This window comes from Cryptomeria japonica, chromosome 6, assembly GCF_030272615.1.
Source record: "Cryptomeria japonica chromosome 6, Sugi_1.0, whole genome shotgun sequence".
Classification (NCBI taxonomy): Eukaryota; Viridiplantae; Streptophyta; class Pinopsida; order Cupressales; family Cupressaceae; genus Cryptomeria; species Cryptomeria japonica.
In genome coordinates, this window is record NC_081410.1 from 6,433,633 (window position 1) to 6,505,721 (window position 72,089).

At 37.5% G+C, this 72,089-nt stretch overlaps 1 protein-coding gene across 1 annotated transcript; it reads right to left on the reverse strand.

Annotated features, from left to right (window-relative positions):
• Nucleotides 1-17,154: 17,154 nt before the first annotated feature.
• On the reverse strand, nucleotides 17,155-59,381 carry LOC131077572 (S-adenosyl-L-methionine-dependent tRNA 4-demethylwyosine synthase). Its single transcript, XM_058015099.2, has 9 exons — nucleotides 58,611-59,381; nucleotides 54,191-54,636; nucleotides 28,452-28,567; nucleotides 24,380-24,555; nucleotides 22,771-22,961; nucleotides 22,560-22,646; nucleotides 18,181-18,338; nucleotides 17,862-18,072; nucleotides 17,155-17,764 (listed from the first exon to the last, which is right to left on the reverse strand). The coding sequence occupies exons 1-9, from the start codon at nucleotides 59,194-59,196 to the stop codon at nucleotides 17,627-17,629; spliced, it is 2,109 nt and encodes a 702-aa protein (XP_057871082.2). The 5' UTR covers nucleotides 59,197-59,381; the 3' UTR covers nucleotides 17,155-17,626.
• Between the last annotated feature and the right edge of the window lie 12,708 nt (nucleotides 59,382-72,089).

The window sequence follows — 72,089 nt, forward strand, 5'->3', positions numbered from 1 at the left end:
CATCAAATAGACTTTGTTCCCGGTGCATCCTTACCTAACAAGGCTGCATATAAGCTCACACCTGATCAGAATAAGGAGGTAGCAAGGCAAGTGCAGGAATTATTGGAACAAGGACTGATTAAGAAGAGCATTAGCCCATGTGCAGTCCCGATAGTGCTAGCATCAAAAAAAGGAGGTAAGTGGAGACTTTGCACTGACTAAAGAGCAATTAATAGGATTACCATAAGGTATAGGTTTCCTATTCCTAGAATAGAGGATCTAATGGACTGTTTAGGAGGGGCTATGTATTTTACTAAGCTAGACCTTAAAAGTGGTTATCGCCAGATAAGAATTAAGGAGGGTGATGAGTGGAAGACTGCTTTCAAGACCACAGAGGGATTGTATGAATGGCTTGTGATGCCATTTGGACTCACCAATGCTCCAAGCACCTTCATGAGGTTGATGAATGAAGTGTTGAAGGATTTCATAGGCAGATTTGTGGTGGTGTACCTAGATGGCATTCTCATCTATAGCAGAACCAAAGAAGAGCACCTTGAGCATTTGAGGTTAGTCTTAGAGAAGTTGCATGAGGAGAAGCTATCCATCAACCTAGAGAAGTGTGACTTCTTGAAGCAAGAGCTGGTTTAGTTAGGATTTGTGGTGTCTAAAGGAACCTTGAAGATGGATCCAAGCAAAGTGGAGGTAATCTTAAATTGGCATGCCCCTAGAACAAGGACTGAAGTTAGAAGTTTCCATGGATTAGCTCAATTCTAGAGGAAGTTTGTGAGGAATTTCAGTGGCATATGTGCACCAGTCCTTGACACCATTAAGGGAGGCCTTAAAACCAAGTTTAAATGGACTGAGCAGGTTGACAAAGCATTCCAATTGTTGAAACGGGAAGTAGCCACAAAACCTATCCTTCTCCTACCTACGTTTGATAAGCTATTCACTTTGGAGTGTGATGCAAGTGGAATTGCAGTAGGTGGTGTATTGAGTCAAGAGGGAAGACCTGTGGCATTTTTCAGTGAGAATCTTGATGAAGCAAAGAAGAAGTACTCAGCCTATGACCTAGAGTTATATGCATTAGTGCAGTCACTAAAGAAATGGAGGCATTACCTACTCCCAAAGAATTTGTAGTGTTCACAGACAATCAAGCATTGAGTTACATTAATACTCAAGAGAAGCTAAGCAATAGACATCTGAAATGGACGGAATATCTCCAATCCTTCACCTTCACCATCAAGCACAAGAAGGGGCAACTTAACAAGGTGGTAGATGCATTAAGCAGGAAGTTGTTGACTGTTCAAGAATTATAGTTACAGAGCATAGTCATATAAGGTTTCAAAGACCTCTATGAAGGAGATGAAGACTTCTCATCAGCTTACAAGGTTTGCAAAGAGTTTGAGAACCATTTCCATGGTGAGTATGCAGATTACACTCTCCAAGATGGTCTCTTGTTCAAGGGTAACCAGTTGTGTGTACCTAGAGGATCTATGAGGGAGAACCTCATCCAAGAGAAACATAATGGCAGTTTGAGTGGACACTTTGGGATTAATAAGACCCTAGACTTAGTACAGAGGTATTACTATTGGCCAAAGTTGCCAAGGGATGTGAAGAGGTATGTAGAGCAGTGTGGCATATGCCAAAGAGCCAAAGGGGGATCAAGCAATGTCAGTCTCTATCAACCATTACCGGTCCCTAATAGACCTTGGGAATGTATAAGCATGGACTTTGTAGTAGGACTTCCCAAGACTAAGACAGGTATGGACAACATCTATGTGGTAGTAGATAGATTTTCCAAGATGAGTCATTTCATTCCATGTAAGACTACACATGATGCCAGCTATATTGCACATCTCTTCTTCAAAGAGATTGTTAGGATTCATGGACTCCCTTTAAGCATTGTTTCAGACAGGGACAACAAGTTCATGGGTCATTTTTGGCAAACATTATGGAGGAGACTAGGAACTAACTTGTCATTTAGCTCATCTTACCATCCACAAACAGATGGTCAAACTGAAGTCATCAATAGAGTGTTAGGCAATTTGTTGAGGTGTCTAACTAAGGAGTATGGTCAGACATGGGACCTTATCATTCCTCAAGCAGAGTATGCATATAATGACAGTGTGAATAGGACTACTGGTAGAAGTCCCTTTGAGATTGTATATGGCAGACATCCAAGGGGAGTATGTGAGTTGAGAGACCTTGGTACTTTGGAGATGAAGAGTGGACAAGCAGAGGACTTCACCCAAACCATCAAGGAAGTTCAAGAGAAAGTTAAGAAGGCCATCCTTGAATCCACTCAAAAATTGAAAGCCAAAGTCGATGAGAAAAGAAGAGAGGTTCAGTTCAAGGTGGGTGACTATGTGATGGTTCATTTGAGCAAAGCTAGGATGCAAAGTCGTAAGCCTACCAAACTGTAGATGAAGAGAGTAGGACCTTGTCAAATTCTAGTAAAATATGGTGAGAACACCTATAAGGTTGATTTACCTTCAAACTTAGCCATTTCACCAGTCTTCAATGTTGTTGATCTGGTAATGTACAAGGGAGAGATAGCAGAGCAGACTGAGAACCAAGCCAAGGTGTTACAAGACTTGGATGTAAACACCTTGCCTCAAGTGAAGAGGCCTAAAGCAGAGGAGATCTTGGAATCAAGGGTGAAGAAGTCTACTAGACACTAGGTCTACATGGAGCACTTAGTGAAATAAGCAGATCAACTAGTATCTGAAGCTACATGGGTGGAGGAGAGCAGGTTCAAGACACTTGGAATAGACCCGGCTCTCATCTCTTCTTCTATTTCTTAGTTGTGTGCAGAGGGGGAGTATGGTGCAGGAGCACCCTTCCAAAATATTTCTCCTTCTTTGTCTTGTTGGTGTTATGCTTCTTTAGAAGCCATTGTACATGAATAAGAGCCATGAGCTCATGTGTGCTAGACTAGGTCCTAGTTTTAGGTCCTTAGTATTTGTGTGATTTCTTGTGCAAGAGAGGTTGAATGTACCTGGAATGTGTGTTAGGCCTTATTGGCATGTTGATGTCCTTAGGATATCCCAAAATAGGCTTAGGAGTCATGAAAAGCAACAATAGCAAAGTTGCTCAAAAGATGCAAAAGTTGCATGACAACTTTTAAAAGTTGTCAAGCAACTTTTCCACCCAAAATGGTCATAGACCCTTGTTGTGCGTGGAGAGACCTAATTTTGGCACACCGACTGAGGTATGGGTAGTATAAGTATTTTCAAACCCTAAATGCATGGGTTGGATGTCAGACATTGTACGGCCCATGGAAGAAAAGTCTGATTGTGACTGTTTTTGGGTTACCAGTCAGTTTGAATGAAGTTACCGAGCAAACTAATGGATTGATTTGTGAGCAAACCTATGTGAAATGTCTTCTTTGGTATATATATCTTCATTGTGAGTGATTCGATTATCTTTTTGATTACCGATTGAGTGTGTTTGTAAATAGTTTGTAAATTGCAGTCTTACTATCTAGTTTTGGACCGGTTTGAGTAAATGAAGTCTTAACTCCATTCCCCGTTGTGGAACCACCATGAAACCATGGGGAATGGATGTGAAGACCCTATACTATAGTCCCAAGAAAGCAGAGCCCTTGAAAATGCAGGGAGGCCAAGCAAAGACCCATTCCTAGGCGAGACTGGACAGTGCCCGGTTAGGAATGGTTGTTGGTGCAGAGGTCTTAGAGAGCAAGGTTGATTAGTGGAGAGTGCATCGTTTGGAGGAAGTGCAGAGGAGTGAGTGAAGCATCATTGGTGTGAAGGAGGAGCCTCCACCAATCCAAACAAGGTGGCTAGAATACAAAACCTTCACTGTGACCCTGGCAGACCCTAAAAACCCTTAAAATCCACCTAGGACAGTGTACGGACACTTGGAGGCCTAAAACCTAGAAAATCCTTGAGTCCTTGCCAAATGAATGGCAGGCCTTTTTGCGAGTTTGGGTTGTTTGTGCATCGGTTGTGAGAGGGAGCCCTAGAAGACCGGTTAGGAGGCCTAATTGGTCCTAATCCTTGTAGCCCTTTTTGAAGGCAAAAACACAAAATAGTGAAATCGGTAAGGGGTTGAAGGCTTGAAACCTCTTGGGGGCTCATGAATGGGAGGATAGACAATGAGATAGACCTGAAACAACCTTGCTAAGACCTTGGAAGGTGTGGAACAAGATTAGCCCTTATTAGCCATAGTAAGGGGTTTGAATTCTCATGAGAAGGTGAGACCTTAGGAGCAGCAAAGCAGCTCATCGGTGGGTGGATTGGGAAAGGTCAGGGGATTCCTCAAGCAAAGGAAGTCCTAGAGACCCTAGGGTGTGAGGAGAACACCAAGTGATCTAGGGAAAGGATCCAAGAGCATAGACTAGCCTAGTCTATCCCAAACCCCATCCCATCAACTATGCCTTCATTTGATGCTTTCACAAAAATGTTGATGTTGGAACAATCTAAGTTGTTGAACATGGGGATTCTTAAGTCTTCAAAGTCCAAGGCTTTGGTGGCTAATCAAGGGAGTCAAGGCAAAGATTCCAATAAGAAAAAGAAGCAATCTAAGTCAAAGCCACAACAGGAAAAAGGACAATCATCCTCTCCATCACAAGGCGATTTTTCATCCTCTTCCAAGAAGGGGAATCCATCTAAGAAGGAAAAACCAACTTGTGCTTATTGGAAGAAGTATGGTCACGATTAGCATCAATGCCACACCAAGCAAGTTGATGAGTTGACAAATCTCCTTAAGAAGAACAACATCAATTTTCCATCTGCCTACAACAAGAAGGAATCATATCCTTCCACTTCCTCACAATCTAATGGAAAAGGGCAAGCATTTGTGGCTACAATAGGTTCTTCACAATAGTGGGTACTTGACTCGGGTGCCTTTTATCACATGGGTTCTACAAAGGAGCAGTTTTTTTCATTGGAGCCATCAAATGTACCTCACATTTACATAGGTGATGATACACAAGTTGAGGTAGAAGGGAAAGGTTCGGTTGTCATGGATGATGGAACATTTGATAATGTTCTTTATGTTCCTAACTTGTCTACCAATCTTCTCTCTATCTACCAAATCACTCACTATGGGAATGGGAAAAAGGTTTAGTTTACACCTAATTCAATTGTGGTAAAAGAACTTGATAATAATGTCTTGGTAGTAGTGGGACAAGTCAATGACAACTCAAAACTTTATTCATTCTCCCACTTTGTGCCAAGTTCTCCTTCTAGGGCCTTGCTTACTCATTCAAATTCAGAAAGTAAGCTATGGCATGAGCAGTTTGGTCACCTCAACTACCGCTATCTTCAGTAGCTTAGCACTAAAGACATGGTCACAGGTCTACTTCGAATCAGTTTTTTAGAGGGTGTATGTTCAGGATGTTCCATGGGCAAGCATCCCGAGGAGAAGTTTGATAAGGGGAAAGCTTGGAGAGCTTTGGAAGTTCTTCAACTTGTTCACAGTGATGTCGCAGGTCCATTTCCATCACCTTCATTTAGTAGGGCCCACTATGTTCTCACCTTCATTGATGACTACTCCCGCTTCACTTGGGTATATTTTCTTGTTTATAAGAGTGAAGTGTTTGACAAATTTCTAGACTTCAAGTCTCATGTGGAGAAGCAATCAAGGAAAGCGGTCAAGATCATTCACCAAGATAATGGAAGGGAATATGTGAACAAAAGACTTGAGGACTTTTGTACATTTGAGAGGATTGATCTTCTGAATTTAGTTGCCTACACTCCACAGTAGAATGGAGTTGCAAAACGTAAGAATAGAACTCTCAAGGAAATGGCTAGATGTATGATTCATGCATGTTCTCTTGATCCCGCCTTTTGGGCAGAGGCTACCAATTGTGCTACACACATCCAAAATCAGGTTCCTCACAAATCTTTGAAGGGTATGACTACTTTTGAGGCTTGGGCTGGTAGGAAACTGATTGTGAGACATTTCAGAGTCTTTGGGTGTCCACCATGGACTCACATTCCTCTGCAGAAACGCAAGGCGTTGGAACTGTTAGCACATATTTTTACAAAATATTTTATGCTATATAGAGGTCTTTTTCTTTTATCATATGAGCATTTATTACTGGTTTGCATGTGCAGGAACCTTATTGGCACAAGTAAATTTCTCTAGGGATCAGTTGTCTCAGGAATATCAAGGTATCACTTGGGCACACTAAGGGCATGCACTAAGTATAGACTGCACAAGGAATCCATTATGGAGTCATTTTGTCAGTAGAGAAGTCATTATGGTATGATCCAGGATTGTCTTCTAATAGGTATTGGACCCTGTGAGGATAGTGGGGATCACTAATATTCAACAATGATGGTCCATCTGTGCTAAATTGCAAAATTTCAATCATCAGCATAAGTAGTCCCGATGAAACAGCATTGGCGAGCAAGAGAAGGAGTATCGGCATAACTTATATCGATGAAACAACATGCAGATGCTTTGGAGCGCTTAAAAATACTCAGCATGGTGTGCGGTCTTGAGAAAGTCATGTCATCGGGATAGCTTGTTCTGATGAAATAGAAGGCAGTTGTTTTCCTATCAGCTTTTCAGCAAAGCATATAAATTGCTATACCGATAACCTATGAAACCATCGGTATAACTTATAACGGTACGACAAAGTTTATCATATAGTATCGAGAGATCAGAAGTAATGAGAAAGTTTTATCCCGATACCCGATGACCTAAAGAAACCGAAGGTGAGTGCATCGGAAAAAAGAACCTTATCGGAGTAGTGCAAATATAGCTAGACCGATCCTCGATGACATGGAGAATCGGAAGGCGGAGCTATCAGTATTACCTATACCGATAAAACAAACTCGGAAGCATAAAACACAAAAGTGCACCGGGAACTCATCAGGACTTCAGGAGGAATAGAAAAAGGCTATTCCGACCCCCGATGAAGATAGAAGCACTTGCGGGGGCATCGGTGTGAGTTATACCGATAAAGAAAGCATCTAATGAGGATTCATCAGGACATCGGAAGAAGAACTTTTATGTTATGCCGAAACCCGATAGGACCGTTTAGGCAAATGGTAAGTGCGAGGAGTTCCTCGGGATAAGTTTTGTCGATAATGCAGTAGTCTTAGTCAGAATGCAGATTGGTATCATCAAGGCATCGAAGGGACATGAAATAAACTATGCTGACACCCAATGAGTTATGTAAAAGGAAACCAAAGGCGAATGCATAGGGGAGAGTTATGTCGATGGAGCGTTAAAACAAAAGGCAAAGTCGAGACTGAAGTGATGCCCATCAGGGTGAAATGAACCATCGGGATAAAGAAAAAATTGCTATCCCAAGACTCGATAAGTGGGTCGGGATAGCTTGTGCCAATCAAAAAGCAAAAAGCGGTAAAGTCATAACAACCGGCACCAAACATTTGAATCATCGAGAGGAGTCTCACCAATTAGCCATTGGACGTCTTGATGAGGAGAACTGACAAAATGGTTTCGATTAAATGCATAAATTGAGTAGATCTGTTGCCGCATGAAGCAAATCCATCAAGATTGCAATAATCAATTACAAGATTGGACTCCTTGGGACATATAGCTAGTATTGAAGAGCAGTATTTCTCACGAAGTTATTGCAAAGAGATATCAAGTGCTTATTGAGAAAATTTCTGAGTTGTTGAACATAGAGTGAAGGAATTTGCAGAGATGGAGGGGTCAAGCTCAAAAGGGAAGCGAAAGGTTGCTGAAATATCCAGTACCACGGCAAAGAAATCAATGGGTGAGGTCAGTGAGGTCCAAAGAAAGATAAATTAGGACATGATAGACCAAATGGGATCTCCAGGAGCTAGGTCACGTAGAGCTAAGGTAAATTTGCCTGTCTGCGACCAATTGGAAGATAGATACAGAGAGATTGGAGATGTATTCACCACAGTGCAAGGGCACAAGTTGTTCATTTTCCATTGCTTCTACAGGGATGAGCCTATGCCAATTTCAAACCCATGGAAAACTGGTCTAGGTAAACTTGTAGTACCCAATGTGTTTGTGAATATTGATTTGTTGAAGCTTTTAGTAAGACATTATGATGCAAACAAGCGATGCATTATGTTGCCTGATGGGACTGCTCTAGTGCACTTTGCAAAGGCTACAATTCAGGAAGTATTTGCATTAGATTTGGAGGCAGATGTGCCTTTATCTTTTGTAGATTTGGAAGAGTACAGGAAGATGGACACTACATACCAGGGTTGGAACCTCACTGTCCACAAAGCAGAGAAGGGGAGGCTAACATAGGAATATGGTCCTCCTTATGACATGACTATTTTCAAGAAGTGTCTGCAATATACATATATGGCTTGTGGTCAGGTGGGAGGAGTTGAAGCTCCTGATGTGGCAAACATAGGACTGCTAGTTTTAGCAGCAGAAATTCAAAGGCATGAGCCTAGGGTTTTCGACTTCGCTTCATACATGGTAGACAGATTGCATGAAGGTTTCTTAAACCTGAAGGATAATCTAGACAAATATTTCAAGCACTATTCATGTTTAATGCATATTATTTTATTTTATGGGAAACTCAGAGGGTTATGGCTGGAAGAATTGAATGTGAATACAGTTGGGAAGGATGGAAAGGAGCAACCAGTGCAATTATGGGTTTCCCTTTGGGATTACAGATTTGTCAATTCTCATTACCTCAAATTTGAGGAATTCATTGTCAAACCAATTTTCTTGCTTTTTGGTGAGCTTCGGCAAGGATCATTTTCTGAGGAGGTCAAGAAGTTTCTTAGGCCTCATGAAAACCAAAATCCAAAGGTCAATCACAACTGGGGTGATTGGTACTCATGCCAAAACTTCACTTTTGTTAGATGCTATGGATTTGAGGGTTATCCATATGTGCTACTAAAGCTTGCACCAAACAGGATTGCCTTCTTGGAAATTGTAAGGCAGTTAAGTGTGTCTAATGCCAAACACTTCGGAGGAGCACACAAGCAAGCTTTCCTCCCTAGCACACTTCACTTTCAAGATTTTAAAATTGTATCAACTAGGGCATATGAGGCAATTGACAGGAGGTTGGTGGATGAATACAACTTGTTTCAACATGCGTCTAGAACACACTATGATCCTGAGGTTTACATCCATTCAAGCAGGAAAAGACAAGAGTTAGAAGACTACTTCCATCAGGAAGATGAATTTGAAGACGTGCAAAAATAAAGAGGTGGAAGAGCTTGCAGAAGTTATGGGGACCCTGGAGAAAAAGATAGAGGAAAGAAGGCAGAGACGAGAAAAAATGGAGGGAGAACCAACCCAAAGTGATTCAAGGGAAAATGAAGTAGTCTCCAAGCTCCGTGCACCTGAGAAGGAGAAGGACTCAGAAGCAAAGAATAGACTTATTGTTGCTTTGAATGCGGAAACAGATGAAAGAATGGCAAAGCATGTTTCTTTTGTATCTGATGATCAATTCATTAAGTCTAAGGAATTCAAATCATTCCTATACCACTTCAAGGGTAAGAAATTAAGGGAAACAGTACCAAATGTTACCCCTGAGAATGAAGCAGAAATGATGAAGAGGTTGAAGAAAGACATTGACACAGAGGTTGAGACTATGACCCCACAAAAGGGCAGGCAATTGTTAGTAGAGGCAGGAATAATTGTGTTTTTAGGATGGGACCTGAGTGCCTCGTTTATTTTTTATTCTTTGTTACATTCAGATAATTAGGATATGAAATTGAACATCCAAGGAGTGCAAGATATTTTTATTGGATCAAGATATGATCCAAAGGAGGAATAAATGTTATCGTGGGCCTTATATCCTCCTAATAAAAGGCCAAAAATCATTGATTTAGATAAAGCTTTTGGTCACATAATAACCTTGAAAGTTGGAGAAGTAGATCCTATGGTCATAGCTGACATGGGTATTAATATTTCAAAATTCAATAAGGCCCAAATGAAACATGAGATAGCAAAGAAGAATAGGTATAAGGCTTTATATGAAGAGACTCTTAAGAGGAGTGGGCCCCCGGTTCCCCAAATTACAGATTCAGGAGGCTAATGGAAGAAAAAGTTTGAAAAGCTATCTTATGAACACAATAAGTTGAAAAAAGAGATGAGAAGCATTAGGGTCGATACTGCTTGTGTGTTGCTAAGTAGGAGATATGACAATATGGAGAAAGCATTGAACGAATTCCAAGATGAATATCAGAGGAAAATGGACAATATGGTTTCGCACACCAAAATTTGAGATAGACTTGACATGTTGTTACAGGATGCATCGACCAAAAAGAAAGTAAAGAAGGTGCAGGGTCTGCTTATTACACATGAGGCAATTACAAAGGAATTGAAGTCTGAATTTGATGAATGCCAGCAGATTGTTTAGCATGGGGTTTCCAGTCTGGTAGCTGATGCAGGTGTGATCAAAGACAAAACCGTATGGATCTCTGAGTGCAAGTTTATGCTTAGTGCGGCCCAAGCCATCACCAGAGCAAATGTCCTTGACATGACCGACACGGCCAATCAGTTGGAGAATTTTTATGTGATTGAGATTGCAACCAAGAATGCGATCTTCAACGCTACAACGTACAAGGATCTGGGCTACTTGCGGCATATTCAAAAATGTGGAAGGCGGTTGGATTGAAAGTCTTAGTGTTGTGTTTTAGTTTGTGTAATATAATTGATATCTTAGTTAGGCTTTTTAATTACTGTTCAGTTAGTCGTTAAGATAATGAAAGGGTGTGTCCTTTCATTCGTGTCTTTCAGCATATGTATTTGTATTGAGTCGTTTTGTATCAAATGGGTCAGAGTTTTGGAGGGAGAGTCATAAGAACAACATAATGTTGTAAGAACAACATAATATAATTTTGTATTAGAGAAGTCTATAGGAAGAAGTATCATTTTGTGCAAGCAATCTGTAATGAAGTATTTACAAGTGCAGCTTATGTATGCAATTATTTCCTGAAGATTAATATACAAGGTTCATTGTCTCTTTTTCCAAATATTGTGTACACTTTTGTGTTGATGAGTTATCTTTGTCCTCTTGATAAATCTGTTTATAGGTTTGCTATGATGTGAATCACATGTTGTTGCATTAAGTGAAAGATTGAGTTCTTATTGTTTGTGTAACACATACTGAACCTTCATAGTTGATGAGAAATTGTCTCTTGAGTTGATAAGATATTATGTCCACAAAGTGTCATATATATCCCTGGATAGAGGCATTGGTTTGTTATTGATTTTTCAAGATTTTGATTTGTATGCATTCAAGGTCCTTGACAGAAAAAACATTCTTCCAAAATCCTATATGAACTGATCTATGCATATGTCTTTTAGGTCATGAAAGCAATCTCATTTTCAATATACATTCACAATCATTTCTTTTCAAAGACATTTATTTAAAGCACATAATAAAGCATAATTGCAAACAACAATTTATTTAAATAATCTCTTTTGTGCTTGAGAGTGTGAGATATACCCGCCTAGGTTTAGTGAAGCCTAAAGTGCAGAGGGATTTAGTCTTTGACTATCCCTATTCGTTGGCCAAGGCTGATTGGACTGCTTGAGGATTTGGCAAGTCTTTGGGTTTTCCAATCTGTGGTTTTGGGCACCAACAGGAACCTCAAAGTAGGCCTTGTATTTTTGTTGGATATCTCAAGGGTGTTAAGGCATATCGATTGATGGATCTAGAGACACGTGAGGTGTTTATTGAGAGGAGTGCTCATTTTGAGGAAAGCTCTCCTAGCTTAGCCTCACTTCCTCCTCTACCTTCCTCCATTGTGGATAGTGATAAGAGTGATTCGGATAATGAGACTCCTTCAACCCCAATTCGCAAGGTTACAGCTATGCAGGGTCCACTAGCAGTTGAGGAGCCTCGTCCTCCACCTCCACTTAGACCTCGTTGGTCTCAATAGACACTTGAGTCAGTGGGTTCTCTTGTTGGGGATCCTTTAGATACACAGAGGACTCGATCACAGCATCAGGACCTTCCACATGCATACATTGCTACTGCTTCCGATCCACAGACATTTTAGGAAGCATCAAGGGTTCCCAAGTGGGACCACGCTATGGAGGAAGTGTATAGTTCCTTGATGAGGAACAACACTTGGGAGTTAGTCCCTCTCCCTAAGGGGAGAAAGATGGTTCAATGTAAGTGGATCTATCAGACCAAGTTTGCAGCGGATGGTAGTGTGGATAAGTATAAGGCTCGACTTGTTGCGAAAGGTTTCTCACAGGTTCCAGGTGTTTGACTATACTGAGACCTTTGCGCCCGTAGCCAAGATGAACTCCATTCGCTTGACACTTGTCGCAGCTCATGGTTGGGTTGTCCATCAGATGGATGTGAAGAGTGTTTTTCTTCATGGGGATCTTGATAAGGAGATATATATGGAGCAGCCACAGGATTTCATCCTGGTTTCTTCATTGGTCTGTTGACTGAGGAAATCTCTCTATGGCCTTAAGCATGCCCCTAGGGCTTGGTACGCCAAGATGGATTCCTTCCTTCTCTCAGCAGGGTTCACCAGGTGTCATTCTGATCCAAATGTCTACATTTTGAGACAGGATGACTCACACTTGATACTTGTGCTCTATATTGATGATTTGATCATTACAGGGAGCACCTCATCCATCATTAGCAGTGTCAAATCTGTTTTGCATGACATATTTGCTATTACTGACTTGGGTCTTTTACACTACATTCTCGAGATAGAGATTTCATAGTCACCTTCTAGGATTACACTTTCGCAGCCCAAGTATGCTCTTGATCTACTTGCACGCTTTCATATGGCTAATTGTAAGCCTACATTGACTCCCTTTCTTTCAGGAGTCAAGCTTCAGGCTAAGTGCTCTTCTCCACCAATTGATGCCACATTGTATCGTCAGCTTGTGGGTAGTCTCATCTACTTGACTCACACACGCTCTGACATTTCATTTGTGGTTGGCATGGTTTCTCGCTTTATGCAAGAATGACATAAGCTTCATTGGAAAACCGCTAAACGCATCCTACACTACATCCAGGGTACACATCATTATGGGGTTCACTATGCAGCAGGCACAAGACTTTGCTTGGTTGGATACACAAACTCCGATTGGGCTAGCGATCTTGATGATCAGAAGTCTACTTTTGGTTACAGCGGCCACATTGGTTCGAGCCCCATTTGTTGGCAGAGCAAGAAGCAACATGTTATTGCTCTCTCTTCGACTGAGGTTGAGTATCGAGGGGTTGTTAATGCAGCGATTGAGACTATTTGGCTTTAGCATATTCTCACAGAGTTTGGGTTCTCCACTCCACGACCAACAGTTCGGCATTGTGACAATTAGAGTGCTATTGCAACCTTGAAGAACCCGATCCAGCATCAGTGGACCAAACACATCAAGATTCATATGCACTACATTCGGGAGTTGATTCAGGAGCAGGTCATTGATTTGCAGTATTGTCCTACAGCGGAGCAGATTGTAGACATTCACCAAACCCTTCACTGAGAGTAAGTTCCAACAGTTGTGAGCTCTCTTAGGGGTGTGAGATGTTTCATTAGGAGGGGGTCAACTGACTTCTCCTTCCTCTCTTATGGGGGGGACTTTTTCCTTTTTGAGGGTTTGACCTTCTTCTTTGAGATTCTCTTTGTACATTTTTCTCTCTTTTGGGGGGTGGAGATTTTTCCCACTGAGTTTTCTCCCTTCTCCGTTTGAGACATTGCATTGCATAGATTTGCTTGCATTTGCATTTTGTACATGGGTACCTATCATGGCCTAGTAGTCGGGACCCATCTTACATTATTGACTTGAGTCTTCATTTCCCAAAGTTGCACTTAAGGGGGGTTGTTGGTGTAATTATTTATTCTTATAGGATATAATTACACTTTACTTAGAATAATGCATCTCATCGTAGTTGGGATATGAGACACTTAGGGAAATGTGCACATAGAGATGATGCTTGTAGGAGAAATTCCACCTTTTGTGGTCTTATCTTGTTGTTACATTCCACATTCAATGGGTGATCTACCTCTTGTGGAATATTATATTATTTCTCCTACCTACCCCTACTTTTTCTTACCTACCCTTGTTTCTCATTGAAAAACATGTCATGATTGTGTGCTCACATATCCATTTGACATTGCCTATATAAGCAGGCTCATATTCATTGTATTGGTTAATCCAGTTGATCACTTTTGCATGTTTATGAAAATACAATTTGTTCTTGTCAAACTATTGTCTCTATTTTGTGTGTTTTTCATTGTGCCCTTGAGCTTGGCAAAATCTCACAGTTTGAAATGGTTTTCTTTTATTCTCTTTTCAATGCATTGAGGACTACACCAAAGTTCTCCATAAAGATCCCTAGTTTCTTGGTAAGACAAACCTCCTACTAAAAAGATGGACAATTGGTTTTTTATGCTACCAAGATTAACCTTATTTGTATTAGAACTCTCATTAGAATTTTGGGATGAAAGCATCATTCAAGGTATTATCAATGTTGTTGGTTAGTATGTTGCCATTAATAACATTACAAAATATAGTAAACGATTTCTTTTTGCCAAATTTTGTATGTGTTAAAATTGATAAAATGTTGCTAAATGGTATAAATCGTGCTTAAAGTTTGATTTCCCGAAGCAGAAAATTTATTATGGTACCTGTCCACTAGTCCATTTCCACAAAGTTGAGCACTTCTCTAGAACGTGTGAAGATCTTCATCATGAAAAAGAGCACTTGAAGATGAGACAAGAATGAAAGAATTCAACCCTTGGGCCCTTGAGGATTAGATGTCTTATGAGTATCCTCAATCTCAATACAAAGGGATGGTGCTAGAAACCACATTGTGATCCACACTAGTAATTTGAGAGGTTTCCCATGAGCAATTCAAACAAAAAAAAGAAAAGAAAAAAGCTTATAGAGGGTAACAAGTAAAGATGATAGACATCCCTCTTTTGACCCTTTGATAGATCGCATAATACCATTACCATTTAAAATAACTGGAAGCAAGAGCGAGTGAACTCTTCATTGATTCAGCAAATTTACAACGAGATCATAAATTCATATGAAACTTGCATGTGTGACAAGATTGAAGTAGCAAAATGCACTGGTATAAGTTAGAACCTAGACTGGTACAGATCACATAAAATTGACTGTAAAACTGTGTTGTATGATTCAATAGTTTTAGCTAAATATGAAAACAAAGAACTTGTCCAGAAATTGTGAATGTAGCAGCTTGGAGGCATGGGCTGGTAATGATCAGCAATCTGGTGTCACAGGCCCTCTAGCTCATATGTAAATTATCCATTCAACACTCTGCAGAACTATGTCATTTCCTGCTCATTGTGTGCTTATGAATTTCTTGCATTACAAAGTTGGCTACTTGTTTATCACTGGTTGCAGCATAATTGTCTTCTACTTTGAAAGACAATAACGCAGGTAGCTGCTGCCCATCTTAAGCTCACAACCTCTTTGCTGTTTCATTGATCGTCCTTCAGTTGGACTTCCTGCAATAGATGACATATGAGCACACATTTCACTCAGCTGTGCCGGATACCCATCAAGTGTGTGATAATGAGTTGCCATTCTCAATATTCTTAAGAAGATAAAAGACTCCATCTAGCCTGCCTTCATACCTCGAGCATATTCGAGACTGATATAGCGTTCCCAATTATTCAGGTTCCCCAAACAATTTTCCTGTGCATTCTGGAAATTGGGGCCATGAAATATTTGTGTCTCAATCGGTCATTAATGTTTGTAGCTATCGTTATCGGACGACCTGTTACTGTCCCATATGACGTAAATGGATAATAAGAAGTGACATTATATCAAACCTAGGACATTATTAAGCAAGCCAATCTTCTTTCAGTCTAGTGCTTGGAGTTCCATAATGTTGCCTTCTAATACCTCATTTTCTATATGTATATGCACCCAGAAACACATTAATTTCGAGAAATACAATTTTGGTACCTTGACACATTTAATTTTACTTGGTTGTGCAGTCGCTACCATATTAGCGGGGATGTTCCAAAGGTGGTAAAGATCTCTAAGGCTTGGATAAACATATTATTTTCAGCTCCAAATCATATCCTTGATGTTTTTTACCCTTTAAGGATATTTATGATTAGCTTCAAGCCCTTCTTTCATGTGATGTGAGGGGCCAACAATGGATGCCCCTGAGCGGCTGCCATCAAAATGGTTTCATGATCTGCTAGTGTTAGAAAGCAAACACAACCAAGTGTGTCACACGATCAAAACGTGTTTGTATTTCCCTAACTCATTAAGAATACCACTACCATCTGGGTTTTAGGTAGAACTCCAAATGTTGGTGGTTTTAATCTCCATGGGGCATATTTGTAGTATCCCTAACCGTAAAATTCCATGCCATTGAAGAGTCATCCATCTATCAAAATGAACTGCTGAAAGGATTCCGTTGTCAAAGAGCAATAATAAGTTTCTACCTGCAAGATGCCGCTTTCCCAATTTATGCATAAACTCTGTTTTGATAGTTTAGCTAGAAGTATTGAACCATATCATCATAGTTTTACAGTAAGTTTTAAGGGACCTGTGCCAGTCTGATTTTCACATTATACCAGTAAATTACGCTCCAAAAATGTCTGTCTAATTATGTTATTTAAAATAAATTTTGTCAATGGCACTCTTCTTTCATTGAGTTAGATTATTAAAATGTGATCTTCTGAGATATAAGCCCCAGTATTAACATAATATCCTTTATCCAAAAATAATAAAATAAACCCGTACTTCAGGATTGGAATGATGTGTAATGAATTTTAATGAGCTAAGATTGTACTGGCGATAAATTGAACAATCTTGTATATACTGCTAATTTGGCATTATGGGGCCAAAATCCGTAATACATCAATCAAAAAACTAGTTACAATATAATACACTTCAGCATTTTCAACTATTTTATTTATTTAAAAAGTTATTTTATTTTATTTTATTTATATTGTTCTACAATGCTATCGATAGAGTGGAGCATCATGTCCTGATCATGTATAAGAACTAATACACAGCTTTCATATATTTACAGAATAAAATAAATTATAAAAGCTCTAATGAATTAAAAAAATTAATAATTCTGAAGTAAAATAAAATAACTCTGAAGAATAACTTTTCAACAAATAAAATAACCCTTTGATAAATAACAAATACTTCTTTCAATAAAGTAAAAAATAAAATAATTTTAAAATAATTCTAAAATATAAACAAAAATAATATAAACAATAAAGTAAAATAATATCTCTCCACCTTTTATTCGTTTGCAAATTTCAATGCATTAATATATATTTTAAATTTTGCTGTTATATTTAAAATAAGTATATGTCAGCTCTAAATAGTTTCATGGTCACAACATCAAATGCTTCTTTCCCCCACCTGCTTCTACTGTAGGTTACACCTCTCCACATAATAAAGACAGTCAAAACTGTTAGCATCAACTAATCAAGACCAATATGCACCTCCACTTTCAAGAAAACAATCCTATGTTGGATGGAGTATAGCGATATCACAAGCATACATTTTCTAGCTATGGGATAACATGACCAAAATTTTCTTTTCTAAGAAAATTTTACTTAAGGCCATCATTCTAGTGTCTGAAAGTTGACTTTAATCTGCAACTTACAGATACAGGGAAGTACTCAAATGTGCTGCACCTTGCAACTCTTCAGAAGTGCAAAAGATCCCTGTCACATCAATAAGGCATCCAGTTGAACCCTTCATCTGAGTTTTAAGATACAATTCAAGGAGCTCCATGTCTTCTCTCCTTCCTAAATCGAGCTTGTTCTGGATCAAAACCACCTTCTCTTGCTCCATAGACAGCCCAAGATGGAGTAGGAGCTGCATAGTCTTCACTACTAAAGGCTTCTCCAGATGCAACCTACATTTAAATTACATAATTGACATTATTTTCCTAAGGAAATGACACAATAGAACAAATGAGAAAAATGAATTGATTGTTCAGATACCACACTTACCAAATCATGGAACCTTTCATAATCAATCCATGTGAACCACTGATCCTGCACCTTAAATTTATTTGCATTCGCTAAAAGTACACAACATGAATGTGCATGCTCACAAGCAAGCTCATAATCCCCTTTGCTTCTTTCAACTATTTCCTCTGAAAAAGCTCTAACATCAGAATGCCATGGAACATTTTCCATAGTCAATGTAGAAGTAGCAGATCTGTAAAAAGATGTGAATAGAGCCCATTAAGATATCAAGTTAACATATATTATTGGAGAGTAAACTAATAAATTTTCGTACTCATCACTGGGTGATAAAACATCTTACGAGCCACAGTATGTAACACCCTTGATTTCAATAAAGTCAGGTTTCCCAAGCTTGAATAACTCTGTGTATGCATCCAATTCTTCTGTATTCCAACCTTTAACCAGCGTCAAGCGATAAACAGTTCTTTGTTGTTTGTCACGAAGAGCTTTCAGTGAATCCTGAGAAAATATCATTTTTCATCATAAATGGTCCATTAATCAAGAAAAATTTTAAACAGCAGAAAATAGTTTGTGTGCCTGCAATAGGCCAAAAAAACATGATTCACCAGATGTTATATATCAAGGTTAATTCTAATTTCTTAGGGGTGGTAAAATTTCAAAAGATAAAAGTTGTTAGATAATTCTGTCCAGATTGCATAAACAGACTTGAACATGGCTATTCAATAGACACGAAATTAATATTTGGGATAAAAACCTCCAAACTGAAAACATTAAAATATATCAAGGGAAAATTAGAAGGCAGAAAAAACAGTGAACACCTAATATAATACGACGTGTTAATGTTTGTGACAGTTAAAAACTTGGCAGTTTGGAATGTTATTGAAGGATGCTATGAGGTAAGAAAACATAATGAACAACTGATAAATATCAAGGTAAAAATTAATTTTTGTGATAAAGACTATTCAAGCTGAGACAATTTTGGAAAGTCTCAAGTAAAACTATAAGATTGGAATACTTCAAAACACAACAAACACTACACTATCATACACAAGGTTGAAAAGAGATCCTCCTAAGCAGTTCCCAAACTAAGCAAATGTATCATAGTGGCTATAAAGCTACTGTTTTTGTGAAAAAAAATTCTTGTTACAAAAAGTTTGTTAACCAACTCATCTCCCTGCCCTGGTATCTGAACATCGATGTCATTCTAATTCCATTGACACAGATCACTTCAAGGTGTAATACCATGTATAGGAGTAGCTTCTGACTTAGATAATCACAATGCTGCCAGATTTGCAGTACAATTTCTATGGAGGATTACATTGACATGGTGGAATTCTTTTACTATCCAAGAACAAACAGATATAATTTTCAATAAAAGAAAACCCATGAATGTGCTATATCAAGAGCTTATTAACGAATTTGCTCCTCCACAGAATAATAGGCAACTGGAAGCTAACAAATGGTTGAGTTGTATGAAGTTATGCATTTTGTCTCAGTTTGAAGATTTTGTGATCCAGCATCACAAACATACCTATGAAGGAGACTCCCATAATAAGGCTGCCATTAAGATATTTTCTAGAATCTCTTCCACACAACCTGTATGATAAAGTCCTCCGTTTTATTGATCCAGAGGGGGGCTCACATTTACTGCTTTGTCTTTGACTGATCTAATTGATTTTGCTCCTGAACGGATCATGAAGTTTATCATATAAAACCACTCAATGCAGAATCTCAGTGAGCACTAAGCTGCCTGAGCAATATATAAGTTTCCCGAAACTGCCACTTTTGGTTGCTGCCAATAGTATTACACATGCAAGCCAAAACACCACCTTACATTCTATCAACATCATCTCCATAACCATCGTACAACTACATACAGTTATATCAACCTCTGCAAATGCTGCCATCCATGCCCATATCCAAACCTGTCATTTGCAACCAGACTGACCATATTGCACCTAACTGTTCCTGCCAAAACAAAACTGTTAAAGCCATTTATTCCACTAGCACAGCCATGTGGTGGGATAAAATGGACAAAAAAGAAGACCTATACTGACAAGAAGATATCTATGAGCCTAAGCTAGAAAAATACACATACTAAGAAGATCAAGAATTTCCTGATGAAGAAGATGAACTCTCCAGCCTTGAAAATTATTTAGAATCATACTACATCCTTTACAGAAGGGTATACAACAAATCTCCTTTGTGTGGCTGAGTGTAAGGAATCTTGTTATACAACAAAGAGAATGGTACAAGTTTATATCTGTACTACGTTTCCATTTTCCTTTCACCAAACAGCCCCTGCAATCGGTTACATTGTATGGCCTACACTATATGGCTTTCACAATTCTATGCAAAGTACAGTCTCCCTATATATGACAAATTGTTTTATCTGTAGCATCATACAGATATCTCCTGTGAATAGTCATACGCCCTCCCCCATAAGATGATTGCTCTATGTCCACATAGTACAACCAACAATTCAAAATCGTAGGTTTTTGGCGATTGACATCGTCAGCCATCAACTATCATATGACAACATCCTACTGCTTTTGCCATACAGTCACCTTCTTTGGTTCACTCTTTACTGTTGTGGTGTTAGCGACAACTATCACTGTGAATTCCTCCCTCTGCCAACTTTGAAACTTCCATTGGATGCTCAAACCAACTGTTTGGTGAAAGGATATTGGGCCGAGAAAGTTAAATATCTTAGCCATACATTTGAGTAAGCAATTACAACATTGCTTTTGCCTTCTACAAATTCATGAAAACGATGCGTGCCATGAAGGGTTGTGCAGTTTTAAAGGTCTTAATTTGGGCTTGGTGGCAAGGACCCAGCCCCTCAACCCCACACTATATCCTGATAGGGAGCGTGCCAAAGGCACTCCCCTTGGACCACACAAGGAGCCACACCCCACTAGGGGCATTGCTCCCAAACCCCCACCAAATATTTGATTTGCCAAGTACTCCCATGGTCCTAGTTTGCAAAGTGCGATTCCAAGTTTGTCTACAATATTGTCATCAGTTTGGAAAATCCCCTAATGTTACCTGACGTTTAGCTGTCATCTAGAAGACATTTTTTCTTTTAAGGGATGATTTAGTTAGTGTACAATGACTATTATTATGTTCTCATGATATGGCTTATCTTAGTATGTATTAATTGTTTGTCGGCATCAGGTAGTTTATAAGCATTGGTTTGTTGACGATTCTGTTCCTCTTGGAAACTGTCAAGTTTTTTAAACAGATTGTGTATCGTCAAGAAAAGTAGTATGATCTAGTTGGATCAACTTTGATCCTTGACTGACCATCTTTGGTCTTCTTTTGTAATAAATTTATGTGCAAATAAAGATATATTTTACTCCTATATCTGGTACGCATTGCCATCTCTATTATTTATTCATGTCTTCATTTTGCAGTACTTGTTGCCAACGGAGTTCTCGTGTAGTTTCCTCCCTTCAGTCTTGGAGTGCAATCAGATTTCTGGCGAGCAACCTTGGAATGCTCCTGAGCAGATCAAAGACAGGAGTGTTGACGGTGAATTCACCACATACCGTGCCTTCAGAGACGGCTCTCTCTTGAGACTCCCTCTGCACGTACTGCGTGACCAACACGTCCCACAACTCTACCAAGTTTGTCGTCAAGTAATCCTCTCGTGCCTCTTCCTCGATTCTTTCTTCGTGAGTGTTGCTATCTACGACAGTCAATTGCTAGTTGAATGGCCAGCCCATTAATTCTTTCTGCCTGCAGCCATAGTTATCTCCAAGTTCGTACCGGCAACGGTGCCAAAATGTTTAGTCCCTACGGTGAGGTTGGTAAACTCACAGATAACAGAAGTCTTCAACACAGACCAACAACTCATGTAACAAGAATATTTATGTACATTAAAGCATAGATAACAATCACAGGAAACACAAATATGGCAAGAGTATGATATCTTTATTTCATTTCAAATTATGCCAGTACAATGCCAACTTGCCGAGGTTCCAACAAAACATTATATAGACCCGACGGTTGGCCAGGCTGCCAACAATCACAACCTACCAACTACCAACTACCAACTACCCCACGGGAACCTCTCAGCATACATAACAAACATAAACACCCCAAACAACTATAAACTAATCATGTGTTATTGACCCCTAACAGAATCCAAACTTGAATAGCTCGAAACTGCATAAAAATCACACTAGGATAAAACCTGTCCCAGAGTCGAGCATTAAACCTCTCACATTCACTAGTTTTAGAATAGATCCTTCTTTTAAGATAAAAAAGAAGAAAGAGAAGACAGACATCACCATGATGTCAGCATAGGAAATACTTTGTGATCACATATATTGTTATATACAGCACAGCCCTACAAAAAGCTACCATTAGTTTACCTTGGTTATGGTTACTCACTATTGAAACACTTGAAAATATGTTTAAGATGACCTACACAAGTAGCCCATTCAAACCATAGCAGAAACCTCAAAAGCTCATATTGAATGTAATATCCTTTGCTTAAATTTACATCAAGAAGTTACCCTAGTTGGTTGAAATTTTGTCAATAAATTTCATCTAGCCAAATAGTTTTTGAAAATTTTGGTGGTTGAAAAGCTAACCTTTACACAAATAATAAGGCATTAGCTAATTGGTGTAAAAAAAACTGTAAAATTTTCAATTGCAAAATTCACATAAGTTGAGCAACAAAAATTATGATCCCTGAAATCAGCTACTCACAATAAAACGCTCCCAAAAGTCTGAAAACAGAGGCCTGTCAATGGCCTTCAACCTTTCCTTCGTTGCAGCATCAATGCTTACATAGAGCTGCAAGTTTGTAGAATCACGCCTATTCAGTACTGAGGTTCGTTGGAAAACATCTATAGGTAGTTGTCGTCCAGACCTTTTGAGTACCAAAGAAATAAGTCAAACCAACTTGGAAATGTGATACCTGAGTCACAGGTCTCAGTGACCTGATAGCATCTGGAAACTGTGCATTTGTTACAAGAAAGGTGGAAATTCGCCTTCTGTGTAATTCCTCAACAAGAGTATTGATCTCAGGGTACATGATAGGCTCACCCACAAGTGACAAGGCACAATGCCTGGGAGTTAAGCCTTCTGTCAACCTTTCCTGTGTCACACCTGTATACAAAATAAATGTCCTGCATTCAGTCAGTAATTAAGGAAAGCATTTGGTGTCTATTATATATATATATATATATATATATATATCCAGGACCTCTCAATTGAATGCATTACATGCTTGCGCATCTGGTCATAAATGAAGCTATTGTTCAAGGACATTGCCTATTAAAAGGTACACATTAATGATCTTGAGTAATGCACATAATGCTCTATATCCCAGAAAGACATTTCCTGACCCAAAACCCTGTCTTCCCATATATCCTCGTTTCCACTATGAAGGGATGGCTATGAAATGTCATCTAACTAACTCCAATATTTTTTTTGCTATTGCAAAAGCTATGGGAACATTTCAGAAATGTTCCCTGGGTAACCTGGTGTTTTACGAAACCCCTAGCCATCCTAGTCAATGTTTTTCAGGGAAAAGCTTGGTTTCCTGGTGTTTTAGGACAGCTAAAATTTTAAAAATAGATGCTCACACTGTTTGGGAAAGGAAGCTATCCCCTACCATTTTAGGCATGTCCTATTGTCCCCAACAGCATCCCACGCCCACTAACAAGTTCTGATTAGTCAAAGTGATTGTGCATTGCCATTTTGTTTTTTGGAGTTGTATTGAAATTTGACATATTGTAAACTGACTAATGAGAGTTCTAATCTCTCACCAGAGTGGAACTTGAAACTGGGGACTGCATTTTATTTCTTTCTTTTGCCATTTGTACTCAGTTTTGATTTCAGATTTCACTTAAATGTTCAATGATTGATTGTTCCCCATTTACACTTCACAAGTTCACAGGTTTCAATTCTCAAATTTTTCAATTGCAACGTTTATAACTTATACCCTTAGGCTCTTAGCTCAATAGGATATAAGTTTTTTAATTATAGAACAGTTATAGAAGTTTCAAACCTTCGTATTTAGTTTCTAAATAATTATAAATAAATAAAACAATATTTGTATTTATTATATTTGCTGGCCACATTTCCTAAATGCAGTAAAAAAAATCACCATACTGTAAACCCACATTCCATCATCCCTTGTTCTATCCATCACTGAAATTCCATGTAACATAGAAATAAAGTCCAAAAAAGTTTAACACATTTTGTACACCATAGCAAAAGAGGAATTGCAAATGCTTCAAATAATTAACATTCTTAATATTTAGATGAGAGAACATAGCATGCTTTTATATTCAGTTTGTTTTATTGCCTTAAACTTTTTTGATACCCTAAACCCACTTCTGTTGTTAAGTTTAATTTATGTTCATTTGAATGTAAAACATAATCTCAGCACAAACATTATTTGCACTTTTAGATCAAAATCAGTTTTCACAACCCTTGGTTTAGTAATTAAAAATCAAGAGAATTGCAAGAAAAAACTCCAATGGTTCTCATTATAAAAAGCCTTGTTTGCCCATACATACCGGGAACACCTTTCATTTGTTTTATCATCTTAGTATGTTGATCAATGGCCCCTTCAACTATTTTTAAAGGATCATCCAATTTCCACCGCCAGCTTTTTCCCACAGGATTAGTGTGATGTCTCCAGCAAAATACACACTTATTGGCACAAGCCAAACTAGGAGTTGTTTCCATACACCTGCTCATGCACAAGGTTTAGAAATTCACAAGAACTGTTCACTGGAGTGAAGCCATAATAAATAAATTATCACTATTTAGTGGTTAATTCAGAGATGAATGCCTAGTATAATCTAATTACACTTTTCTAATGACACTTTTCTAATTACATAGAAAAAATAACAATAAATCATATGGTTGATGTCAGTGTAACAACAACAAGCTTCAATGGAATCTGTAATGCTAATACCATAAACTCATACCACTTGCCCATAGAACAGGACTAAAGGCACTGAGCAAGATTGGGAGATTGCAACATATTTGGAGGAAATCTAGACAATGCCGGTAGCAGTTTGGAACAGAATCCCTATAAGACGGTCACCCTGCTAGTGTTGAAGTTTCTTTAGCAGTAATCAACATCAGATATCATAAAATGCATTGGAAAGCTTTGGATTTTCTCTGTCTTTCATCTTCTCATTGGGACATTGTCTTTTCTAAGAAAATGTTCCAAATAGTCACCAAAATGCAAAATACAAAAATGTATCTAGAATTACAAAAACATTATAAACCAAAATATTGTGTTTTAATGAATCCTACTTCACAACAAATCTTCTTCACTTCTTGGGAGTACATTTGTCACAAAGCTTTCCATATTTTTGAGACAAGTCATTTCATCTTTTGGGATGACTCTTCAGATTCTACATACAAATGACTTCAACTCTTCGTCACACAACTAAACATAATGTTGCACATAGTGGAGAGCAGAGAAGACCACATAAAATGAGTTAAACTGTTAGTTCTTTCCAAGTTGTGATCAAAGAGTTGTAGATTCACATGTAATACTCTTGTTTTCAACAAAGCTTTCATTTATAATACAACCTAATCAATTCTTATCGAGTTCATTTCTTTTGCTTCAGTTCATTATTTCAGAAATAATGAACACATTAATAAAAATGAAGGCAAACATGCTTCCAACTCTAACAACAGCACTTGCCCTGATGCTTTTCATTTTCTTACCATCTATCAGTACTCTATAATGTTCCCTTCAGTTCTTAAGCTGGCTTATAAATTTTCTTAGCAATTTCATAATACAAGGAACTAGGATGGGGACCTCTCAACTTTCATGCTCCTCAGCCCTATTTGTCTGGCATTGGTTCCTCTCTCCTGTTCATGTGCTCTCAGCATCAACCACATTGCTTTTTGAAGGCACAGGGAGTCTTGTTAATTCCTCATATCACTGCCTTGAAGCTTTATACTCAAGAGGTTCAAATTCAACCTTTGATCAACTTTCCTCATTCTTCCAAGCACATTGTTGTGAATTCTAGTAATCTCTCATTAAGATTTCCATTGCGAATGTGTGAAATCAAAAACCTTGTGTGCAGAACCCATTTTCAGCCTGGCAACCACTTGCAAAAGGTCACGCCATGACTAGTGATCAAACTTAAGGTGGGGTAAAACTTATTCTCATGCTATGCCATCCCTTCTTTCTAACCTAATTGAGACAATGTTATTATCTTTTCTAAAAAGCTGTCACTAACTTAAGTTCAATCAGCAATTTCCATCATGCATTATATAACTACCAGACAAACTTCAACTATTTTGATTTATGCTAACACCTAAAGTAGCATGTTTGCTTTCTTGCGAGAAATCTCACAGTCAATCCACTTCATCACCAACTACTTCTCAGTAACCACAGTCAACTTCTACAAATAGAAAAATCTAAACTCCTCAAATTCTTCTAAATTAGATGCCTTTAAACAAAATTGGGGCATAAAGAATCCATGTCAGACAACCTGCTGATGGGATGAGGGTTTAAAACTGGAGGGCAAATGCTTACAGCCACCGCCTGCCCCCATCTTCTCAAACAAGAAGCTACTTCAACATCTACCCCGCCACCACATGAGGCCTGTAATTTGAAATTAAATGTGGAAATCATGGGAAGATCGCTACTGGAAAACAAATACAAATAGACAGCCAAACTGTGCTGTTAGGAGCTTGGGCATCCAGATTGTGATGGAACCCTCATGTCGTTACCCTACCTCTAATGGCCTAATTGTGTAGCTTCAATTGTTCCTCAAAAAGCCAGTTCTATGCTCAAATGACCTCCTAGAGAACTCAGACAGCCCAGAGCTAACTTTAGCTCTAGTAAATCACTAAGAAATTCCAGCTGACTGCTGGAAAACTTCTTAGGTTAAGTAGCATCAAGCTCTATGAAAACATCCTTCCTAGGAGGTTGTATTAATGCCATTCACATTGGTGGATATGCTTGAGAATTGAGACATGCTTTGTTACCATTGTCCCAGACCCACAGCATTAAGACATCAAAGTCAGGGTTAGGATTTATTGGCTTGGAAAAACATGTCTTTTGAAATCCACTTGCATCCTTATATATCACTCCCAAGCATAACTTCCTCTCATATAGCACTATTTGTGTTCATCTGCAGTATTGATATTGTTTCCAAGCTAAACTTCATTTCTCTTTTATAAAAGAATCATTTTTTCTTATGCTAACTTTAATGGCACTATTAATACAAGTTAAGAGAGCATAATTTTTTATATAAGCCACAGACAGTTGCTAGTCATTGATTATATTTTGTTTAGGCATATGAACCTCGTTTGTGCATGCTTTTTGACCCAAAAAAGCTCTTTTCCAATACGCTAGCAAGATATGTGCCCCCATTAAAACTTGCATATCAGTATTGCTAGCCTTGCCACCCCTAACTCCTCTCAGACTATCAACATGTGTAGTGTTCCTCCTCCTAATCTTTGCTTTGTTTCTCCACCTTGCTACCCATGTGAGCCTTCTTATCTCATTGAGTTCACACAACCTCATTCAATTCATCACTTAAGTTTATATCCATCTGATGATAGTCAATACTGCAATACCTTAAAGTATGTTTTTAATCTTCCAAAACTTTAAATTTTTCCTTGCCCCTATAAAATCATAATACAAGTAGCCATCCTATGACTGCATGGTTCTACATCTATGCACTCAAATTTGAGTGGTAAGAGTATGAAAATTGTAGGATAGGGAAACATGAAGCAAAAACTAATCCAATTATAATGCAACACATATATGTAGGAGATACACAATTGATGTCATTCAGATCAACTGGACAAAATCACAAATCGCATAAATTATGAAGCCGGCATGATTTTCATTATTACATCTCTGTACTATATCATAGAAATTTATCACAATACAATGCAGGTGCAATATGAAAGAGCTCTCCCTCAATCATCAACAAAAGATGTAAATATATGGTCAGCCACAACAGGTAGATCAGTTGATAGCAATTGCTTGGATATTCCATAGCGCCCATCATAAAATAATATTAGAAGTAAACCCATTATTCATTCATTTGTTTATTTTTGGCATCACAAAATTGTCTCATTTCATGCCTTTGGCTAGATTAAAGAATTACACTACAAAAAATAATGCCTAGGCCATCCCAACCTTTGCCTAACATATATTTCATACATTCTTGTGTGAATCTACCATTAACAATTATATGAATTCCAAGAACTACAAAATCATGACATAACAGTCCACAATTTTTAAAGAGTAAAGACAAATCAAGCCTGTCAAAACTCCAATCAATTGTTTGCCTTCAACCACTGTATCTTACAAAGAATATAAACATTCTAGCACAATAGCAGCTGTTATCTAAATTTATACTGCACCATAACTAATCAAACCATAGCAAACATGGAATAACAGCTTATAACTAGTCTCTGAAATCTTGCAAAATGTTCTTATTTGGAACACACCTACCATGATGCTTTCAATCTCACTAAAGTTTCAACCAATGTTCGGCATCTATTTTCAACAATTTTTATTGGAAATTTCTTGTACAGACCTATTACATCTGTATTTGCTTCAAAAATTGGTGAACAATACAGAATCCAGATAATTACCTGTGACTCTCAATGCCATAGAATGAATGTTTGTAGCAGCCACCTCGACCACGTAACTGTGACTTGGTCCATCTACACAACTTTACACCACTATGAGAACCTATTATTTTATATCCCTGCAGATATAAGAACAAAGATTTTTATCATCACAACCATCAAACATGTAATATATATTAATTAATAATTATCTTGTTTTGTACGAAAATGTGAATCAAAGAGCAGCCAGATAATATTTGAGTTAGTAAAGAATTCTCTTGGTGAAGTGAAGCCCTAACAAAGAGCATGACCAAGAGTAGTTATATCACCCTGACAAAGAATTGGTGTTGTAAAGAATCTGTTCCAAATCCAAACAGCTGGATGACAAAGTCTGTCAGTTCTGGAAAGTAACCTTGTCAGAAATTGGCAAGCACCACAACATCCAACGATCAGGAAAAGCTTAATTGTTTTGCAAATAGTCTTCAATGGATTTCTAGAGGAATTTGCAACAAGGTTTATAAAACATAAGCTTTGTTTTAAAATTAACATAAGAAAAAAAATTGTAACTTTTCAAGCACATCCCCCAAAGAGAAAAGCATGTGATATATAAATAACTTCACATAGAACTTCCAAATTTAGGCCAATAAAAGTCCAAATTTGAAGTTAATTAGGTTTACAGAAAGTGATCCAATGTTTACCCACTGTCTCCAAAAGACAAGCATTGTATTCCTGCTGTCCAAAAAAGGAGCATATGTGGTGGTTTCCAAATTTTGCTACTGTGATCCAATTATGACAGGCAGGAACATTTACTGGAGATAAAACAAAGGGATGGCTGCATTCTCCAGCCTCAAGAATAGTTTGGGAGATCATTAAAAGATTTGAGAGAGAGAACTGCACAGCAGCCCCTCAAACCTATGGAAACCAGCCTTAAACTTTTATCCTTTAATCACAGGTAGTTTGATCTTTTTAATGCTAGGTCTGATATTTGTCCTGGAAACTTTTGAGGCACATATTGCACAGCATGTAGCCTATTAATAACATTCTTTGTATACAAGTTCCAATTTAGAGTAATAAAAAATGCAACACTGAGGTCAATTAGGGTCAACGAGAGTGATTCAATGTTGGCCCATTGTTCCTAAAAGAAATTTTATTGATATGATCCAAAAAAAAGAGAAAATGTGGTTTTCCACAATATGAATGTCTTTTACTCCTGCGATCTAACCATAAAATACAGGGAACATATATCAGAAAAAAGACAAAAGGATGGCTACATTCTCCAGTCTCAAGCACAGCATGTCTGGAAGATAATGAAAATATTTGAAAGGTAGGACTGCATAGCAGCAAAAGAACCTACAGAAACCAGCATCAAACCTTTGGCCTTTGAATTTCTGAATCTCTAACAAATATAATGTGTAAAACCATATATTACTGGAAAAAATAATGAAAAAACAGTGTTCCATAGGGACACATCTTCCAAACCCCCCCAAAAGAAAACCTGAAGTTTCCAGGACGGGGACATCCCCTCAAGATGTCAAGGAGGTGTACTATTACCAGCAGGTAGGAGACATTCCTGAGACATCTCCCTCAGAGACGTGGCATTGCTGGGGCATACCTCCCTGATGGGGATGTTAAGGGGGAATAAAAATTCCTGAGCATTCAAAAAACTTCCAAAAGTCTCCCAAAAATACCCAAGACAGCCTCACATCCCTCAATGTCAAACACCTGAAAATAAATAAATAATCAGACATGTTTTTTGAAATTTGAGCCACTAACCCTAACCCTAGTACTTTATGGGCCCCACCCATAGCCTAAGCACTCAAAAAAAATATATGGACTCCACCTTCACTCCAAATCACTGTCAAAACACAGAGCAAGGCTAAAAGTTGCAACAGCAAGGTGCAAGAGTGAGATTGTAAGCATGTGTGAGACCAAAAGAAGGAATAACAAGTGCTAAGTCTTCATCGATCAACCATTCAAGTCTTGATACGCCATTAAGCCAACAACTTTATCAGGTCATGTGAAGCCAACCTATGACTTATGTAATCAATTAGCTAGTCTTACTTATGTAGTCAAGTTGGCCTGGGTGATATAATTAGGTATCTAAGTTGGCATGGGTGATATCTATGGTGTAAGTAGGGTATATAAAAGAGGTGCTGAGTGTTATTTGATTATCATATTGCTAATTGTGTTCTTATTGGAGATATTTGGAGGTTTGCCTCCTCGAAGAGGCTTATTCTTCTCAAGTATTATCAAGTATTTGTAACATATTTCCTATTATATTCTTCTCTTGTATGAATTATTTCATTACACATTTCAAGACATTCAACAAATCTTCAAGCCTTCAAGGTAATATTTGGCCCCAAACTTCAGGATTTGCATTTAAGATATTTTATTTTAAATGGTCATTTCTAAATCTGAAATTAATGATCATATGACTTTGGTTTTTTTCCAACTTAGATTACAATATTGAATGTATTGTTCATATATGGCTGTAAAATGTTTTTGATTGGGTAAAACTGTTAAAATAATATTAATATCTATTCTATAATGGTCATCTTCTATTCTTAGTGGTCATCTTAGTTGTCAACTTATTTAGCTATTTATCTTTTTAGTCGACTTATTTAGTTTTTTTTAGTGCGTTAAGTGAAACTATTGCTTCTTTATTAAAGATGCATAGTTAGCTTTTTATTATTTAGCTTTTTAAGCTTTTTAGCTTTTTAGTTTTCACTTAAACATGTTCTTAATTTAGAATGTCGTCTTGTAATCTCTATATATACGGTTGTATATAGCTGAATAGATAATCCAATTATTTTAAGCAATCAACTTTTCATGGTATTAGAGCAGGTCGATGGGATATTTTAGAGTCTGGCAAATTTTTTGTATGCCTACCTGGAATATTTTTCCAGAATTTTTTTTTCGATTCTTTGGAGTTTTTTTAGGGCCTGCAGAGGAGGAAAATCGTGAGCTAGGGTAACAATTTTCTGGGCAGGTCTGGTTCGAAGGGTTTTGTGTTTGCACTTTGCATCGCACGGATTTTTGAGTTTCGTGTTTACAGGCAGTGTGTATTCCGCAATTTTTTAAGCCACATTTTTTTGGGCTTCCACGTGTTTGTATTTCGCGTTTTTGGGTAGCAGCGACGCAATTTATCTGTGCCCATGTTATTTTCCCACGTCGCATTTTTTTGCTGCACACAACGGATTTATTCTGTGCGCGATTTTCTTTGGACGACGCGATTTTCGTCAGGGTTTTATTACACACGATTTTTTTCCGGTGGCGGCGGTAGGGTTTTTATTCAGGGGATTTTCCTCCGACCCGCGTTTTTTTTCTATTAACTGTTCGCGATTTTCGCAATTTCGGCCTGCAATGTTTTCCAACCCACGTCAGAGTTTTCTGGGTTTCGCGATTTTCGTTTGCAGCGGGCTTTCCTACTTTCGACAGGATTTTTTTAAATCATAATTTTCAGGCACGACTTTATAGGGTTCCGTTTTTAGCACGAATTTTCTGCGGCTAGGGCACTATTGCGTCTAGAGGTATTTATTTTCTGCAAATTATTATTTTTCTGATATTTTTCAGAAAAATTCCAGGTTTTAAATTTGCAGGCAATTTTAATTTATTAGTTTACCAGCAAACCTCGAAATTCGCACATTGGGATTGGTGCTTCAAATTCCACTCCAGGGTTTCCGATTCTTTGTGCAGCTTCTGATTTTTAATCAGATTTTTCTATCTCATGCCTTCACTAGGTTGACCTCATTCAACCTCGATTTTCGTGATGGCATCTTTGACCAACATCATGTTGGAACACAATTAAAAATTCAACTGCTGCAACAACACCTAGAAACAACGCTTGATGGTGATATTTGAATATCGTTGCCTTGACCAAATTGATTTAGGCCAGACCTCTCGTTCTACAGGTCCCAGGGTTTTCACAATTTTTTCTTGAAAAATTGTTTGCAGGGTTTTTACGATTTTTTCCTCAAAAATCATCTGTAATACCTGAAGTTCGCGTGGGATTTTGTGATTCAGGAAGTTCTCGGGATTTGACGATTTTTTGCAGTCACTTTTGAGTCGCACTACTAGGGAGAACATCTGCAACCATGGTATCTTGCAGTCTGTTTTGGAGTTGTTGGAGCAAACAATGCTCAGTACTCTTCTGCAAAAGGGTTTGCTGATTTTTCCTCAAAATCATGGTTTCAGGCTTTAGTAATTCGCGTGTGTCAGATCTCTAATTCGTGTGTGAGGGCTACATTACCTTGGATGGCTTTTGGTACTCTTGGTCATTTACATTATGTAGATCCTAAGAGGGTCTCTGTAGTAGCAGAGTCTTCTTTGCATTTGTGATCAAAAAACTTGCAGTGTCTTTTGTAGGGTATTGAGTACGATGACCATTAGGGAGGGTGTTAAAATAATATTAATATCTATTCTATAATGGTCATCTTCTATAATTAGTGGTCATCTTAGTTGTCAACTTATTTAGCTATTTAGTTTTTTTAGTGCGTTAAGTGAAACTATTGCTTCTTTATTAAACACGCATGGTTAGCTTTTTATTATTTAGCTTTTTAGTTTTCACTTAAACGACACGTTCTTAATTTAGAACGTTGTCTTGTAATCTCTATATATACGGTTGTATATTGTTGAATAGATTATCCAATTATTTTTAGCAATCAATTTTTCAAAAACAGTTTTTGAAGGGGCCTTAAAACCCTTTACAAAGACCACCAATTGCTAACCAAAGATAGCATACTAAAACCAGTAGTAGACCAGCAGCAACAGCAAAAAAATCAAACACACGGCCAAACAACAAAATAGGGCAAAAGCCCGACCCAGCCTACTGTAATTCTTTCAGAATCTTAGCAGCTTCCATGTCCTTGTGAATGATCTGGTCAAGCATATCCATAACCTCTTTAATAACTTGGGCACGATCTTCAACAGCCTTTGACTTGCTTCAGGTCCTAGCCGAGTGCTCCTGCATCTTGGACAAAACCTGTTTACCTAAACCAACAACAAGGCCAACAGCCTCCACCTCCTCAGCATCAACGCCCACCTCCAAACTGTTATTTTTCTTCTTCTTCCCACCCATTCCCAGGTTTTGAACTTTCTCATTTACCATACGGAGATCACTGGCATTTCTCTGAACTCCTCCTTGCTAACATTAACCATAGTATTGAGCTTATTGTATACCTTGGAGACTGAGCTATCCAGCATGTTGATTTTGTTCTCCTAATTAGATTTCATATGCTTGACATCATTAGCCACCACCTCGATTGGAGCCAGCATTTTCTTGGACTTGTTCTTCTCCATCCCCCTATTTCCCATCAACTGAAGACTATCCACCTTATCCGAGAGGGAGCCGAGGCTTTTCCTAATGTCATAAATCTACAACACAAACCAATTGGCCAAAATGGCCTATCCATCAATGGCTTTCAAGATGAGAATCTCCACATCCGCATTAGCATCCAAAAAGTTATCATGTGGGGTCTCCTTTGCACCCCCTTGGGAATCATAACCAGTTTGCAAACCATCATCCTAAAAATCCTCATCTCTATCCACGGCCATCTCCTCACAACTAGGCATGTCACCTTCCCCATCCTTACTTTCCCCCTCTACACTATCCCCTTTGGCCCTGTAGCCTAGAAAGCCCTTCTTCACCTTGCAAGGTTTAGAGGGTTCCTCAATAACAATATTAAGGCCCAGCCTAGGACTTTTCATTTTTTCAGCTTTCCCTAGCAAATCTCCAAATGGGCTAGGTCTCACAAGTGAGACAAATTCCACCTCGTCATCCTTAGTTTCAAAGTTCTCGGACCAAAAGTGTGAGGGGCTTCTCTTGGGTTTCTTCTGGGAAGCAAGTTTCTTTATGTTACCAATGTAATAGTAGGCCTCTTCATCCGCCAACTCATCCTCAAAGTCAGTAGACATATAAGAGTAGTGCACCGTCACATTCTGGGCATACTCAATTTTACGTTTCCCCATTGGGAGCTTGAGGGGAGTGGACATAGACTTAGCATATTCCATGATAAGCAGAATAAGGCCCTCATGGAGGACCGAGATAGTTGGGCTCTTACTATCGTCATTAATGCTAGCAGTAAGAGAAGAGAAGAGATAAAAAGGAAAAGAAACCAAATGCTTATGGTAAAAATGATTCAACGGAATAAAGTGGTGACCAAAAAGACTAGTGAAGTGGCTATCCAGGGTAAAATACCTCATAATAACTTCTGCCATGTCCGCCCAAAGAGGTTTGATGGTGTTGCGGTTGTAACCTTGGACTTGGTCTTCTTCACTTTGTCAAATTCTTCACCCTTGAAAAATAGGGCAATGGCTTCCTCTGATGCTTTCCAATCTCTATAAATCTTCTTGCCCTCACAATTCAAGCCTGTGAGTTCCACAATAAAGTCTTCTGAAACAACCAATTCCACCTTATAAGAAGAGAGGGTCCCACTCTTCCATCCATCAAGGAAAGCTTTCGTCACCTATGGGTCATGGCCATGAAGTTTCTCCAAGAATGGAGTGACCCCACCAACGTAAAGTTTACCCCAAATGGAAGTATTATTCTGTCACTTCTCACAAGAATTAGGCTCCATGCGGAATCTGTCCCGACCCATTAAGATGAGGGGACCACTACGACAAATGCAAGGCATGGTAACAGGGCAAGAAAGGCAACAAAAGTAGAGCACAATTATAGGACAAGAAGGGCAAGCAAAAACAAAGTAGCTCTCAAGGAAAGTGACTGGAAAAAAAATGTCAGAGTTCAGCAAAAAATACCCACAATTCGTGTGGAGTATAGACCAAACTGATAAGCAGTAATCATGATCCGTAAAGGCAAGGCCATCCACATAAACACATCATTAATGCTATTAGGATCAAGAAAGATCTCTAATCTACAATTCCCTAAGGAAAAATAGAAGGGAATAAAATTTAACAATAAGAGCCATAAGGCCACCACCTTAACAATCACGAGCCTCATTGGAAATCAACGTTTTGATCATAGGGAGGAGAGAGTCATTAGTCTCCCACCTACGAAAAAGAAACGCTATCAACACCCATATTAGCAAAGTGGTCCGCAAAACCAAAGTTTCCTTCCCTGTAAATATGGGAAATAAAACATTCATTCGAGGTGTTAACGATCTCCAAACAATCCACAATTCAAGACCAATGTATGCCGCATTAGCTACTACAACAAAGTGGTTTGTCTGATTGCCCAAGGGGAGGGCAGGCTGTAAAATGTTGTTTTTAGAGTTATCTAACTATTGTTTGTCCGTAAAAAACAGTATTTAGGGTTTTAGCTTTACGTTTCTAATAGCACTATTTTAGGTTTTTAAATTTATTTATTTATTAAATTATTTGTGTGAGAAAATTTGCACAAATTTAAAATAGCTCATTAATCATAAATACTAGCCAAATTAGGATTTTATCTTTTGCATTTCCTCTTTCTATGCTTTGTTGCAATGTCCCCACTTTGAAATATAATTTAATAATAAATAATAAATAAAAGAATTAAAATACAAAAGAATAAAAAATTAAAAATTAAATTAAAATATAAAAGAATATAATTAAAGTTGATTAAAGTTAATGAATGGTCAAAAGGCATGAAATGATAAGTTGTGACTCCCCCAAATATGATTTATAAAAGGGAGAAGAGAACTCATTTGAAGGGGGGATTATTGGGGAATCAGAAGTGCAGATCTGATTTTGAAAGGTTGTGTCCCTTTCAAAGGGCAGAAATAATGAAGAGTTGCACTCTTTCAAAGGGTGCTAATGGTGAAAGGGTGTGTCTCTTGCCAAAAGGGCATACATGATGAAGAGGTGCGACCTCTCCCTCACATTGAGAGATATAAAGGAAAGGAATCAAAAGCATCTAGTGACAGGACCATCGATCAAATCAGATCATAACTGTTATTAAGTTACAGGCAGTAACATCCTTGCTCTTGGTTGGTATGCATGGGAATGTGCTTAATATGTATACTTAATATATGAAGCCTGATAATGTTCTTATGCAGAATTTAATAGTAATATTGAGTGCAATATGTATGACAGTCATATTTAATTTCATATACATTCGTAATACTTGAAAGACCAAAATATATAAAACAGTCTAGTCCTTGCCTTTTTGCTAATGCCTATGCTGGGATAGGGGTTTGTGTAAATCAGTCACTAGATGGGTAAATCCCAAGATGGGCACAAACATATGTTCCTAAGAAACCTTGAGGGAGGGAGCTCGTAGGCTGTTTCCAATCGCCCTAGCACAGTAATTCCACCATCTTCCGTAGGGTTAGGGAAGAAATGAGGGTGAACCCTAAATTTAATTATTTATTTATTGCATTATATATACTTCTAATCTCAATGACCTAATTTAAGACATAATGGTGTTAAATGATGTATGCAACTATTGGGCAACAAGTAGCGTTCTAATAGAGGGCATTACACTTGTTTGACGAAGGTTGAAGTACAAGGATTTCTATTTTTGTGTATCCTTTGCTTCTATGCTTAATGTGAGATAAAGAAAAACCAAAAAAATCCGTGTGTCTTGAGCCCTTGCATTATGACACTTTAAACCATAAATTTCATTCTTTTTGTCTCACTTTGATTTCTACTTCTCATAGCATGAATGATGAAGTGGGATAGCATGACAATTTGAAACTCTAAGTACAAATGCATAGGGTGAGAGTCAGAGCAATAGTTCTATTAGGAGTGCAAATTTTAGTTGCCCTTCCAAGTTATTGGAAGAATTTGCCAAGGATCCCCTCAACACGAAGCCCCCTTTAAGACAATTTGCAACTAAACTATGAGCAAAGCTTACAATATCAAGGGGCACTAGGCTAAGGAAATGCCATTTTTTGTCAAACTGAATTTGAAGGCCACATTACTAGAGTTAGTGGACACATCCTTCATCCTAAGAAAAGGTACTAAGTTATGTGGCATGTTGCCATTCAAACAAATGGCTAAAATAAATAAATTCTAAGGTTGTGCTGAAGAAAAGATAGGTGCAACTACTACTATGCCACCAAAGGTTTCCATTCCTACCAATACCATCTAAACAAAGTTGAAAGGACACTCCACCATGACATCCTTCTATACCTACTCAATTAGATCTGCAAGTAGCCTATAAAATCCACCATTTCAAACTCCATTAGCCAAAACTCGACCAGGTTGTTTTCTAATGATCACTTAATGACTATCAAACTTACCCATGCACTATATATTTATCATACAAGAAATTGACAGAAGACTCTTCATTAATCCATGAATATGCAAAGCAACATCAAGCTCCAAATCATCACCTTATACTAAAGGAATGCAAAACAAGACAAAGCTCAATCCAATAACTAAACAAGTGGCATCATTGCCCAACTCCACTTGTATGTCATCCCCTTGTTCTTGAAGTTTATTGAAGGTCATGTACCTAGATACTCCATCAAAAATGATGTTAGTGGATAGGCATTATGCCATGGAGAAAGTTGTCTCAAGACGAGATGCTGATTCATCTACTCCAACTAGAGTTTTTGCACTCCCTATAAAGTCATCTATTGTTGCTTGGCTTTCTTCCTCTTAGGAGACTAAGATGCATAGTGGCCCATCTTGGGGCACTTGAAACACTTCACACAACTCAAGTTTTTCTTCCCCTGGTCCAAAGAATATAATTCTTCTTCCTTGCCCTTCTAACACTTCTTAGGTCCTCCCTTCTTACAAACTTTCATCATCTTCTCAATGAGGGCTAGGTTCTAACACTCTTCCACTCCAGTTGAAATAGTCTCTACTTTTGTCTCCTCTTGGATTAAAACATCTCAAAACTTCTCAAAATCAGCAAGTTTCTCACAAGCATAAACACCCAACAAACAGATCCCAAAACGGAGATATCCCATGTATAGCTATGGGCATCTTCTCCATCCTAATAGCAACAATCTACCCTTGAGCCAATTGTAGGGTGTTGGGTACATTTTGGGTATGTTTATTTAATAAAGATATAAAATCATAAATATATACATATTTACAACCTAAACTATATTGATACCATAATAACATAAATTCATATTATTTTAAATTTATTAACAACTATCTTAATACCATATTAATATAAAGTTATACTATATTAATTTTATTTTTCAAATATGTTAAATATTAATATAAATATTACAAAAATTAAAGTAAAACTATATTACGGATAATTATATCATATCATATATGGGTACAACTATTTTTCAAAAACTACTAATATAAATACTACTTAATACAATATTTATAAAATTATATATATATATATAAGGTTGTATGTATTGGCCTTGTGTGATGGTTAAGTTGTGTATTTGTTCTTGCCATCAAGGTTCAAACCCTGTGGGGTGCTATTAATGAATGTTTAAATGGGGATAAGGTCCCCCATTTGTGACCTCACCAGTTTATAGCTCCAGGTCAAAAAGCATTTACCCCTTTAATAATATATAAATAAAAAATACTGATAATTGAATTAACAATAAATGTGAAATAATATTAAATTTAATAAATATCAATTTAACGTTAATTAATATAATTTAATATAGCTAAGATGAATTTAAGTTAAATAAACAATAAAATTCATTGTAAGATTAATAATTATAAACAATATTAAATTTAACTAAATTTTAATCAATTAAAAGCCTGAATCTAAAGTTAAAACTTAGCCTTAAATTTGATTAAAGAAGGGAAAAAATACTCTGAACACGAATGTGACATTCCAACTATTATTCAACTAAAGGTTGTTCTAATGGCTTGAAGTCAAACATGGCTAGAAGTTGCTTGAATGGCTGGAAGTCAAACATGACTTGAAGTGGTTCAAATGGTTGGGATATTTGGACAGCAAGGAAAGAGAAGGGTAGGAGAAACTTGCAAAAAATAACGTGAAAAATACTGTTATTTAGGGTTTTGATCATACATTTTATGGTTAGAAAATTTTTTAAAAACCACCGAAATTTTCATCCGCCACGGAGTCGCTATGAAAATGCCTTGTATAAGTTGGAAACGGCCAAAAAAAAAGTACTCTGGTCGATTCCATTTGCATTTATTACCCTTCCGAAATCCATTCTACCCAGGTATGGAAGGATTTACTGCCAATTCAATAGAGAAATACACGACACTAGAGTGAAAATCTAGAAGAAAAAAAGACTATATGCATCATTATTAAACCTAGAATATGTGCCCTTTATGTAGGCACTTTTGTTTATAAATACAGTTTGAAAAATTAACCTTTCTTCTATTTTTTGTAAAGGGCAGCCTTTGGGTCCCCTTACGTTCGCCCAAAGCCCCTCCCAAGAACCTCAGGAGGGACCTTGGTTGAAACCAAAGAAGTGGCCCAGGACTTGGACCCAAACCAAACCCATACAGGTACGGGGGGTTCCAAAGGAATCAGGTAACACAGAAGTCTCAAGTAGCTTACTTAGTTACTTGGCACTAATCTCAAAGAAGATTCCTTGCATAATTCAGCACTATTCTCCTACAGTTTTTCATCCATCCTGATCTCTTGGCTGCATGGAAATCAATGGGCACAACTACCATCACCGCTGCACTGTGCTGATGCTGCTTGATTGCACCTTCAATCCACTTGGCACATAAACCAAGGCTGCTACTGGGTATACTTCTCTGGTGAGGAGAACTGCAGTGTACTTATGCACTGCTTAAGAAAGAACACATTCAGAGCCACATGGAAAAACTCTAACACAAATAAGACAAAAGGATGGCTGCATTTTTCAGTCTCAAGCATGTCTGGGAGATCATTAAAAAATTTAAGAGCAAAGACCGCATAGCAGAACTTCAAACTGGAAACCACAATCAAACTTTTAGACTTTGATAGATCTGTATGCATAACAAAAACAGTGTCTACAGGATAAATTGTTGGATAAAATAAAGAAAAACATGTTTTTTCTTAATATAAAGGTATTTTAGTATTACAAGCAGTAACATAAATTGGAAATAAGACAAGAAAATGGCTGTATTCTTTGGTATCAAATATAGTATGTGTGGGTAATGATGAAAAGGTTCAAACTGCAAAGCAATACCTCAGAGTATGAAACCACCATTAAATTTTCAGTTTTTGATAGCTCTATATCCATTGCAAATACATTGTCTATGAGGATAGTAGGTAGCTTGATCTTTCTCACTACAACTATGCCTGATGTTGGTTCTCCAAACAATTTATTTGATATCCAATATTTCAAGCACTACACCAAAATTGAACAGTCATATCTGAATCGATTGAATTGTAATGTGGCCAGCATTATTCTCGATTGCTCATTTGAACAAATTTGTTGCAATGAACTTAATTATTGGGCATTATGGATTGGGATTTTCTAACAGTTTTCTTGTACACAAGTAAATGACACAACTTCAACTAAGGTGGCATGTTCTATGCCTAGAGAAGATTAACCTTGTCATGCCCCAGCCATGATACCTTCTCACACCATTCTTAGAGAGAGAATGAAAATGCCAATGCTCAAGAAAATAGTCTTATTTATAAGACTTCAAAATTTTCTGTGATATTAGATCCAAGGAATTAATGTATTAAGCAAGTAATTATCTTAATAAGCAAAAGGCAGAAATGCTATCCAAGTCTGCATCAATGCATATACATAAGTATATACAGAAATTCCTATATCTTGAATAAATACAATAATTTCTATGCAGTGATAAGATTAAGGGCAATACAGCCATGAGAATAAGGGGTCTGTTTATATTAATACATGTGTTATTGTCTATTTATATTAATGCATGTGTCATTAGTTATTGATGGAGTGAGATTACACCTAAACAGAAGCCGGTTATTAGTAAATAGGTAAGGATGTTAAGGAGTCATTTCATTAAGATAACAAACAGCGGGTTAGTCAACAAGAGGCAACGGTTATAATTAAAAGAGACACTACTATTAGAAGGGGGTGTGGCTATGGGAAGGACGTGACTCTCCAATACCGATAGAGAGATATATATTGCAGATCGGCACTCAAAGAAGGAGATCGATCAAGGAAGATCGAATCAGACAAGGAAAATCAGAAATCAACATTTAATCTGCACTAAAGCATTTTTAAAGAAATCTGCAATAACTTTAATTCTACAAGTGTTTGGTATGCAATGATAGATTTGATATTTAATTACATATGTTTTGTTTATGGAATAATATGAAATGCTATTCTTTAAATTATTTATCCCCCAACAAGCAATCACATAGTGGTAAGAAAATACGAGGAGGGAGAGCAGATACGAGATCCCCTTCTAAGTAGGCCACCCCATGGTGGATGACTGACATGTCTGCCACATGTGGGCCAAGGGGGAATAAAGTCTGCTCTTGTGCTTAGATAGTAGGATTTTTGGGTGCCCTATTGCAGTTTCTACTCCAACCTCGACAATGGTTGATTGTTGAAGTCACAATCATAAATGGGTGAATAAGGTGTCACAAATAGGGAGATCAGAGATGAGCACCCACACTAGGTATGCGACCCCATGGTGGTTAATTGATGTGTCTGGTATAAAGCATTCTCTTGGGCTTAGTGTGAGGGTTGCTTTGGGCACCCTATTGTGCTCCCTCATTCAACCCCTATTGTGGTGGAATACTAAAAGTGAACATAGGTATTACATTATTTATCTAATGGTTATGATGAATATTAATATATGTATATGTACTTATATGTTTGATCCCTAACCCTTGTAGAAATAATTGGTCTTACGAATTATATGTCCAATGTTGTCAAATGTGATTGCAGGACCTAGACCAGGATTTATATTTCTTAAGGCATTTTAATTGGTAAAGTTACAACTCTTAACTATTTTATATTTCTTAGTTTAATGGAACTTGTGATTTTAAGGCAAGATTTAGGGCAATCCCAAAAGGGGACATTACAATTGGTATCAGAGCTCTGTTCCTGCCCGCTTGAAGGATGAAAGATAGTTGATAACTTGATGCAACTTAGCCAAAGAGCTCATAGGGCCTTGGAAAGAGAAGAGAAGAAACTTGCATCCACCAATAACCCACTCAAAACAATACAATGAGTGAACAAATGGGAAATGAGTTGAGGGCCTTCACAAAGTGCAACGAACAAACCACTCAAGCTCTCATGGAGCAAAATGAGAAAACACAACTACTTCTACAAACCTTACAAAATATGAACGATACACTCAATATCCTCTAACCCAACCAAACAAACAGAAGGGATGTAAACTCTAATCATTCAGAAAATAACAACATACCACCAAGGGGATCAACCCCTAGGTTAAGAAGGTCTTCCTTCATACCTAGGGGAGAACACACAATAGAGGAAGAACCAAATAATCCCCCCATTAACAATGTTGATGAAACTGCTGAAGCATACTCAAGAATAGATCCTGATGTTAGGAGAAATGTTTCCTTTAGGGATTACTATGATGCTAAAACACGAAGTCCAAACCCAACAACGATTTAAGACAAAGGGTAAGTAAAATGACCCTTACCAACTTTGATGGATTCAAAAGAGTCACGACACATTCATGGGTCCAAAAGATTAGTGCCTATCTCTCACATAGTCACATGACAAAGGAAGACACTATTAAATTGCCCATACTACACTTGGAGGGAACTACCCATGATTGGTGGCATCATGGCCTTATTACCTATTGTGACCTTTTCACACATCGCCCCATCGTAAATAGGGACCCCATTCTTTCTTGCTTTCTAGTCTTGTTAGTTTAGGGTTTTGGCAGTCAAGCGACAATTTTGAGCTTCAAATGTCCGAGTTTCATCTTTGGATGTGGTCACGGTTTCAAGTCTTCATGATGCAAATAATGATAAATCTTTAAGTTTTGAAGTCGATAGGATCAAATAGTTGAAAAGGATGTTAAAAATGTTTAAAAAACGATTCTAAGTATCAAGTTGCTTTAGTGTTGAATTTCAACTTGCCTTAAAATTTGAGTGAAAATTGATGAAAATGTTGCTAACTGATGTGAATTTTGTGTGAAAATGCTAAAGGTCCCTATAGGAATTGTTTTTCCACTCCTAAGAGATGAAATGGACCCAATAATGCACAAAGTCCCAATGGGTTTCAATTTTCCACCCTCGAAAATTTGGGAAAATTCACAAAGTCCTAATGAGAATAGAATTTCCACTGCATGAATTGATGAAATTGGATAAGTTTGGACTTAAAAAGCATGAAAATCAAAAAGTCCTAATGGGGGATGTTTTTCCACTGAGCAGTTAAATTAAATCAACAAAATCCCAATGGAAAGCGTTTCTCCACTTTGAAATCAATATGAAAATTCACAAAGTCCTGATGAAGGACGTTTTTCCACTCCATTTTGAGCATCAAATTACCTATTTAACGTTAAGGGCGAGTAAAGTCCTAATGGAGGTCAAATTTCCACTTCGGGACTTAGTTTACAAGCGAATGAAGGTGTTATTGTGGAAAGTCTCAATTACTGAAGAATTTCCACTCGGGACAAAACAAAGGAAACTAAGAGTCCCGATGGAGGTAGTTTTTCCACTTGACTTATAAGGTGAAAATGTACAAGGAAAGTGAGTGTCTTGATGGCCCACGTTTTTCCACTTGAAGGAAAAGTGCAAAAGTAAGATGAATCAAGCAAAAATCATGAGTCCTGATGAGGATCAATTTTCCACTTGGAGAGTAAAAGATCAAATGATGCAAAAACATGGATATTGTGTTATGATGGAGGTCCTTTTTCCACTTGGGGCTGAATTACAAAGGTTTGATCAAAATTAAGTGTCCCAATGAGCATCGATTTTCCACCAAACGGGCATGGGATCAAAATTAAGAGAGGATTTTAAGGACAAATCAGTCTAGATGAAGATTAATTCTCCACCATTTCATTTGGTGGACATAATAAAGAGAAATGTGGCTGAAATTTAATGTCCCTATGCATATCGTTTTTCCTCACCTTGCTCGTTGAATACTTTATTTGTCCCACATTCGTTGTGTCGTGAAAACAAGAGGCGAAATGCTGAATAAAACAAATACCAACAAGCAATATAAAAATAATTAAGTTGCTGATTTGAGGTCAAGTGAGCTGAAAGAGAAGGAGATTGGAATCACCTGAGTCAGCAAGATGAGAGTAAGAGGTGCGACATTTGCCTAAGGCACCAATGGTGCCACCATTGAAGACATTTTGCAATACATAGCTGAAGATGCCATTGCCAGCTGAAGTCGCCATCACCTCAAACTAGAATTGCATCATTTCCAGCTATCACTTTAGTGGAAAACGTATCATTTCCAGCCAAAACAAATGCAAATCATATCAACAACATGAATGGTGCAAGGAAAGGAGTGACATTCAGCTGATAAGGGACAATTTTCAGACATTTTTGAGACCTTTCACAGTCACAAATCAGACTTAGACAACGCATTTGGTTGCAACATCATTCATAATTCTGAGTTGAAGGATATTTTCAGACTTACAAATTATAATCAGACCTTCATAAGTCTGAAAATAAAGTTTCTTTAAGGAAAAATTTCCAGATTTTGATCAAATCCTTTGTATTTTCCAGAATCAACATTGCATAATTTCAATTTTCTGATTCTGGAAAATTATTTGTTCAAGTTTATCGACTTCTAGCTTCATACAAGTACCACATCAAAAGCGGGGATAGCTGCAAGAAAGATCCAGTTGACGAAAGTACTTGAGGGGTACTATCTGAAATCTCAAATATCTTCCAAATGGAAGAAGGTTGGAGACACCAACATGGAATACCTAGATAGGAAAAAGATGAAATGAAGGATGTACAGAACAAAGAACCAGCTACCCTCTCCCTTGGAGGTCAACATAATAAAGAGTGGAATCTACCACACGGCTGGATTCCCATCAACAATACAATGCAATGAGCTCATGGTTGAGTGTGTTAGGCACTATGACCCACAGTCAAGAACAATCCGAACACCTAAGGGGTTGGGGTTGCAGTAAGATAAGCGTTTGGGATTCCCAATTACCAAGGGATGCAAACAAGAACTAAAGAGGACGCCCAAGCTATGTTCGAGAAAGGACCAGATGCATGTATGACTCTCATCAACAACGAGTGGGTCCTTGAAACAAGGTGTCACCTTCCAAGCTACTAAAGAAACTTCTAAGTTTAGATTTTAAAGAAGAGTTTAGTGATATGATCTATCTTCCTACTCAATAGGATCATGGGAGCACCTCAAAAAGCTTTATTTGAGACATGGATGTTTTATTTCATTGAGGAGATATCGGCTGGAACAGTAATGATAAATTGGGCAAAGATCATAAGTGATAACAGAAGAGCAGGAAGGCAATACTGAGAAGGGGGGGCGGGGGGTGAATCAGTATTGTGTAATTTTTAAAACTTATGACAACTTAGAATCAATTAAAAACTGTGAAAATAAACATAAAGACATAACACCATATTTCTCGTGGACACCCCTTTCAGGTAAAAAAACCACGGCATCAGAAATCTTTCATTTATATGAATGGGCACCAACACAAAAATACACAAGTGAGCTACAACTCATAGTGGGCACCAACCGAAAAATACACAAGTCACCTACAACTCACGGTGGGCACCAACCCTCCCAAAACTCAAATCTGAAGCACCAACTTCATTGCAAAAATACACCAACCTCAAGATCACCAACTTCAATACATCAGAAATTTGACAGTCTGAAAAACAATCTGTCTTAGAATTCATATCACAGGCACAAAAATGCTACTCTTGCAACACTTCTTTAAGCTTGTTCAAACTCACACACATAAAAATTGAAGAACTTATACTATATCATCTTTCTACGTACAGCAAAAATCTACAGGTCACATATCAAAATTACCAATCAGGGTCAAAAGCATAGAAATAGTTCTGCAGATTTCTCTTACTGAAAATCTTTCTCCCACATTACTTTTTATAGTCCTTCAAAGTGTTCTCTAGATGATATAGCATCTAACGTCCCCTTTTTAATATTGATCACTTTTCACACTACAGGAGCATGCAAGACTTCACCCTTCAGATACAGCGAAGACCACAAACACAACTTCCACACCCCACGCACATGGTGACCAAAGAAATGTATATATCCCAGAGCATTCACACACTTAAGCAGACAACGCACACCAAGATATACATTGCCCAACCAAAGAAATAAAATGATCGCCCACACACAAATTACAGCTGCCTGCATCCAACGGTTCTCACCCAAAAAACACGTACAGGCTACTGCAACCTTCAGGGACATCAGATTTCAAGAGCATCCATACAAAAATTTAACCAGCACCCGATTTCTAAATATTCAAAAACATGTCCAACGAACCATACATATCCAGTTCGTATTTACTTTTTACTATCGAGCTCTACCACAAGAACACACAGACAATGAAAAAATTATCAATTCAAGAAGAACTGAACACCCAAGACATTCTCACAGAAAACATAAACACAGCTGCCTCAAATAAAAACAGCAATTCTCCAACCATAAAATCGCAGTGCATCAATAAATACACCAGTTCATATTTTGAAAGAAGAGAATGCCCAACACTTTGAAGAATCGTTAGCACTTCCAATAAATTACACGACTTAAATTCTAAGCCGCCCTCTCTAGTCCTATATTTGAAAGCGCGTCTCCAATATCAAGTTGCACTCCACAAATAATGAGCCCGGTCAAAATACACGATAAAATAGCCAACGCAATCAATTCAGGCATCCAAAATAAAAACAATTCCCTTTTTAAAAATTTATCACCTCCTTTACACAGCAACAAATATCCATGTGAAGACCCACGAAAAAGAAGGCGGCAGCAATAATATAAACTTTGTAACGGCAGCCTTCATTTGGTCCTCACTTGAAAAGTCAACAATATATATCAGTCTCTCCACAAAAATTAAAGTTCAGCTTAATAAAAAAATGTATCGATAGCTCCTTTTACAACACATAGATGACATCTCAAATGATTTGACACTTGGCACAAACAAGTAGACAAGGAGCCAGCTGAGGTAGGCATCCAAGTAGCTGAAGCATCTCAAGCAACTCAAGCACCTCAAGCAACTCAAGCAGCTCAACCAAAATTGAGAAAATCTAATGAATAAACAGTACCTAGAAAATCAATTCAAACTCAGTCCAATATTACTCTGAGTAATCCTCAAGCTTGAATAGCACAAGCTTGACAAAAACCACTTGACATCAATGATAAAATGTCTAACAATAACTTGGATATCCAATTGAGGAATTTGGAGAGAACAAAATCTTTCTACATGACTTCTTGAATAGTCTACATGCTAGCAAGACACATCAAGTACAATGGACTAATATGCAAGGGTGAAGTCAGGAACAGGAAAGGACAACATAAGGCGTATGAATGCTATCCGCAACTCCACCTGCATGAGAAAGAACAGTATAGGAGGGTGAATGATACATATACCTCACACGGTTGCTACAAGGTGGAGTACATAAGATATTGTACAAGGAGGCAATGTCATTAGTAGAAAAATATGTATCATGGTTTATCCAATTCCCTACCTTCACATACATAAGAATCCAGGGATTCACCTATGAACCTTACAAGCTTCCCAGGTATCCGACTGACAAGATGGTGTTGATTGAGGTAGTGAGGCCGCTATCAAAATTTGACTACATATAGAAAGAGAAGCATAGGCAAGGGATAACTTTTCCTATCACACTTGGGAAAATGATGGAGATATGCCCCACTGCAGCAGTAGCTGAAACAGTTAATAAAGAATTAAAAAAATTCTATCTTGGAATATACAAGGCAAGGAACTGTTTTGATCCATTCAAAAGGATTTTAACAGCTAAGGGAGAAAAGTTTACGCACAAGGTTGACATCAAAGACTTTTGGGCAAATCTTACAAATGAGTTTGGAGTGAGGAGAAAGATGTGGTCTCGAAAGTCAATGGACTTCATGAGGGAGTGTAACTTCTTCTCAATTCCTGATCAAGTGAAAGATGATGGGAATCATATTCATCCTCAATATGGGAAGGAAAAAGACAAGCCTGTTCTATCACCTGATTGGTCAAAGCCCGAAGTAGTGGGCTTGAATATTTTGATGAGGGAAATGAATGATTGCTCTAGAGAATGGGTAGACAAACAAATCAACAAGCTAAGGAGGCAGAGTACCACTTTGACCTATGAGAAAATGAAAAGCGAAGAGTCTTCTCTTAATGATGATGAGAGAACTATAAGTGATGTAAGAACAAACAATGATGAAGAGGATCAAGCTTCTAAGAGAAGAGAGGGTATTGTTGAAGGAGCACAAGCAAAGGGTAAAGAGATTGCCAGTCAAGAATCAAGACACAAGAAGCACAAATCCGACACTCCTCAATCTACCATGAGTTCCTCATCCATTGAGGAGAACGACATACCGAAGGAAGACAATGAACTCGAATAAGGTTCAGACACAGAGATCCTACTAGATAATGATCAGGATGAGCATGCATCAGCTCAATCAGCACCACAAGAAGACAAAGAACAGCGACCAAGATCTCCAACCATCCATGTTGAGGTCCATTTAGGAGATGATGTGGAGGACCTCAGTAAGAGGAGAACAATGAAGAGATAATTTCCGCCTTGAGAAGAATTGATGATCATCATCAGCTAAAGGATGGAATGGCATTTTCTACAATTCCTGATTGGTTGATGAACAGTATGGAAAAGAAGAAAGTTGGAGAAATGCAGCCCATTGAAGATATAGACTTCTTCTTAGCCCAGATTGGTAAGGCTAAAAAGAAGAAGAAGGCAAAGAAGTTTTCTAAAATTACTAGAGATGATTCAGGATCCCGCATTTTGCAAGTGGTTGTTCCAGCAGTTGACAAGCTTAGAGATGAGATCACTCCCATGGATTATCAGGTTACAATGATTGAGCTTGGACCATCCACAAAACAACAAGAGTTTGGGGAGCTGTATGATTCTGCCAAGGCCATTGAGGCACGATTAAACAGAGTTGAAGAGAAGAATGAAATGTTAGAAATAGAGAACAGGAAACTCAAGGAATACACCGAGGGTTTGTTGAATCCCCTAAGGCGTGAGGATCCTACATTTGTTCCACCCATCGCTATTGCTCAAGGGTCACTTAATGATCACGAGGCAATGAGGAATACATATCAGGAGGTTGGAAAGTGGATATAAGATATTTTGAAGCAGAGGACTTCCTAGTCCAATTTGTCCATGCCTACGAAAGGACAATGTTACTCATAAACAAGATACAATGCTTGGAGGGAGTATGGCAAGAATTTCAACCAGTCCAAGACAAGACCATTCCTCACCTCAAGGTGTTGAAGCGGATTCCTACATCAACATCATTCCAGGAAGGAGTAATTCAAGTGGGAAATGTGTATGATTTCCATGGATGGTGTTGCTCTTTAGCAATGAAGAAATCAGTGTTTGATCATGCGAGGGATGGGTGCATAGAAATGGAAGGATCAATCTTAGAGATACAAGATCCTCACTTCAATTGAAGAATTATTGCGACAAGATGTCCACACTTCTAGCAGCTTAAATTTGGAGATATTGAAAGAGAAAATGAACTTGTTTACTTCCAAGGGCTAGAGTCTATCAAGAAGAATCAGCTAGACGATTTGGTCTCCCTTACGATCTTTATCAACAATTTGTAGAAGCATACACCAAATTGGAAGAACCTCTTCGATGCTTGCTCAAATTCCTTGGATGTGATCGAATGGTAGCAGGATGGTTTGCCAAGTGTCACAATGGAAGAGCTCAATTCAGTAATGTCTAGATTCGTCAAATATGCAGCCAAAGAGAGGGATAGAGGAAGGAATCTTCTAGAGGACAGCTTGCTTAATGACTAGGCAACATCTCATTGGACCCTCATTCCTCAAGCTTTGTGATATGGATAAGATTCCATTTTTACTGCAAAACCTAATTAGGGTTGTGTTGGCATGATCTTGGCCCTTGATTCTAAATGAATCTTGGCCATTCATTTCATTTGAGTCTCTATATAAACCCCTTTCTCTCATTTGTAAGGGAGAGATTTTGAGAAATGTCACCTTGATGTTGCCAAAATTGAATTGAATCATTGAATTTGGGTGATTTTTATAAGATCTTCGAGTATTGTGTGGTTCCTTAATCCTCAATTTAGTTTGAAATTTTGCTTTAAGTATTTTAGTTGAATGAAGAAATTGTTGAAGGGATCTATATGAAATTCGTTTATCCATACCACTAGCTGTTTGCTAATTGTAAATTTGCCTTGTGTGGTCAACTGGAATTTGATTTAAACTTAACTTCGATTTTTACTTGCTCATTGATATGCATCAAATGGATGGTGTTAGTGTTATGGGTGTAAATCTGAATATCTATTGATTACCTTAGAAGATTGCACTAAGCTTTGTAGAGTTGTTCTTTGTATGACAAAACTAAGCCTAGTTGAATTTCATAGTCATTCACTATCTCTTGCATTCTAGGATTATAATAGGATTAGAATAGAATTCCTAAACCCTTTCCTTTTGCATTTTATTTCAAAATCTTCGTTAGAATTAGGATCAAGTGCTCATCTTGCTGAATCATAAGTTATTTCAAAACTGTGGCAAATATACTTATATTCATGAAGATTTGGTTTGATTAGAACAATTGTGTAAGTCCCCTTGTGCATACAGCAAATCACATTAGCCATTGAGTTACCCACACGTCAAGACCTGACAATAAGAGCCTTGGAGTCGTCTTGGTTGATCATATATTTAGCATCCGAGGTGATTTTGATCAAAAGAGGGTAAAGTACCTTTGGTATTTTATTATGTGTTAAGACGTGTCTAAAAAACACATCAACATTACCCAAGGCGACCAACACATAACAAATTACTGCAAATTCACTCAAAAACTTATCTAAAGATTTGAACAAAAACACCCCAAATGGTACTTAAAAGCTAGCACAATTAAAACAACATGGAACCATAGAAGATTATGCCACTGAATTCAAAAAACTTTCAATCATAGTACAGAAGGTTTCTCAAAGTAGACTCACATACCTATTTGTAAAAGGGTTAAAATAGTCAATCCAGGGATTGGTGAGTGATCACAATCCTACAACACTTGAAGATGCAATTCAAAAGGCATCAAGGTTGGAAATCACATCATCATAAGATAAATCCTTCTATAAGAAAGATGGGCATAAAAGAACATTCCCTCCTAGAGACAACCGTGAAACACTTCAAAGAGAAAATTTTTGTTTCAAGTGCAAGGAAAAATGGGAGCAGGGACATGTTTGTACACAAGAAGAGCTTCAAAAGAAAGATTTGTGCTTCAAGTGCAAGGAGAAATGGAAGGCGGGGCATATATGTGGGAAGAGAAGCCAAGTACACAATATAGAGGCATTATTCGACAAGGAAGCATGGGACGAAGAAAAATAAAACCCAAGCAAAAGGTGTGATGTAGAAGAATCACAAAATTAACGAGGAGCTTTCGGTGTTAAGGAGCACATTTAATAGTTGCTCCACCCTTATATCCTCAAGATCTAGAAACAATTCATCCAATAAATAAGAATTGATATCAACAATGACATGTCAACTTGAAATCTCTTCGTAGGACACCTAAGGTTCCCGAAACAAATGAAAGGAAAACTTCTTCATAGAAAATCACATAGATGTGTGTCATGCTTCTAATCCTCATCTTGATGTTGAAAAAAAAAAACTCAAACTTTGCCAATTCCCAAAATGGTTATAACTCACATTCAAATTAAAAGGTAAAAACATATATGTCTTAGATCAAATTTGCAACTTCTAAAAATATGGGTTATGAATTAGAGTCCCAAAAGGGTTAGAAGTCGCATACATCTAACCCTTTCCCATTAAAGTCATCTTAAACCACTCTCTCTATGATCAAACCATCATTTCTTGAGGACAAGCAATCTTGGGAAGGGTGGACTATCATGCACCCACCATGATACCTTCTCACACCATTCTTAGAAAGAGAATGAAAATGCCAATGCTCAAGAAAATTATCTTATTTATAAGACTTCACAATATTCTGTGATTTTAGATCCAAGGAATTAATGTATTAAGCAAGTAATTATCTTCAAAAGCAAAAGGCAGCAATGCTATCTAAGTCTGCATCAATGCATATACATAAGTATATATAGTGATTCCTATATATTGAATATATACAAAAAATTCCTATGCAGTGATAAGAATAAGGGTTCTATTTATATTGATACATGTGTTATTAGTTATTGATGGGGTGCAATTACACCCAAACAGCAACCAGCAACCGGTTATTAGTAAAGAGGCATGGGTGTTAAGGAGACATCTCATTAAGATAACAAACAGCAGGCTGGTCAACAAGAGGCAACAGTTATAATTAAAAGAGACACCACTTTTAGAAGGGGACATGACTATGGGAAGGACATGACTCTCCAATACCGATAGAGAGATATATATTGCGGTTCAGCACTCAAAGAAGGAGATCAACCAAGGAAGATCGAATCAGACAACGAAAATCAGAAATCAACATTTAATCTGCACTCAGCATTCTTAAAGAAATCTGCAATAACTTTAATTCTACAAGTGTTTGGTATGCAATGATAGATTTGATACTTAAAAATACGTTTTGAATATGCAATGATATGAAATGCTATTCTTTAAATTACTTATTCCCCAACAAGCAATCACGTAGAGGTGAGTAAGGAAATACAAGAAGGGAAAGCAGATATGAGATCCCCTTCTTAGTAGGCCATCCCATGGTGGATGACTGACGTATCTGCCACATGTAGGCCAAGGGGGTATAATGTCCACTCTTGGGCTTAGATAGAAGGATTTTTGGGTGCCCTACTGCAGTTTCGTCTCCAACCTCTACAATGGTTGATTGTTGAAGTAACAATCACAAATGGATGAATAAGGTCTCACAAATAGGGAGGGTAGAGACGATCACCTGCACTAGGTAGGCCACCCCATGGTGGATGTCTGACATGTTTGCCACTTGTGGACCAAGGGGGTATAAAGTCCGCTCTTGGGCTTAGTGTGAGGGTTGCTTTGGGCACCCTATCGTGCTCCCTCATATAACCCCTATTGTAATGGAATACTAAAAGTGAACATAGGGATTACATGATTTGTCTAATGGATTATGATGAATATTAATATATGTATATGTACTTATATGTTTGATCTCTAACCCCTGTAGAAATAATTGGTCTTATGAATTATGTCCAATGTTGTCTAATATGAATGCAGGACCTAAACCAAGATTTATATTGCTTAAAGCATTTTAATTGGTAAAGTTACAACTCTAACTATTTTATATTTCTTATTTTAATGGAACTTGTGATCTTAGGGCAGGATTTAGGGCAATCCCAAAAGGGGACATTACAAACCTCCAAGTGAGAGAGAAGCTATAAAGTCAAATGAACATAAAAGCCTCACCCAAAACCCCTGTTTGGTCTTTCAGTGAAGATTCTCGTCTACAGTTAAAATCACACAAGTAAGAGAAGCTTCTGGATTGCTATGTATGTTTTTCTGATTGACATTTCGGATCACACTCAGTGATCCAGCATCAGGAAGAGAAAAGTGGAAAACTTATACCTACTATCACTCTTTGTGTCAAATTCTAATTTATGAGAATAATAGGTGAATCCACCAGAGAATGAGCAGTAAAAGCTTGAATAGCTATGTTAACTTTGCAAAGCCATTTCCCTGTAAAGCTCCTTTGTTTATCTGCCATTACTCTTATCAATTCAAGCATCCACTTTGACTAAAAAAATTCTTCACCAAATAAACAAATGTATGATATAGGTAAATAACAATAAATGCATTTTATCCTGAAGAATCTCAAAAAATAAAATTATTCTTTATAACGAAGAATGTGCTAAATAAAGTACCTGTTTCTCTAGACTTGCCCGGATTACCGGAGTGACCATAGCCTTGGGACCGTTTTCGTCTGTAGAAGGGGGCTTGTCCTCATTAAAACCCTTCACAAGTCGATTGACCTTTCCAAATTGTTTTCTGCTACTGCCATTTTTACTGGGAGCAAATGAAGCTGTACCAGCCACATCTTCTAAATCAACAAGGCCAGAAGCTTCTGGTACATTCTCTTTATCATCTTCATCTGAATCTCCATCACTATAATAGTCAGAAAACCCTTCATCAACCAAACCATTTTCACTGCTAACTGGTTTCTCCAATTTATCAGTCAAAGATTCAACAAGTCTATGGCTCCAGTCTTCAAAAGATTTCTCCAGCTTTCCATTGTCTTGGTTCCCTATTCCCAAAGGAAGAATCTCAATTGCTCCAAGATCCTTCAATTGATGGTAAAAAGCCCTGGCCGCTGCACACATCAGCAAAAAATTTAAGGGTCACAATTATACAGCTAATAAACAGATGGAAAACAATTCAGGCCTTAGGAAAATTATATATATTGCAGGCAGTTCCAAAGGAAATACATATGATTTAACACTAATAGAAACATATATTTTTTCCAATCTGATAAGATTATGTTTTGCAATATATTTTAATTTCTTAGGCTTCAAAATTTAAATTTTTATCAGATATGATTATCGATTGTTATAACCTTTAATTGTTAAGATGTTGCAACTAGCTAAATTTCTTTGTTTATATAAACATCAACCAATATTTGTCAAGCTCAACTTAGCCAAGAAACTTCTCTTCGCTCCTGTATAATTGGATTAGAAATTTGTAAGAAGTAAGCTCAGAAAATTCAAGTGTTTATTATTTTATGAGCAAAAATTTGCTCTGTAAATTAGATCCATGTTCAATAGTATGTTGTGTTAACAATTTGCCCCTGTTACCTAGCTGGTTTAGGTACAGTCCACTAAAAAATATTGTTAAGCTCAACCTAGCCAAGAAACTTCTCTTCACTCCTATAAAATTGGAATAGGAGTTTGTAAGAAGTAAGCTAAGAAAATTCAAGTGTTTATTATTTTATAAGCAAAAATTTTCTCTGTAAATTAGAGTTGCAGATGATTTCTGAGAGTTGTGGGGTTACTTATCAACTCCAACACTTCCATATGAACTTCCATCAAGAGTGGTTCTCTAAGGATGAAGAATATGATTGGGAGATGTCAAGTGCCCTTCTCAAGCATAAGTCCAATGAAGACCTTAGCCTATTATTTTATTTCCCATAAGCTAATGGGGTGGTGCAACAGATGTAATTTAATAATTTAACAAAAGTTGTCTAAAAAGCAACTTTATGTTTTTTATTAAAAAGGATTGTTTTTAAAAGTGCAACCAGAAATGACACTAGGAATTTGGGCCCAAAAATACATTTAAAAAGGTTCTTCTAGTCACTTTTTTAAAGTTAAAGATTGGAAAGGGAAAAAAATTTAAAAATGAATAAAAAGAAGAAGGAAACAATTTTTTTTTTCGAAGGGCCTATATAAGGAATTGAGGGATGGGGAGGATTACCAATTCATATTATTGGGCCCATTTCTCTTGAAATTGAACGTTATTTATCTTTTATACCCTAGAATGAAAACCCTTTAGCAAAGAACGGATTTGAGGATGAAAACCCTCCTATTCATTTGAAAAATTCTATCCATGTATTGTCATTGTACTAAATAGTAGAGTTCTTCCAATTTCAATCATTTGGTTGTGCAGGATCTTCAAATATTTGTAAGTACTTCTGAGTACTCTATTTGTTATTATGGTGATTCTACAAGCGACAAAACTCGACAAATATTTGTGGATTTGTGGATTTGTGGATTTAGATTGGTCAAGTGATGTCGATAGCTAAAGATCCACCAATGGTTATTTTTCAATGGTGTTGTTATCAATTGGATGAGTACGCAGCAAGCTATGATCACTTTGCCCACTACAAAAGCTAAGTACAAGGCAACTACTCGTGCTTGTAAGGAAGCCATTTGGCTTAAGAGATTGTGTTTAAACATGAGGCTATGTCACGTAACTATCAAAGATCTGTGTGATACTTACAATGACATATGTCTAGCAAAGAACACAACCTATCATGCAAGGGCGAAGCACATAGATGTCCAATACTATTTTGTTCATGACATGGTAAAAATGACAGGGAGATGTTGGTGAAGGTTGATATTTTAGCAAATGTTGTAGATGCATTGACAAAGTTAGTGAGAACAATAAAGTTCAAATGGTATGATGAATCTATGGACCTCATGGCTCCTAGCAGTTAGATTTCAAAGTCGAGCTCCCTTTTGCTCTTTCGCAAGATATTCAACAAGTGAGAGAATGTCGGGAAAAGTGTCTCAACCTTGCATCCTAATATTCCAATTTATTATTTGATTATAAAATAGGAAAATATTTATTGTTGGTACCTCTACTTGTTTAGGTCATAACTCTTTAGCCCACATATCAAAAATTGAAGTTGTTGGATGCAATAGAAACAACTCCAAAAGGCCTATGTGTCTTACAAGCTACAAATTTCAAATTTACAAGTTTACAAGTTACAAGTTGTAGCTTACAACTATTGATAATTTGATAAAACATGTTTTCAATTTGCTTTCTAACTCTTCAATATTTTATTTTGCAGATGCTTGGTGGTGAAGTTGGGGTGGAAATACCCCAAATCTCAAAAAAAAATGCCCTTAGAATCTTATGCCAACCTTGTAGTTCATCCAATTGTGAGCACATTTGGAGCTTGTTTGAGGCCATCCACATGAAGAAGAGGAGCAAGTTAGCTCAAAAACGCCTCAATGACCTTGTCTTTGTGCAATATAATCTTTGGTTATGCACAAGGAAGGTAGAGGAAACACTAGCTGGTCCAATTGATTTGAATGATATAGATCCTTATAGTGATTGGATGTTACAGAAGCAGCCTCCATTGTTTACCGAGGATGTCATCTATGATTTGGAGAGAGAGGCTATGGAGGAGGGGGGTGGTTTTCGATTCACATTGGATGACATTGAGTAAGATGAGGATGATGAGGAGTCATTGCCATTGCCGGGAACAGCTAGAGGCAGAGCTACAACCAGGATGGAAGTTGAGCCACAACCAATCGTGCCAAGCAAGGAGGCACAACCACAACAGACTCCTAGGACTAGACCCTCTAGTTCTACCTCTCCCCTAGTTTTTACTAGAGCTGGGAAGAGGAAGATATAATTGTATTGATGTGTTTACTTTTAGTTTTACAAAAACTATTTACTATTGTGCTTCCAGCCATCAAAATTCATTATAAGGATATGATTTTGTACCTTATTTGTATTTGAATCAATTAAATATATCTAGACTCAGCTTGTTTCTTTTGTGTGCTCATTTATTGACTCATTGGATGCATCTCCTCATTGAATTTTGCAAAAAAAATGCATTTCTAATTATATTTAAGCAATTTTTTAAGTTCCCAAATTTTTTGCCGAGTTTTTGCTGAGTTTTTTTTCCAGGCCTTTGCGAGTTTTTGGTTTTTGCAAGTAGTTCAATTATGCTTGTACCATTTGGTGCTCATGTTTGCTGGTTGTGGAAAATCAAACAAAAAATTTGTGTTCTTTTTTGCAAACATGAGCAGTTTTCCACATGATCAACAATTAGAAAAGCTGGCATTTCAGGTAATCGGAAAATCTCCTTCTTCTAGAATTACATGTTTTCTTTGTTAGCTGAATGTGCTGCTTTTGTTTCTTGAAAAAATATTGTTAAAAGAAGATTCCTCGTTTAATAATATTACTGTTTTTTGTTTCTTTTATGCAATGTACCAGTTTATTTGCATAAGCAGTCTTTTTTTCATAAGCACACCTTTTTGCGCTGTGTTTCACCTTCAGAGTGAGCATTTTTTGGCATGTGGCATTTGTTTAAGACTGTTTTTTCTGTTTCACTATACTTCTGTTACACAATAAAAAATGGCAGCCCTTGATCATTTTTTTAAGAGGCATCCCCGTCTTGTTTTGTGAAGCCTGTTTACTTTAACAGGAGTGACACTAGGAGTCAATAATAAGTGCATGGCCACTCCAATCAATGTGATGCCCAAAAAAACGTAACTCAAATATTAAAGCAGCTTGAGTCGGATTTTATGAAAGTGTGACCGTGGGAGTGAAAAAAACAAGTGTTTTGCCTTTCCTGACTCAAAACGATACTATAAAGAAATTCACGTATTTATACAGTTAGTCTAATTTAAGAAAGAGTGGAACAATTTGAATCCAATTGTTAGAAGCACATCCTGATTTGGATATAGATATGAGGACTTTTCAGTAGCAGAATGAATTCCAGGACAAACATTTAAGCGTAAAACGATAGTTAATTGTCCAGAATTAGCCAAAAGTCTATCCAGTGGAACCAGAAGCTTCAACAAATATACAAGAATTCGAAATGTGCTCAATTACCTTGATTGTAAGTAGAACCGTAGGCGCTGCTGCCGACGCCAAAGACAGCAAATTTGCAGGTGTTAAGCAGCCCTGCACCGACTCTGAAATCCTTGGAGCTTTCGTCAAGCCACTGCGCTAGAAATGCCGCATTATCGGGAGGCTTCCCATCCTCCCACGTCGAAGCGACTATTATCACAAGCGCCTCCTTCACTATGTCTTCCGGCTCATACGACCGCGGGTCGACGACCTCAACCTTAACATTATTTTCCTGCAGGAGGTTCGAGAGCTTGTAAGCGAGGGCCTTTGAAGCGCCCGTCTGTGAGGCGAAAAATAGCTTTCCGGGCGGAGACGATGACGACGACTTGCAGCAGCCGTTGTTCGGTTGGAGCGCAGGGTTTCGAACCCTTGACTTGCAGCAGCCGTTAATAGGGTTCGATTGAGGTGTTAATTGTTTTGCTTCTTGTTGCGCGTGGGATGATTTCGTTGTTCTGGGACGAGTGGATTTCCAGAGGCAGTATAAGGAGGCCGAGACTAGGGCTGCAAATGCTACTCGAGCTGCTAAAGATGGAGGTCCTGCCATTGACATTGACTGTGCCGTCTCCATCGAAGATCCTCACTGCTCTGTGAGACTGCGCCAAATTTAAGCAGGGGCAAACATTGACTGTAAACCTTTTTTAACCATTTTTTTCATCTTTGAGGTTTCTCATACGCCCTCAGACGTAATACACTAGCTTCCAATTTGACGCCGATTACTTTTTGATTATTTTGCAAGGCCCTCAAAACTTGGAGTTGGGTTGTCACGGGAGTTGAAATTAAAAAAATGTAGAGCTTCTATTGAGATTTTATTTTTACGTTCATGTGAAATTTTCGGTATTAGTTATAATAGTCAAATTTGTATTGTTTTCAATTTTTATTTAGGTTTTGGTTATTTTAAAAAGAAGGATTAAGTATAGCAAATGGTGTAATTTTATCTAAAGTAGAGGTTAATTCTTTATTTAAAGATGTCTTAATTTAAATAATTTTTAAATTTTTTTATTTATTATTTAAATTTTTATAATAAGTATATTTATGTCAGAGGTGTATTAGGCTCACAAACAAATGTAAGATTCTTTGTCAATAAAAACGAAAATCATTTAAGTTGAAGCATTTGGTCGTCAACCGATTTGTCAATTTAAAAAAACGTTATCTATATTTTTTGTTTCTAATTTCATATTCCATGTTAAAAAAAATTAAAAAATTAATAATAAAAAAAGTAGAAATATAAATTTTCAAATTTGTGTGGTTCTTAGTGGCAACTTTACTTGACTCCTCTTGGGGTAACAAAAAAAAAAGATTTGGAAATTTACCTAGTAATTTGTAATCTCTTTACTTAACTTTTAGCATTTTAACATGGCAATTAGGATTTGTTTCTTAAGTATTTTGACATGATTTGAAAGTTGATTTGGTGGACAAAAATACTTTGAGAAAAATAAAGAATGGCGATTAGGATTTGTTTCTTAAGTCTTTCGACTTAGGATTTGAATGTTGATTTGGTGGACAAAATTACTTTAAGAATAATAAAGAATAGCAGGGTAAATGATTCTAAACCTTTTCTCTGCACCTTGGAAGCGATTCGACCTTGTGATCTGAGTTTTCGTTTCTCTTCTCTAAATGGAGTTTTTGTTAAAAACTTTCTAAAAATTGTTATAAACTGTTATGAACTTTCTTCGCTTGGTTGTGCTTGGAAGTTGGGTTGAATGTATGCCTTATTATCACAATCATGATTTTTTTCTTTTTTCTATTAACTTTAGATAAAATGATTTTTTAAACTTTTATGGGCTTAACTTAGAAGTGTTTCCAGTAAAGATCAGAGTTTTCGTAAATGAGAAAAATAGATGAAATATCAATTGAAGCAATTGCATGCATGACTAAACACAAATTATTTGAAATCTTCATTAAAGAAGGGCATGTTGATCCAAATTATGGATTCGGATGACAACACTTGAGTGAGAACCTGCGGTATTGTGGATTTGTTTACATGAACAAGGTAAACACAGAATTGAAGCAAGCCAAAAACTAATCTATTCAATTCGAAATCCAACATATATTAGTTCATGAGATTCCAAAGGTCACCAAAACCCCTTGAGAATCGAAACCCAACAATCACATCTGTTTATTTACATAATAAAATCTAAAACTACGAAAATTTCAAAAAACTATATGAAATTTTGTCCTAACTTTAACTAGGCATAACTTTCTACTCAGAACTCAAAATTGCGAGTCATTTAACTCGTTGGAAAGGTCTCCAAGAGCTTAAGGTGAAATCTTGAAAAAACCTGCCTACAACAACATTCTGAGGGATAGGCCAAAGTTTCAAGGGCTGAAAATGCCTCAAATGCCTTCAAAAATGCCAAATACTAACATATAGAAAAACTAGAAAAATATGAAAATATCATTTTCAATATTTCAAATTTGCTTCTAATCATTACTTCCCCCTTGAAAAGAAATGGCTCCCATTGCATCAACACTCTGAATGAGATGAGGAAAACGTAGCTGAAGTTGCTCCCTGGTAAACCACTTTCCTTGTTGAGCAATCTGCCCTGCTCAAACCATTTTGTACAGATAGATATGTTGTTGTTTGAGTGTTTTCACCATGGTCTCCACAATCTGAGCACATTGGAATGGAGAAGCTACATCTGGATTCAATTATGTGGTGGAAATCATTTCTGCCACATCTACAACATCTAATAGTGGAGGAAAATATGGCTTCAAGAGTTCCACATTGAAGAATGGATGAAGACCCAGAAATGGGGGTAAATTAAGCTCAAAAGCATTATCACCAAATTACTTGATGATTGTGTATGGCCCATAACGCAGAGGATGAAGCTTCCTATTGGGACCCTGCAATCATTCCTTCTGGATATGCAGCCACACCTTGTCCCCGACTTGAAAATTATGAGGAGTACGATGCTCATCATGTCTCTCCTTATATTTCTTATTGGTATGCTCCAAGATTTCATGAACTTGTTGTTGCAAATGATGAATTTTATCAATGAACTGGGATGCCTTATCTTCCTCCTTACCAACACGTGGAACCAGATCGGGTTGAATAAGTGGTATGGCAACATCCATGGGTGCAAGTGGTTGATAATGAAGACAAACCTCAAATGGGTTGTGACCAGTCGAACTGTGAATTGTCCTGTTGTAGCTATGTTGAACATATGGAAGACTTTCATCGCATGTGCGGGGATGTTTTGAGTGATACATGTGTGGGATGTGAATGATCATCTAATTCACTACCTCTGTTTGGCCTTCTGTTTGAGGATAGAAAGCAGTAGACTTTGTTAATTTTGTGTCCATCTTTTGCCATAATGTAGACCAAAACTTACTAAGAAACCTGTTGTCCTTATCTGAGATAATGGTATTCGGCAGACCAAAATGAACCCAAATGTGTTCAAAGAAAAGTTTTGCAGTGCAAAATTGTTTTTTTACAAGCCACTATTACTGCCATTATTTAGAAACTATCTACCATAACATACACACAATCATGGCCTGTTTTGGTGGTAGGAAGACCAGACATAAAGTCCATAGAAACTGAATGCCAAGGTTTTTTAGGAACAGGAAGAGGTGAATACAATCCAAGTTTACGATTGGCAAGCTTAGCAACAGCACATACGGTACAAGCTTGAGTATATGAAATGACATCATTTCTCAACTTTGGCCAATAAAAATACCTCTAAAGGATAGAAGTAATCTTACCTATGCCAAAATGACCAGCAACCTTACTATAGTGAGTTTCCCATATCAACTTTTTGTGTTTTGTATTAGGCACACAGATTTGCCCAAGGTGACAAAGCATTCCATCCTACAAATAGAAGTCATTCACTTGATGTCGCTTCACCAATTGATTATAAACATCTACAAATTCAACATCATTCTCATACAAGCAAGCCCAGGCTTCAATTTGATGACCACATGAGTCCAATACCATGTGTATAGCTACAATCGGAGGCCTGCTCAAACAGTCAGCTACTTTGTTAGCGCTTCCCTTCTTGTGGCGAATATTGAGATGAAATTGTTGAAGATAGGTTGACCATCATTGATGTCGATCATCCTGCAACTTCTCTTGTGTTTGCAAAAATTGAAGAGGTTTGTGGTCTGTGTGGATGACAATCTCCTTACCCAAAATGTAATGTTTCCACTGCTTACAGGCTTGAACAATAGCATGCAGTTCCTTATTCGTAAGTGGCATATCGATGCACTATATCAGAAAAAGTCTAACTGTGATATGCAACTGGGTGACCATGATGCATGAGGACTACTCCTAGGGCATATTCTGATGCATCGGTTTGTATTTCAAATGACTATTGCAGGTCAGGAAGAGATAAAACTGGTGCAGAACGTAACCTTCGTTTTAACTCCTCGAATGCTTCTTGTTGAGCACATGTCCATTTAAACTTTGCTTGTGTTCCCCCCCCCCACAATGACTGATTTAGAGGCCAAGACAAATGGGAAAACCCCAACACAAATCTGCGATAAAATTTTGCCAACTCAAGGAAACTTTGTAACTCTGTGAGATTTCTTGGAGATGGCCAGTCCTTAGTCACTTGTATCTTCTTCGGATCAACATGAACACCCTCACTGTCAATAACATATCCTATGTATTTGATACTCTGCATACCAAAGGATCACTTTTCTTTGTTTGCATAAAGCCCATGATCTTGTAAAGTTGAGAGAATTTTTTGCACATGTTGTAAATGTTCCTCCCAAGTTTTGTTGAAGATGAGTATGTCATCCAGACATACCAACACGAAGGAATCAGTGAATGGTCTGAGTATATCTTTCATCATTCTCATGAATGTCGTTGGGGCATTCATTAGACTGAAAGGCATCACTAGCCATTCAAACAATCCCTCTTTAGATTTGAAAGTTGTCTTCCACACATTAGCTGAGTCAATTGGTACTTGATGGTATCTCGATTTCAAATCATTTTTTGTGAAGAATCGGGCCCCTCTATGCTAGTCCAAGAGGTCATCTATCTGGGGAAGTGGATACCTATTTTTAACTGAAATTTTGTTCAAGGCCCTATAGTCAATACAAAGTCTCCAAGTTCCATCCTTTTTCTTTGCCAGAACAATGGGACTGCCACAGGGTGATGCACTTGGACGAATATGTCCCTTCTCAATCAATTCTTGTATTTACCTCTTAATTTCATTATTGTCTAATACTAATCTATAGTAGACTGGTTCATTAGGAAATGGAGTTCCTGGTATCAAATCAACAGTGTGTCTCACTTGGCAATGTGTAGGTACCCCAGTTGGTAACTTAAACAGATTCTTATAGTTTATCGAAATTTGATCCATTGATCTTTTCTGTAGGGTTGTGGTGTTTGTGATGGCATGGGAATTATATACTAACTTTCTCTCTTCTTCAAAACGAATCATCAATAATATGAATGTTCCTATTTTGGCAACCAACCTCCTACATTGCTTAGCACTAATCAAAGAGGTGGAGTATGCAGGGCTTACCTCTAGTATTCAGTATTTCTGCTCACCTAATATGATTGTCACGTTGCGAGGTATAGACTCATAAACACCATGGTGTTGGTACATATATGGTTATCCCAATAGAACATCACAAACATCTAAAGGAGCCACATCACAGATTACCTCATATTTGAAAGTATTTATAGAGTATGAAAGGCGACACTGCTGGTGCACTTGGATATCTCTCCCTTGACTTACCCATCCCATTGATTAGGGTTGCCGGTGTGTTGTTGTTTTCATATTCAATCTCTTCACAATCTCTATTGATATTAAGTTCTTTTGACTTCCACTATCAACAATAAAGTGCAAGGCTTTTCCTCTAACCCACATCTGTGAGTGGAACAATCTCTCCTCCTCCTCTTGGGGCAATATGTTTGTACAAGCTACCATTGCATGTGGATCAGCCTCAATGACCTGTTCATGACTTTCTTTTGTGCCAGATTCTGCCATCTTAGGTTTTGCCTTGTCCTCATGCATCTCCATCATTAAGCTTTTTATGGTTCTGCAATCTTTTGTGTTATGAGAGGGACTCTTATGGAATTCACACCACATATCGTTCTCTTGTGTCTTCTTCATACCCCATGCCTTTTTTTGTTGGTGAATTGGGAGAAGATTCCTTGGAAGTTTATTTCCATGTAGTTTTGCCACCTTCACCCTTCCATCTATTGTTTGCGAAGTTATCCCTCCTTCCTTTCTATTTGAATTTCTCCTCAATTTTTGTAGCAAATTTTTATGCACTAGGTAGAGTCTCTATGTTCAAGAATTCTATTTTAGTTTGGATATACCTATGAAGTCCACTCTAATATTTAAAAACTCGGTGCTTCTCACAATATTTGATGCCAAGCTTTGTTGCTAAAGCATGAAACATATTAGTATATTCTTGAACAATTTGGTCCTTTTTCTATCGAAGCAATTGCCACTGCATATATTTCTGTTCATATGTATATACAGGAAAGTATTCTTACTTTATGTGCTCCATGAATTCTCCCCATGTGGGTTTTTGATCAAAAATAAAAGGACAGCCTTGGATGCTAACTTCGCTTCCCACAAATCTTTCACATGATTTTCAGCTTTGAGAAGAGCGAAAGTTATTTTCTCTTCATCTGAGAACTGGTTGACAGAGAAATACCTTTCTAGTTTTGAAACCCAATCATCAACAACATTCGCATCAATCTTTCCTTGAAATGTGGGTATATCGAAATTCACTTGCACCTTGAATGGTGTATACCCTGTGAATGTTGGGTTTGCTTGTGACCACGACTTTCCAGCATTTGCTTGAACTGCTCCATCATTTCTTCATGTTGTTTTGTTAATGCATCTGCAACCAGCGCTTTAATGTCATCGTTGGTCTGCAACTTAGCCATCTGCAATCGTGTGCGTCTCAAAGGAAGGTAGTCTAAAGGATTCCTTGTTTCCAACCCCAATATTTGATATGTTGATCATGTGTGATATGACATACAGGAGCGAACTTTCTTTGATACCATTGATCTGAATTATGGATTCGGATGACAACACCTGAGTGAGAACCTGCGATATTGTGGATTTGTTTACATGAACAAGGTAAACACAGAATTGAGGCAAGCCAAAAAGTAATCTATTCAATTCAAAAATCTAACATATATTAGTTCATGAGATTCCAAGGGTCACCAAAACCCCTTGAGAATCGAAACCCAATGGTCACATCTGTTTATTTACATAATAAAATCTAAAACTATGAAAATTTCAAAAAACTATGTGAAATTTTGTCCTAGATTTAACTAGGCATAACTTTCTACTCAAGACTCGAAATTATGAGTCGTTTAACTCATTGGAAAGGTCTCCAAGAGCTTAAGGCGAAGTCCTGAAAGAAAAATCTAAAACTATGAAAATTTCAAAAACTATATGAAATTTTGTCCTAACTTTAACTAGGCATAACTTTCTACTCAGGACTTGAAATTATGAGTTGTTTAACTCATTGGAAAGGTTTCCAAGAGCTTAAGGCGAAGTCCTAAAATAACTTGCCTACGACAATGTTCTAAGGGATAGGCCAAAGTTTCAAGGGTTGAAAATGCCTCGAAGGCCTTCAAAAATGCCAAATACTAACATATAGAAAAACTAAAAAAATATGAAAAAATTATTTTCAATATTTCAAATTTGCTTCTAATCACATGTCTAAGTATATGGATTTTGCCACTACTTTCATAAAGAATTAGAAATGTGGTTTCTTTCTCACTCTTCTTGTCCTATTTGCAGAACGACCCATCTTCAATCTCATTGGACTTGGGATAACCTAATGGAAAATATGATTCATTACTGGGAAAACTCATTTCTTCAAGATTAATGGAAGAATGAGATACGAAAAGTAACATGGATTGAGGAATATTAGCTACAAAACGGTTGCTAGAAATCATTGCTCATATTGTAAAATGCTTAAAATCTTTACCTAAAACGTTTGGATATGAATTTTTTTTAACAAAAAGTGCAATGTATTCATTCGATTAGAGATAAAGAAAAAATGATGATTTTATTGAGGGAAGATATTGTTTGCATCTAATTCGCTTAAGGCCATGAAAAATTTGGTAAGCTGCCATTTGGGGGAGTTTTATATTAATTATTAAAGATAACTTCTAATGATGTTATTGAATGGTCGAAGGCAATAGATATTTGTAATTAGTTGTACAAATATTTTGTTCTTTCCTTTTCTATATAATTTTTTAAATTTTGAATATAAAAATCTAACATGTAATACATTTAATTATTAAAATATAATATGTTTTTAAATTAAAAAAAGACTATAATAAAATAGAATGTTTTTTCAATTTAATAAATTATTTTTTTTACTTTCAATTGATTTTTATCTTAATACATTTAATTCTTAAAATAGAATGTTTTTTCAATTACAAATTAAAAAAATGAATATTTTATGTCAATTAGATAAATAAATTTATTTTAGAGTTTAATTTGGTTAATTATGACCTCTATAGGCTATCTTTTATAGGTTTTTACAATTAGAATGTTTTCATGCAATTAGAATGATTTTTTAGAATTAAAAAAAAACATAAGTTTATGTTAAGATTGCTTATATAATATTAACATAATAGGGTATGTGCAAGATCATGGGGGCCCAAAAAGTGGCAATGGAGAAAAAAATGTGTTTTAAACCTTTCCAAAAATGTCAAAATCCGCTTTGACTTTTTGTTTGGGTCGGCCAAAATTTGAATTTGGTTTGGTAATATCAAACCAAATCGGATATCCGTTAATATTGTTTATCTGATATTAACAGATATCCGATTTGTGATGTCACTATTGTGATGTCATAATTTTTCAAATCGGATATCCATTTTTCTCAACATAAAAAAGTATAGTTTAGTAAAATGGGCATAACTTTGCATTTCTTATCAAAAATTTGATTTTTTACAAGCGTTGGAAAGGTAATTCAGAGACCTGTCAAATGGATAAGTTAGTTTTATGATATTATAAACCAAAAATTAATTATAATCATTTGAAGTTAGTCCTTCAATTTTAAAACTTTAAATACTCACAAATTTTGCATACAAAGTCTCATTTTTTTTCCTATCACCTCCTTTATCTATCACCTGTCTATCTATACTTGTATAAATATATTTTATCTATCTCTTTCTTCTCTACTTATGTCACTTATTTTCTCATCCCATTTAGATAAATAAATTCCCAAGTTACATGCATCTCTGCATATATCTCCATGTTTCTATTCTTATCTCTCCCTCTCCCACTCCATCATTGTCACTCCTTATTTCTATATTTCTCTCTAATAATCTCTCTTCTCTCTATTTATCTCCCTCCTCTACCTTATCCTACCTATACTTATATATTACTTGTCTCTATCACCTCCTTTCTCTCCCTATCTTGTCCCCTCTATCTCTATATCCCTATAGATCTATCTTCATGTATATTTATATCTCATTATCTCTAAATCTCACTTATTCACTCCATCTCTCCCTCCATTTGTCTTACTCTCTCTATCACTTTCTATCCATATCTATCTCTATCTCTATCTTCACATCTCCATCTATTTCCTTACCAATCTCTCTTTCTATATGTTCCTCTATCTTTATACATCTTCCTCTGTACATGATTAATCTACTTCTTTGTCTCTTCCTCTATCACCCTCTTGAAGTATATTTCCCTTTCTCTACCTTTATCTCTTTATTTACTCCATCTTTATATATCTCTGGCTCTCTCCCCACATCCTTCTATGTAGTGCCTTTATATATCTCTATATCTCCCTCTTTCTCTCTCTCCCTCTCTATCTATCCCTATCTATAAACTCTGTCTCTCTTTCTCACTCTCTTGCACTATCTATACCTCTCTATCTATCGATATTTCTCTTCCTTTATACCTCTCTATCTCTTCCTTTTTTTATCTCACCCTCTTTACCCCTCTCTATCCATTTTTGTCCATCTCTTTATATATTTATCTTTGTCTTTACCTCTCTCTTTCTCTATATCTATTCATCTCCCTCTCCCTTTATCTTCATATTTTTATCTCTATCTTCCTCTCTCCTTTTCAATATCTAGATATGTCTACCTCTTTCGATCCATCCTTGTCCTTTAGTTTTTCTCCCTCTCACTTCATACTCCTTAATATCTATATCTCTATTTATGTCCTTGTCCTTTAGTTCTTCTCCCTCTCTTTAGCTCTTCATCTCTCTTCACCCTTATATCTCTCCTTATTTGAAACTTAGAACATATGGTCTCCTAAGGGGTTATATGGTGTCCTAAGGGGTCATAGAACACCATATGACCCCTTAGGACACAATATCACCCCTAACGACACCATATGGTCTCCTAAGGGGTCATATGGTGTCCTAAGGGGTCATAAAACACCATATGACCCCTTAAGACACAACAAGACCCCTAATGACACCATATGGTGTCCCAAGGGGTCATAAGACACCAAATGACCCCTTGGGACACCATACGACCCCTAATGACACAATGTGGCATCCTAAAGGGTCATATGGTGTCCTAAGGGGTCATAAGACACCATATGACCCCTTAGGACACCATACAAACCATAGCACCATATAGTGTCCCAAGGGGTCATATGGTGTCCTACGGGGTCATAGAACACCATATGATGCATTAGGACACAATATGACCCTTGATGACACCTAAGGGGTCATAGGACACCATATGATCCCTTAGGACACCATATGACCCCTTACGACGTCATATGGTGTCCTAAGGGGTCATATGGTATCATAAGGGGTCATATAACACCATATGACCCCTTAAAACACAAAAAGACCCATAACGACATGGTACGGTGTCCTAAGGGGTCATATGGTGTCACGAGACACCATATGACCCCTTAGGACATAATATGACCCCTAACGATACCTAAGGAGTCATATGGTGTCCTAAGGGGTTATATGATGTCCTAGGAACCTTTAGGACACAATATGACCCCTTAGCACACCATACAACCCCTAACGACACCATGTGGTGTACTAAGGGGTCGTAGGGCACCATATGATTCATTAGGACACAATATGACCCCTAACAACACCTAAGGGGTCATAGGACACCATATGACCCCTAACAACACAAAATGACACCTAACGATACCTAAGGGGTCATATGGTGTTTTAAGGGGTCATGGGACACCATATGACCCCTTAGCACACCATACAACCCCTGATAACACCATATGGTGTCCTAAGGGGTCATATGGTGTCCTAAGGGAACATAGAACACCACATGACCCTTAGGACACCATACAACACATATGACTCCATATGGTGTCCTAAGGGGTCATAGGACACCATATGACCCCTTAGGAGAGCATATGACCCATAACAACATAATATGGTGTCCTAGAGGGTCATAGACCACCATACGACCCATAATGACACCATGTGGTGTCCTAAAGGGTCATAAGACACAATATAACCCCTTAGGACATAATATGACCCCTAACGATGTCATATAGTGTCCTGAGTGGTCATAAGACACCATATGACCCCTTAGGACACCATATGACATCGTTAGGGGTCATATTATGTCCTAAGGGGTTATACACCATACAACCCCTTATGACACCATACGACTCTATACGACACCACATGGTGTCCTAAGGGGTCATATGGTATCCTAAGGTGTCATATAACACCATGTGATCCCTTAGAACATAAGAAGACCCATAACGACAATATATGGTGTCCTAAGGGGTCATATGGTGTCAGGAGACACCATATGACCCCTTAGGACACAATATGACCCCTAACGATACCTAAGGGGTCATATGGTGTCCTAAGGGGTTATATGATGTCCTAGGAACCTTTAGGACACAATATGACCCCTTAGTACACCATACAACCCCTAACAACACCATATGATGTCCTAAGGGGTCGTAGGACACCTTATGACCCGTTAGGACATAATATGACCCCTAACAACACCTAAGGGGTCATAGGACACCATATGACCCCTAACAACACAAAATGATGCCTAACGATACCTAAGGGGTCATATGGTGTTCTAAGGGGTCACAAGACACCGTATGACCCCTTAGCACACCATACGACCCCTAATGACACCATATGGTGTCCTAAGGGGTCATAAAACACCATATGACCCTTTAGGACACCATACAATGCATAATGACACAATATGGTGTCCCGAGGGGTCATATGACACCGTATGATCCCTTAAGAGACTATAGAACCCATAAAAACATAATGTGATGTCCTAAGGGGTCATATAACACCGTATGACCCCTTAGAACACCATACGACCCATAAGGACACCATGTGGTGTTCTAAGGGATAATAATACACCATACGACCCCTTGGGACATAATATGACCCCTAACAACATCATATAGTGTCCTAAGGGGTCATAGGACACCATATGACCCCTTAGGACACAATACAACCCCTTAGAACACAAAATAAACCCCATCGACACCTAAGGGCTCATATAATTTCCTAAGGGGTCATAGGACACCATATGACTCCTTAGCACACCATACAACCCCTAACGACACCATATGGTGTCCTAAGGGGTCATAGAATACCATATGAACCCTTAGGACACCATAGGACACATAACAACACAAAATGGTGTCCTAAGGGGCCATATGGTGTCCTAAGGGGTCATAGGACACCATATGACCCCTTAGGAGACCATATGATCCATAACAACACCATATGGTATCCTAACGGGTCATAGAATACCATATGACCCCTTAGGACACCATATGAACCATAACGATACCATATGGTGTCCTAAGGGATCATAAGACACCATATGACCCCTTAGAATAGAATATGACCCCCAACAAAATTATATAGTGTCTTAAGGGGTCATAGGACACCATACGACTCCTTATGACACAATATGACCCCTAACAATGCTATATAGCATCCTAAGGGGTCATATGGTGTCTAAGGGGTCATAGAACACCATATGACCCCTTAGGACACCATAAGGCCCATAACGAAACCATATGATGTCCTAAGGGGTCGTATGGTGTCCTAAAGGGTCATGGGACACCATATGACCTCTTAGGACATAGTATGACCCCTAACAAAACCTAATGGATCATACGGTGTCTAAGGGGTCATACGATGTCATGTGACCCCTTAGGACACAATATGACCCCTTAACACACCATACAACCCCCAACGACACCATATGGTGTCCTAAGGGATCATATGGTGTCCTAACGGGTCATAGGATACCATATGACCCTTAACACACCATAAGACCCCTAACGACACCATATGGTGCTCTAAAGGCTCATAGAACACCATATGAGCCCATAGGACACCATAAGACCCATAGCAACATCATATGGTGTCCTAAGGTGTCATATGGTGTCTTAAAGGTTCATGAGACACCATGTGACCCTTTAGGACACAATATGATCCCTAACGACATCTGAGGGGTCATATGGTGTCCTAGTGAGTCATATGATGTCCTATGACTCTTTAAGATACAATATGACC

Coding starts and splice junctions, on each gene's coding strand:
- LOC131077572 (XM_058015099.2), bottom strand. CDS start 59,196: ATGGAGACGGCACAGTCAATGTCAATGGCAGGACCTCCATCTTTAGCA. Junction 22,647..22,770: donor CACTGAGACCTGTGACTCAG/GTATCACATTTC, acceptor ACAAACTTGCAG/CTCTATGTAAGCATTGATGC. Junction 17,765..17,861: donor ATGAAAGGTTCCATGATTTG/GTAAGTGTGGTA, acceptor ATTTAAATGTAG/GTTGCATCTGGAGAAGCCTT.